The sequence below is a fragment of the Eurosta solidaginis genome, chromosome 2 (genome assembly GCF_040869045.1).
Source record: "Eurosta solidaginis isolate ZX-2024a chromosome 2, ASM4086904v1, whole genome shotgun sequence".
Taxonomy (NCBI): Eukaryota; Metazoa; Arthropoda; class Insecta; order Diptera; family Tephritidae; genus Eurosta; species Eurosta solidaginis.
This window is the reverse complement of record NC_090320.1, coordinates 107599777-107671865: the sequence shown is the minus strand read 5'-3', so window position 1 is coordinate 107671865 and position 72089 is coordinate 107599777. Positions and strand designations below refer to the sequence as shown.

At 43.8% G+C, this 72089-nt stretch overlaps 1 long non-coding RNA gene and 1 pseudogene across 1 annotated transcript; both read left to right on the top strand.

Moving 5' to 3' along the window:
* The first annotated feature begins 1665 nt into the window (after nt 1–1665).
* LOC137241594 (serine/threonine-protein kinase S6KL-like) lies at nt 1666–3152 on the top strand (annotated as a pseudogene).
* A 35749-nt stretch (nt 3153–38901) lies between these two features.
* LOC137242305 (uncharacterized) lies at nt 38902–49214 on the top strand. Its single transcript, XR_010950180.1, has 3 exons — nt 38902–39038; nt 39247–39641; nt 48358–49214. It is a non-coding gene; the product is annotated as an uncharacterized lncRNA (long non-coding RNA).
* The last annotated feature ends 22875 nt before the right edge of the window (nt 49215–72089 follow it).

Here is a 72089-nt window from a genome sequence, read left to right as displayed (position 1 = left end):
GTCCGACGCATATAAAGAGATCGAGTCGTCTATCCGCTCTCGGGGTGAATCTAGCTCCTCTTCCACTTGGACGCTCCATGGCTTGGAGCGGGCTTCTCGGAGTAGCTGCTCCTCCTCGTCGATCGAGGCGATGTGTAGCATCGTGTGGTGCTTCTCGCCGCACCGTTTGCATCGCCCTTGGCTTGGGCACGCGTTAGAGCGGTGATCAGGGGCCAGACAATTTCCGCAGTAGCTTCCGCGTATCGCCACATAGAGGCGCTCTTCTGGCTTTTTTGCCCGAAAACTGGGGCATAAGCGGATAGGGTGTCGCCCAAGACACACTCGGCATTCAGATGAATAACGCACTGCGTGCGCGGCGGCATTCCGTTTCAAGGCGGCAAAACGACCCATTTTCTGAAAGGAATGCAATGGGTTTGAGTAGGTCGGGTCCTTGTCGGAGTGCAGGGGCGAGTGGTCCCTAATTGTATTGTTGAGATTTGGGAAATTTTAGTAGCGCGCGCATAAGGGGAAACATCTGTCGCTGCATAAAAAAAAATATTCATATGTGGCGCGCATTATGTGCATGACCTCCTTCCCCGCACGTTATGTGCCTGGGTCTTTAGTGCCTTACTTTGTTTATTTTGTGTCACCCGGTAGCGTTTTAGTTAGCCACGGGCACACTAATGCTGCAGAAAAATTAGCATTTACGATTTTCGGTTCGCACATTCTGGTACCGAACCGGGTAGAAAGTGTAGAGCGTGGGTTCTTTTGATTCGCTGTTATTTGTGTTGTTGGTGCTAAAACTCAACAACTTCCCTGCCCGCCCCACAAAAAAATGTTTGGACAGCAAATTGTATGCGATGTAAAGAAAAAAATAAAAAATCTTCGTTTTGGACGAAGAGAAAAATTTGTAGAATGAATTATTTTTTTTTTTTTTTGTATTGCCCTTCACTTATTTCTTCAACTTTTCCCCAAGTACGCTGGTAGTCATGTTTTATTGATGGCCTTTATCAAAAGGCGCGGTTCCCGAAGGGTATTTGGCTCCGTTACCGGTTTCTCAGACTCGGGTTTGTGGGTACCCGTTTGCATCTTTTTATGCATCCCTAATATAATGCACATATAAACTAGGCATATATATGTACATACGTTGGTATAAGTATATGGACAGTCAGTGCACGGACTTTACCGCATTCGTAGTTTGACCAACCTTTTTGGCCCATTTTTCATTTTCTACTACTACTGCTACCAAAGCCTAGATTCTACCAATATTTCAGTATTTTCGCATTGAAAACGTATACTGCGATAATTTTAAAGTAGTGAATTGCAGAGCCCACCCAACTACCATTAGGGGGCGATACTGACCAAATCAATAAATTTTGAAAAAATTTGTGAAGAACTTAAACAGGAAATAAATTTTTGAGTGGAGAAATATACTGACTGAGTACGCGAATATTTTCTTCTCGGTGGCCTCTAAGTGTGCGCGCATAAAAGCGCATCATAAAAATTATTTTTCTTCAGTAGCAAATGTGTTTTTTCACAACAAATTTTTTATTTTTTTTTTTTTCTTATCTCAAAGTGAAAATAAACGACGAAACAGTTACAGCGAGTATTCATGAGCGAGTAATTTATAGAAAGTTCCAAAAAAGAATGCAAAGTTCATAGACGGTAGAAAACAAAATACGGTGAAAGCAAAACAAATCGAAATTAAATGAATTTTAGACGAAAATTTTAATGGGAAATAGTGTTAGTGCATCCAGGAATGAGCTGGCCACAACAACCTCCAAGCAACGGCTGCAGAAGGGCAGTATCGCAAAACGGTCATTGATTGAGCGGGCACAAAAAGCAGTGGAAAAACAACAGCATCAATTAAATGGTGGAAGCCCTCATTCCAAAATAACCAGCTTACATCAGACGCAAAGTAAGAGTGCAAATATAAATAGGAAATTTGAAGCTATACAAAACAAAAGTGAGGGGCGATCAGCTGCTAACGCTAATAGAACACAACGGATAAGACAGGCATCCGCTTGGAGTTTTGGTAGTTTGAGTGGTCGTTTGAATTGAAGCTTTTCTGGCGGTGCTAATAGAAATTCATTTCACAATCGCAATAAGGCATCACGAAGAAGTTTAACGTCAGCACAGCAGCGTCGCTCCAAAACACAATGGCATAAGCCACTTACCAATGCCATATTCAGCTCACATTTTAAGGAGACCAGTCGCAACGAACAAATCCGCATTGTACGTTTGGTGGCTAAGGGCGCGTCCGGCGTTGTCTTCAAAGTAATTAATAAGCATTACACACAAGAACTACAACAGCAACAACAACAATCATTGATAAATGTAGCACAAAAACAAAACACCGGCCAAGCAATACAACAACCACCACCACATTCTGCACCCGTTTATGCGCTCAAAGTGTTACAGAAGTCAAGAATAATTGAGGAGAATAGCATACAACAAATAAAAGACGACTCGGATATTCAAAAGTTGTGCGGACATCATCCGTTCATTGTACAACAAGTGGACTCGTGGCAAAATCGTCGTAATTTGCATATACTTTCAGAATATGTGCCGAACGGTGAACTCTTCTCTAAAATAACACATTTATCTGTGGATCTTGAAATCCCACTGGCTATTGATTTTCTACACAATGTTGGTGTAATTTATCGTGATGTTAAGCCGGAAAACATATTGGTGACCGCTGAAAATTAACCGATTTTGGATTAAGCAAGTGGCTGCGTTTAGGGGCTACTACCAGAACTATATGCGGCACTTTTCAATATATGGCACCCGGACATGCAGCTGATTGGTGGTCACTGGGCATTCTTGTCTGCCATATGCTCATTCAAACGAGTCCCCACATTCGGATATTCCTGGATATCACTTTGCCTTCAACGTACCTGAAAATGGATAGTGTAGACCATATCACAACTCTTCCAACAACAATTTCTAAAGAGGACGAAACAAGCAACTTTTTGATTCAAGAGCGAAAACAACAAATACTCGCTTCACAAAATTGTTTACCTCCCGAAGTTGAAGAACTCCCACACGAGGCTAAAGATGTGCTAAAACGTCTATTGGAGGTGGACCCAAAGCAATGTGTGCGCTCGGTTTTATCGCTACAAAAAATTGCATTGTTCAAAAGCTTTAAAATTGATTCTAAGCATTTTACATAGATACTCCATACTTGTGATTGTATATTGTCTACGCTTAAGGCCTTTGTATACAAATAGAATTCCGTAGATATACTTTAGACAATATTGGATTTGTAATTACCTTTCAATATACTTACATATGTGGGTAGAAACATTTGTATAAAAAGGGAAGTTTTGCTGCAAAGCCTGTATCATAAACACCACACCGTGGGTCGATGGTGGATGCATAAATAAATCGGGACATATTTGTGACAGACCGACGCAATGACAATGTGCAGGCCTTTGCTGCTGATGGACGTGTCTTACACAGATTTGGAGGGAAGGGAACTGCTGATGGTGAACTATGTCCCCTTCCCGATTTGGTGGCGCTGTGTGCTAAGTATAGAGTACGTTGGTTTTTGGGGTGGAAGCATATCCTTTGGCACACATGGCAAAACGGGCTACGGTTGATCTCATTATGGTGAGCATGGAAAATTCTTTAGCTAGTATTGCTTATCCCTTATAAACCCTTTGATTTTAGTGTTGTTCCTAACTGCTAGACTATCATGCACCCTATGCTTTCGTTGTCCTATGTGGCGCTGCTGTGATTGTAGGGCATTAACTCCATGGAGCAAGTCGCACTCCGGTGGATTTGGCGGTTGCATTGGATTTGGGATACGTATTTGGTAAGTGGTTTTACATTTCATATTCAGCCCAATTCTGAACAAAAATTCCTTGTGAGTTTTTTCCTTTCTCCCATTCCTCGTATTCTGAACAATGTTCGAAAAGGCGGAGACCGGTTATGGGAGAAAAGAAGTATTATGAATGTGAGGGAGAGGGAAATTTCTTTGCCATTTCATAGTTTTTTTCCACTTGTTAATTTAAAGGGAATGCATCAAAATACTTAAAGGAAATTGGTTCTTTTAAGAAAGAACACTTATTTGTACAAATTTGTGCTAAAGTATGTATGTACATTCTACCACAATATTCTCTATTTTAAGTAGAAAAGTATATCATAAGCAACGTAAGAGCTCTTGGTGTATTTGATGCAGCCATCCAGAAATTCCGCAGGGATTTTTAAGAAGGCTTGAATAGATTTCGGCATATGGCGAAAGGCGAACTCAACTCGACTTGGCCCCCGAAAATAGCTTTGCTGAACGAAAGCATGCAACCCCAGCGGATTTGTGTTATCCCGCTGCCTTCTTCTTATGCTCCTCTGTTGATGTTCCTGTGGCACAAATTCATTACTCATTTCAGCGAATAACACATGAAATGCAATACTGTGCATTGTTTGTATTTTATTTCTTAGTTTCAAACAAATTTGCAAAAATAACTAAACTTTTAAATTTTTTAAACGAAATAAGAAATGCGCAACGAAATTTCAATTCACAAAACAGCTGACGTCGAAAATTCGAAATTCCTATTCCCCAGTTATGCTTCTCCCTAGCAGAAAAGAATTGGAGGAATTTTTCCGCGGGAATAAAAATTCCGCGAGAACAATATTCCGCGAGAATATTTAGAATTTGTCTGATCGTATCTCTTCTTTCGCATATTTAACAGCATAAACATGCTCGGCTGTTTTTTTTTTTTTTTAACACCTACTTTTATGGATTTATGGGTTTTACTACTTTTCTGTGCGTTTTTACTGTCCAAGGCGGTTGCGCAATTTACACCATTTTGACGTTGCTCAATTATGTTGTGTGGCGATGACATGTAAAGATTATCTTTATGTTCACGACGCATTTTAAGCGTGACCAGGCGGCGTAAGCCAACAGATTTAAGTGGGCAGCGTACATATGCATGTATGGATGGACTTAATTAGAATTTCTAACCCTATAAGGAATTTAACTCTGCTAATATCGGGGGCAGATGAGTTTTCTCATCAGCGGTAGGCTTGCGATGTGCCTCGTTGCGCGGCAACTAGTGCAGCTGTGTTCTGTGGCAGATTGGTTCGCCCTTCTGCGGTAGGCTTTTCTGTTGTCCTCGCTCAGGGTGAGCGAGTGAATTGGGGTTTGATTTTGGGTCTCGATAGGAAGGTGGAATTCGGAAGGGAGTGAGGGAGAGGAACGGAGGGATGGTTAAGAGGAGTTATTGGCCCTCTCGCAATCCATCTCCTCCGTTGGAAGAAGGATCATTTTGACCAAAGGTCGTCTGACTTGACCCTTCTCTGTTATGAGGTCGACTACGCGAACTCGGTTATCTTCGCCGGGGTGTACGTTGACGACTCTACCTAGCCTCCACTCGTTGGGAGATAAGTTGTCCTCTTTGAGGACAGCGAGATCTCCCACTTTTATATTTTCTTTGGGATGCTTCCACTTCACTCGTTTTTGAAGTTCGGATAGATATTCCACCTTCCATCGTTTGCAGAAAGTGTGATGGAGGGCTTTGAGCTTCTGCCATCTGTTTATTATGGAGGCCGGGCTTTCGGTCACATCCGGTTCTGGCGGCGCCAGAAGATGGCTGCCTGTTAGGAAATGTCCTGGAGTTAGGGGTTCCAGGTCCGTTGGGTCATTCGACCCCGGACTGAGAGGGCGCGAGTTGAGGCACGCCTCAATCCGGCACAAAAGTGTTTGGAACTCCTCCATAGTATATTTGTGGGGAGAAGCGATCTTTTTGAAGTGGCTTTTGAAGCTCTTCACTCCCGCTTCCCACAAGCCGCCCATATGTGGAGCGCCAGCGGGAATAAAATGCCAAGTTAATGCTTGATGGCTATACTTGGAGACTGTTTTGTCTCGGCTTTCTGCCAGGAAGGCTTTGAATTCCGATCGTAGAGATCTGGAAGCTCCGACAAAGTTCGTACCATTGTCGGAGTAGATGTTCTTCGGACATCCTCTTCTCGCGATAAAACGCGAAAAGGCCGCGAGGAAGCCTGGGGTACTAAGGTCACTAGTGGCTTCTAAGTGGATGGCCTTAGTGGAAAAACAGACGAAAAGGCATACGTAGCCTTTTGACAGTCGACATCCCCTACCGCGGTAGCTTTTGATGTCGAAAGGCCCTGCAAAGTCTACCCCGGTATTGGTGAACGCGCGGGTAAAAGTAGTCCGCTCGCAGGGAAGGGTCCCCATAAGTTGGGACTGTGTCTGCTTTCGGTGAATAATGCAGGTTTTGCAATTGTGGCTGATGGCTCTGATCATGGTCTTGACATTCGGTATCCAGTATTGGGTTCGGATGAGACGGAGCATGAGCTGGTTCTCGCCATGAAGGGAGTCATGATGAGCCATCATAACGGTAAGGCGAGACAGCCTACAATTGTAAGGCAAGATGATCGGATGACGCTCATTGTATGACATGTCCTTTGAAGCCCCTAGACGCCCCCCTGTTCTAATAATATCATCTTTGTCGATATATGGGTTGAGTGACAGTATTTCACTCTTTCGATCGATAGGTTCCCTATTTTTCAATTTTAAATATTCTGTCCCGTAAAATTGTTTCTGGCAGATTCGTATTAATGCTTGAGTCGTTGCCTTAATCTCATCGGCTGAGATTATACACGACCTTTCGTGGAACATTGCTTTAGTTTTTGGGTGAGTTCGTTTATAAAATCTCCTAACATAGGATAGAACCTTCAAAGCCCTGGGTAAATTTGAAAAACGGTCGAGAATATCTACATGATCTACCCTTGTCGTGGCATATGTTTGTGCCCTCTTCTCCTCAACGGACGTTTTGTATTCGGTCTCTTGTGCTGGCCAGTGGGAATGGTCTTCTTGCAGCCAAGAAGGTCCCTGCCACCACAACGAATTGTTGGTCAACTCTGATGCAAGTAGTCCTCTGCTTCCTAGATCCGCTGGATTAGATTCCGGGTCCACGTGAAGCCAGTCCTTGCTACCGACCATATCGATGATCTTAGTGATTCGGTGTGCGACGAAGGTTGACCAGGAACAGGGCGGCTTTCTTATCCATGCGAGTACGATGGTTGAATCTGTCCAGAGGTGAACTTTTGCTGGCCCCAAATGAATGTTTCGGAATATTGATTCCATGATTTCTGCGAGCAGCACGGCGCCGCATAGTTCTAAACGTGGCAGCGAGATGGTTTTCACTGGGGCTACTCGGGTTTTGGCTAGCAACAGATTTGTGAAAATTGTATCGTCCCCTTTTACGCGCATGTATATAGCTGCTGCATATGCCTTTTCCGATGCATCGCAAAAACCATGTATTTCGATGTCGTCCTCGGGCGTAAAATTTACCCATCGCGGTATCCTAATGTTATCTATTTCGTTATAGTGTTGGGTGAAATTTTCCCACCGTTCTAAGGTAGTTTGGGAGACAGGTTCGTCCCATCCGGTGCCTTCTAACCAAATATTCTGCATTAATATTTTTGCTACTATGACCATTGGTGCAAGCCAGCCTAAAGGGTCGAAAAGTTTGGCTATCGCGGATAGGATTGCGCGTTTGGTGATGTTCTCGCCCTTCTCTAAAACTCCTGCGGTGAAGTAAAACATGTCTGAATGCGCGTTCCATCGTATTCCGAGTGCCTTCACCGAGCTAGCCTCTTCAAACGCTAGGAAGTCCTCGCTGAGCAAATCCGTTTTGGGGATGTCCTGAAGGACTTCCTCACAATTGGATGTCCACTTGCGCAATGGAAAGCCAGCTGAGTGTAATGCTTCGCGAATCTCGTTCCTTGCTTTGATAGTTGACGCTATTGTATGCCCTCCAGATAAAACGTCGTCGACATACATACTTTCGCGTAATATACCCGATGCTATTGGGTGGGTATTTTCTACATCATTAGCCAATTGTAGAAGTGACCGTATCGCGAGGTAGGGGGCGCAGTTTACACCAAATGTGACAGTCTTTAGTTCGTAAAGACTGATGGGTTCGTTGGGGGATGTTCGATGGACAATTCTTTGAAATTTGGCGTGATTATCGGTCACCCAAATTTGCCTATACATCTTTTCTATGTCACTATTAAAGACAAAGCGATACAGTCGCCAACGTAAAATTAAAATAGGCATGTCTGCTTGGAGTACTGGACCTGGGTGGAGTATGTCGTTTAGACTAATGCCATTTGCTGTCGGACTTGACGCGTTGAAGACGACGCGCACCTTGGTAGTGGTACTTTCCGCCTTTACAACGGCGTGGTGGGGCAGGAAATAATTATCCGAATCGTCGGATGGTACATTATTTTTAATTTTTCTCATATGTCCAAGCGTTTCGTATTCGGATAACACCCGAACATATTCTTTCCCTAACTCTTGGTTTTTTAGTAATCGCCCCTCATTTCTGAAGAATTGTGAACATGCGCGCTTTAGGGACGGTCCTAATTTAATATTCTCAGGGTAATCCTGCCTGAATGGTAGCGAAACTATATACTTCCCATTTTCATCACGTTTTGTCGTTTCCTTAAATAGTTGTTCACAATACCTTTCTTCTTCATTAAGCATTTTGTTTTTGGGAACATTTTCTATCTCCCAGAAAGCTTTTAATTGGTTGTCCAATGCAACCTCGTTATAAAATGACATGATGCTCATCGTTGGACTCGGTGCTTCGATGCGACCGGTTAGTATCCAACCGAACACTGTCTCTTGGGCCAAAAGTGTATTTAGTACATTCTTTTTCAGACCACTCAGTATAATTTGGGGATATATGTCTCCTCCAAGTATGAGGTCTACATCTTCGTTGATGTAGAACCTCTTGTCTGCCAAAACCAAGTCTGGGAATGCCTGCATAGTCATGACGTTGATATGGCAGGATGGAAGATTCCCAGTGAGTTTGGCTAGGACTAGAACGGGTGTAGTCAGGCTGAAGCAGGCATCCACTGGTGAACGTAATTCAATTTTGGATGCTTCTTTCACCTGGGCTGACACCGAATTTGTGATGCCTGAAACTTGGGCATGCATTTTTCTCGCTGGCAAATTGATTCTGCGTTTCAGTCTTTCAGTTATAAAGGAACATTCAGACCCTGAATCAATTAATGCCCGTGCGGAGAAGTCGGTACCATTATGGCGAATGTGTACGCGAGCAGTTCCTAATAGCACGCCTGTGCTGGAATTGGCATGACAGGATTTTACATTCTGGTTCGCAGATTGTCGCGCCTGTGCCGAAGTTGTTGGGCTATTATCCGCATCTTTGAAAGGATTGCGTACAGCCGTGTGTTGAGATGTATCCGCATGCAGGAGCGTGTGGTGACGAGAGTGGCATTTGGAACAGTTGTAGGAACTGGTGCACTTCGTCACGGTGTGTCCTGGGGATAAGCAATTCAGGCAGCCACTTGTGGATTTTATAAATTTAATCCTTTCTACTGGGGTTAAGTCGCAGAAGCGTGAACAGTTGCGTAATCTGTGTTCAGGGGATTTACACATTTTACAAATTGATTTTATTGTTTGCTTGGATACTTTCGTTTGAAAAGCACCAAGTCTTTTCGTAGGGGTTTCCGTTGATTGTCGCGACGCGTTTGGTTTTTGCACTTTCGAAGTGGCATGCCCTGTAAAACCAGACACTGTTTCAAGTGTCTGAAACCGATTAGACAGGAATTTATCCATATCCTCCCACTTGGATATGTCCATTTTATGGTCTATACTTTGCTCCCAAAGAGCCAGCGTGCTCTCTGGTAACTTGGTTGAGCATAGATAGGTCAGGATTGCATCCCAATTGGAAGTGTCAATTTTGTGGCATTTGAGGGACGAAATACAATTATTTATATCATTTTGCAGCTTTTTTATTGAACTGCCACACTCACTTTCTACCTTTTTTAAGTTAAATAAAATTTGTAGTTGTGTGTTAACTAAGATACGTTTGTTTTCGTATCTTTCACACAAGTTTTTCCAGGCCATCTCGAAACCTTCATTTGTGAGGGGGCATTTTTTAACGATATCTTTTGCTTCGCCCTGCGTTTTGTTGTTGAGATGGAATAACTTTTCCACCCCTTTCAAGCTGGAATTGTTTATATAAATTGCCGTGAAAAGGTCGCGAAAAGTTGGCCAAGACAGATAATCCCCTTTAAAAACTTCCGTGTCGCAAGCAGGGAGGCGAATTTTATGCGCATGAGGTTCTTGCTCAGGGTTGACGTTCTTTTCATCCTTCTTGTATTTTTCTGCCTCAGCAGATATAGACGCTGAACATCGCACGTAGATTGCGTATGCTGCCTTTTGCTTCTTTCTGATCGCCATAACGTCATCCGCTGACACCTCATCAGATCCCAATAGCGAATCAAACGCAGACTTTACCTTCTTCCACAAGAGCCGCAACTCTTCCTGCTGTATTGCAAGGGTGTGTTTGCTATGGTCGCTCTCCGGAATAAGGCTGTAATCTTTATCAAACTCTGCGATTGATTCTGCTAAACGGATGTAGGTTTCCATTGTTTTATTTACGTTTATTAACGAGAAAATTGCCGAATAGAGAAATAGAACGCTTTAGAGTAAAAAATACCTGCCCAGTAAACAAACACTATTGAGACTCAACGCTTTATTATTTATTTTTATATTGCAGACTTTTTGTCTTGGTAGCGACAACGAAAAGGGTTTATTTTGTGGACTTTTTGTCACAGCAGCGACAACCAAAAGGGTTTATTTTTGAACTTTTCTGTCTCAGTAGCAACAACAAAAGGGGGGACCACTCGCCACGTCCACAGATAAATGAGTGTATTGTGAACAAATGACAAAGTGCGTGCGATATTGCTAATGAAAATCGAAAAATAACCAGAAAAAAGTGAAGAAAGAAATAAATTTTTACAAGAAGTGAGCGCCTGAATTAATTTAATTGGAATTAATGTGTTTGTGATGTGCCAAAAAAACAACAACAAACTTATTCGGTATTGTGCGGAAAGTGAGGTTAGGTTAACCTCTTCCTTGTGTTGTGTCTGGAAAACCTTACCACTGGTGGGGGGATAGACCAGATAATCACAAGGATCGAAATAAACTTAATAAACCAAGTGAGTTAATTTTTGAAATTGGAAAGAAAAAATTGGTGCTCACTAAACAACTTCACTTTTTCACTTCTTTTTTGATTTTAATTTTTTCGCGCACTACACGGGTCTTTTTTTTTTTTTTTTTATTTATTTTGCAAAAAAAATAACACTCAAAAAAAAGTGGCAAGAAATATAACACTTACTTCTTATTGGTTTTTGTGCCAGAAAATTTGATTGTGCTGTGCTGTGGTTGGCGAATATGCTGTGGCTCTGGTCACCTATGTACAATAAACTCCAACTTTTTCCTTGTCAATTTTCGGCTGCTAATATCGTGTTGTATAATATGTAACTTCCAAACTTCTTTGTTATGTTCTGCTGGGATATGCTTCGGCCAATAAATTTTTTGTAGGCAAAATTGGCAAATTTTATAGTACGCAAATGTGCTGTGTTGTGGACTGTATAACAAAAGGCGCTTTTAGTTCCTGGTGAGGAGGACCAATGTTCGGCCTGAGTGCGTCGTAAACCGGCAGTGGGTAGGCGCACAAGGGTCGATCTTGGAGTGGATGGTGCGCTCCAAAGAAATAAATAAGAACACAAAGAGGAATTTCCTCGTTATAATATAATATTTAATTTAGAGTGAAGGAAAATATACACTGTGGTTACAATATTACCTTGGTGTTTTAAGTGACGATGGTGATCCTTGCGATGTGTGCTGGTTGGCGGTCAATCGAGAAAGAGACCGGTTGTGCCGTTGAGGACAACCGCTAAGCCGCGAAAAGGTCCTCTGGTATTAAGGAGGGGAAAAAAGCCACACACACAACAGCCCCCACATATACGTGCATGGGTGCTGACAACCTGCACACACACATGCATGCGTATGAAACGCCTGAGTGCGTCGTAAACCGGCAGTGGGTAGGCGCACAAGGGTCGATCTTGGAGTGGATGGTGCGCTCCAAAGAAATAAATAAGAACACAAAGAGGAATTTCCTCGTTATAATATAATATTTAATTTAGAGTGAAGGAAAATATACACTGTGGTTACAATATTACCTTGGTGTTTTAAGTGACGATGGTGATCCTTGCGATGTGTGCTGGTTGGCGGTCAATCGAGAAAGAGTTAGGCCTTGGGCCTAAACAACATTAGTCAAGCCGATATTAGAATATGGTGCAATAATTTGGAACCCGAGCTTCCAGGTTCATATTGATCGGCTAGAATCAGTCCTAAAACAATTCTTACCTTTCTCCTTAGGGAATTTCCTTGCTAGTCGTAGGGAAATGCTTGGAATTGTATTTATGATTAAATTACTAAATGGTTCGGTCTCTAACTCATTCCTGTTGAGCGAAGTGATCAACTTTAATGTCCCTTGCCGGCCTTCAAAACATCTTAAACCTCTCTACCTAAAATATTGTAGATCAAATTTTGAACTAAATGAGCCCTTCCGCTGTTTGTGTCAGCATTACATATCCCACTCTAGCACATTTCATGTTTCAGACTCGCTTTTTTGTATTAAAAAATCTGTTCCTTCCTCTCTTAATAGTAACTAACTGTATTCATTACTATATTGAATTCATTTTCTACTAATTCTATCCATTATATGTCTGTATATTTATTACTAATACGGCATTTATTTTACTTAACTGATGAGGGTTCCTCTGTAGCTGAGCAGTTTTAGATTTCGACGGTTAACAATCCATTGCCTTACAACGAACGCATGAACAGGATTAGCCTGGTTTCATTTGACGACTTGAGGGTAGTGCGGTGTCACAACGTCTATAAAAAAAAATATATAAAAAAAAAATCTTTCCGCTCTGAACACTTTTTTTCTCAAAAGAAAATTTTTCTAAATGCGCCATTTACTTAATGGGATCATTTAAAAAGAAGTAATAAAAAACTTGAATTCTTTAAGTCCTTTAATTGGTTGTGCTAAAACGTACAATAAGAATCATAATTTTCTACTTTGGTTTATATTATGAAAACAACTTCTTAGTACTGCGAATAAGTACGTATATTTTGCTGAAAAAAATGTTGGGGAAACGGTTAAGCAGAATTAACGTGTACGGTGGGGGCCGTCAGTATGCAAAAAAAAATTGTAAAAGTAGTACTGCGGAAGTGCTTAGACTTTAACTGTTCAATTTAAGAGTGAAGTTTATGAAACAAACTTATAAAACCCTACCCCACTCTTGGCAGTGGACATGTTTATGTTCTTTTCTGGAATAAATATTGCATGATTTTTGCAGCTCCCCGAAAGTTTGCGTCCTCATTTAATAAAATATTGTCCGAAAAAGCATTATTTTGTACAAATTTAGTGATCGTTACATTATTAAATAGTAACAATAAGAAAGAAAGGATATCCCCATTAGATAGGATTGCAGAAACTTTGCCATACATGCGCTAATTTCCTACTGGTGCGCTTGGTGTGTAAAATTATTTGAATAAGTTTTTTATTTTTATTTGACAATTGCCCAAACATGAATGCTAACGATGTAAATTCAGAGACTTCACCTTTAATAGAAACTCTAGCATTTTCGGGACTCCAAATTTCTTAAGAAACATGAAGTGCCGTCAGAAAACCGCTTTTTAAAGCTTACCTAATTCAATATTAATTTAGCATGCGCGCATACATATACATACGAATACATACAAACCTATAGTAGTAGTACTTATTTGAATGTAGGAATACTTTTTGAAGTTTTTGAATGTTGCTTAGTATTGAAAGCAGAACATACACATACATAAGTAGAATGTTATGAAATTTCTTTGACTTATCAGATCACAATAGATTAAAGGTTCTCAAGAAATTATGGTCTTATTATACAATTTATATTATTTTTTTCAAAATATGTGATTGTTAGTTTGAATTGAAAATGTTATGCAACGAAGTTTGAAACCTTTTTATTTCTGAATTAATTTTAACCCTTATGATTTGATGCATAAAAGGTTATCCTAATTAATATTGTGCACTTTCGTAGGTTAGGTTTTTGAAATCTAAAGAATATCCAATCCCAGCATTCCAGTTGTTTACTGTTGCGGTCTTCTCAAATTGTAGCTTAAAGACCTGGAAAGGAACAGAACCGTCAACGGATGGTGTTTTTACCTTTGGATTACTCGCTGAAACTGCTGGACGATTTAGTTGTAACTGCTCGATACGTCCTCTCAAAGCATCCACCTCGGCCCCGATTTTATCCTGTCGACCACTGAAGCCTTCATTAAACTGGGTTAGTTTTTCTTCCATTTGCGCTTCCAGTTTAGATGATATACGGACTTCCTGCTCTTCTAGTTGTGTGGAGATCTGAGATGATATCTGTGCTGAAATTTGTGCCGACATTTCTGAAATACGCGTTTCTTGTGCTTCAATCTTTGATGTTATACGTGTCTCTTGGGATTCCATCTGCGATGTAATCTGTGTCGACATTTCTGACATACGCGTTTCTTGTGCTTCAATCTTCGATGTTATGCGTGTCTCCTGCGATTCCAGTTGTGATGCCATATATGTCTTCTGCTCTTCCAGTTGAGATGACACTGTCGATGATTGAGCAGATATTGCAGCTAAAATCATGTTCAAGTCTGTGCTGGTAACCGTCTGCGATGTTTCGATTTTCTCTTCAATTTTTGTTGTCTCCTCGCCATCAAGATGAAAGACATACATACACATCAATTCCTTCTGCTTCCATTGCATCTCGTAGCCGTGCGTGAATTTCAAGTTTAACGCCGCTTGTATTCAATCCACGGCTCTCCAACTCCTTCTTTAGTTGCTGGATCTTCAATTCACTGAACTTTGCCATGTCCTTGTTGTCCTCTGGAATTTATTCAACAATTCCTCTTCTGACACCAATTGTAACGAATTTACTTGCAAATCCCCTTATTTGCCCTTCTGCTAAGTTCGAATCACTAAACTGTTGAATAAATAACTCCAATATGCAATAATGCAAAATGGCCTTTATTAAAGTACTTCACAATAACACTCAAACTGTGCAACGAATAGCTTGCTTAATAGCCACACTGATTGATAGCTCAATGAAACTCTACTATTCAAAATAATATTGCTCTTGCTTGCTAGATAGCGTCTTAATCGAAATCTCAAATAAAACTGAATTCCAGCGCCTCTACAATTGCCGTCTTTTATACTCTTTGATTTCAACCTTCGCATCTTCTAGGGGCTTCCAGAATCTACTAGTCCAGCAGCTCTCAAACTTCTCAGCTGTAACTACAATTGCACAATTTTATAGTTTTTCTCATTGAATACTTCTAGGAGTATCTCAGATATATGCATGTGTTTGTGCATTAACTCTCCGCTGCTCGTATACGTACATGGTACATATGTGTAGACGCAATTATTGTTTCGTTTATGAAGATACATAATGATTGATCTATGGGTGTGAATTCACGTCACTGCTTAGCATCGGCTTAGAGACGATAGCATCGCTCAGTGCTGCTAACATTCGTTACAATATGAATGCAACGAAATCTAAGGCGTTAGCAATATCAAGCGCAACATGTGATTTGAACAGCCTTCATCAAGTTATACTTAATGAAGACAAAATATTATTCCAAGACGTGGTCACCAATTTAGGCTTCAGAATTGACTCTAAATTAACTTGTGTGGACCATGTTAACCTTATGGTCGGTAAAATATATAATACCCTTCGAAACTTGTACAGAACTGCCTATTTAATACCACGTGAAACAAAAATGAAGCTGGTCAAATCTCTTATAATTCCCCAAATTTCTTATGGAGAACTTATATACGGTAATCATGATTCGTCTTCACATAATAAATTGCAGCTTGGCTCAAACAATGCTGCCCGTTTCGTTTTTTCTAAAAAGAAATTTGATCATATCTCTTCATATGCCGTACAAATTCTCGGAAGTAATGTTAATAACTTCTTAAAACTTAGAAATCTATGCTTCTTGCATAAGCTACTTCATTCCAAAAATCCACCTTACTTATTTGAAAAACTAAATTTGTGTCAGTCCACTCGGACCCTAAATCTATCGGTCCCTAAGTTTAAATACACAACATCCTCAAGACTGTTCTTTGTCAGTACAATCTGTCTATGGAACTCACTTCCCTCCAAAACAAAAACTATTAAAAATGCAGGATGTTTCAAACTAGCAGCATTTTCTTTTCTTAACTCTTAAGTTACTCTAAATCTTTAAAGTTTTAAGTGAATTTTTGATAATATATACTATTGAAAATTTGTATGTATTTAACTTTTCTGTTTTTATATATGCTTTGTTATATCTTTAGATGAATAAGTAAATTTCCTTTTGTAACATTTAGGTATAATTACTTAATCGGATTAATGTACTGCCTAAAAGACTAAGTCTTCTTTGTACAAACACTAAATAAATAAATAAATAAATATACACGCGCTTGGGCTATGCGAGAAACTATAATAATCGTGCACTTGTAGTTATGCTGAGAAATTTATAGCTGGTAAACGAGTAGTGAATTCTAGAAATAGAAACGTCTAGAAGTATGCGAACGAGACATTACAGAGTATAAAAGGGGTTAAAGCTGAGTGAGCAGTAATCAGTTTGATTTAAGCACCCTATGTGTTGAGAAGTAGAAGTGTTATTGTGAAGTACTTTAATAAAGGCTATTTTGCATTATTGAATAGTGGAGTTATTTATTCAACAGTTTAGCGATTCGAACAATTCGTTACAATTGGTGTGAGAAGAGGAATTGTTTAATAAATTCCCAAGATTTTGAATACAACAAAGACATGGCAAAGTGGAGTGAATTGAAAATCCAGCAACTGAAGAAGGAGTTGGAGAGCCGTGGATTGAATACAACTGGCAATAAACTCGAACTTCATGCACGACTACGAGAAGCTATAGAATTGGAAGGAATTAATGTGGACGAGTATTCCATTTATCCTGATGTGGAAGAATCAACAACAAAAATTGAAGAGAAAAACGAAACATCACAGACAGTTACCAGCACAGACTTGAACATTGGCTGCAATAACTGCTCAAACATGGAAAGCGGAATCTCAGCTGGAATCGCAGGAGACACGTTTAACATCCAAGATGGAAGCACAGGAGGGACGCATTTCAGAAATGTCGTCATCTCAACTGGAAGAACAAAAGACAAGTATAGCATCCCAACTGGATTCGCAGGAGACACGTATAACATCCAAGATGGAAGCACAGGAGACACGCATAATATCCAAGATGGAAGAAAAAGAGGAGCGCTTATCATTGCAGGTGTCACAAATGTCTTTAGAAGTACAGGAAGCAAGGGTAACATCAAAGCAGGAAGCGCAGGATGCAAAAATCGCTCAATTTCATGCAGAAGTCGATGATTTAAAAGGGCGTATGGAGCAGTTGCAACTAAATCAGCCAGCAGTTTCAGCGAGTAAGGACTGCCATTCCAGTGTAATCCCATTTAATTTGTTGCGTCCTCCCTCAAATTTTCATCCTCCCAGCAGCTCCTTGCAGCGGGACTGCTCCATATTCTCTTGCTCCGGGAAGGTATCGAGCCCAATCCTGGCCGGTCTCCTGACCCCGGTCCTGAGAAATGGTTTTCCTGCATCTTCCGGAAAAGAATCTTTTTAGGACGGTCATACTCTTGTCAGTGTGTCTCGTTTAAGGAATGGCTGCATCGGACAGGATGTTCTGGGCTAGATCCCAAAACCAGACATCCACGTAACTTCTATAAATCTTTTGTGGCTCGTTGCTGTTCACGCCCTACGACGTCCCGTAGTCTGCGCCTTAGCGCCCCACTACCTTCCAGCAGCCCCGCTGCTCAACAAGCCACAACAAGTACGCGCTGCTGCTCGCGCTCCACGGCGCCACCAACTCATACGGCTGCTCCCACTCATACTTACAATCTCCGTAGTAGAGTCGGGAACAATGCCAAGCATCAGCCCCTGCCCCGTCTTCTCCCCCCACCTCTTTTCCGGCAGCAATTGTGTAGGTCAGGGAAACAGACTCTTAGCCCCTACCTCCCTTTTAACCGTTTGCCAGCACAGAATATAGTTTGCGACATCCGCCCAATGCAGCTCCTGCCATGGACGGTGCCACTTTCCTTGATGTTCTGGTCTCCGCGACAGCAATCCCTCGGCGGGTTTCATTGCGCCATGTTGCCAGGCGGCATACCCAAATACACCGGGTACCCTAATGCTTACCCAACGACGTCCAGTCCCAGGGCCATAACAGCAGTTGCATCTTAGCCTTCCACAACCCAGGCGTAGTCACCCGTCACTTACTCCGAGAGTGGCGACGTCTCCCCCTATGCACTTCAGAATTCTGCACTTAAACTGTAATGGATTAACTGGGAAGATCGCGGCGATAGTCGATTTCATGAAGCGGCAGAACATTCGCATTGCTGCGATTCAAGAGACTAAACTCACAGCAAGATCTGCACTGCAGACCTCTTCTGGGTATAATGTCCACAGAAAATATCGCGAGAGCGGAAATGGAGGCCGCCTTGCGTTTATCATACACCACTCTGGCAATATCATATATTTGATCCCGGCATCGACTGCAGGGACAGTGTCTTAGAACGTCAAGGCTTATCTGTCCGGTCAGGCGATGCAAACCTAGAAATCATCAGCATCTACATCCCTCCTGCCACCTGTTGCCCCAGGGGATACCGCCCTAATATCAACGCCTTACTCACTGGCAACAATCGCATTATCTTAGGGGATTTCAATCCCCATCACGATCTATGGCATTCAGACTTGCGGGCGGACAGTAGGGGTGAGATGTTGGCGGATCAAATAGAAGAAACGACGTTCTGCACAATAGACGGAGACGTCCCCACACGTATGGTAGGAAGCTGTCACAGTTCGCCGGATATTTCAATCGTGAGCGCAGAACTCGTAAACTGCGTCAACTGGCAGCCGATGGTAACATTGGCATCCGACCACCTGCCTATACTTATTTCGCTCGAGCGCACCGCCGACTTCAACGTCACAGAAAAACGCACTTTCATAAATTTAAATAAAATAATTTAAAAAAAATTTAAGTTAAACGGTTTTATTGAAAACAATACTTACATGAAATAATAATAATACGAAAAGCTAGAAAATAATTAGGTAGGTTCTAGGTACTAGTCATCACACTCCTTGTCAATCTAGGGCGTTGATTAGACAATTAAATAAAAGCGTTGGGCGCGTGAAATTTCTAAAAATGTGAGGCGTAGCATACCCTGATTAAGGTTCAGTTGGTTTTACTTATGACTATCAATAGAAATATGACGCGTCCAACGCTTTTATTTAATTGTCTGATCAACGCCCTATATTGATAAGGAGTGTGATGACTAGTACCTAGGACCTACCTAATTATTTTCTAGCTTTTCGTATTATTATTATTTCATGTAAGTATTGTTTTCAATAAAACCGTTTAACTTAAAAATTTTTTTTTAATTATTTTATTTTCAAGTGTTTAGTCTTTATTTAATTGCCTATTATTTCTCATTCTATTTAGTTCATTTAGTGACTCATTATTACAAGGACTCTTTCCTGACAATTTGTTACAACCTAAGTCCTCAATACATAATCCTTCCAAAGATTTACTCGACTCTGCGCCACGTATGCTTGTTCCTCCTCCAACTCCAAAATATTTTGATGTCACTTCTACTGGACTGTATGCAATATTTGTTCCAAATATGAGCCAAATCGGGCATCATAGGTCGCTTTCTATTCATGTATGTATTATGTGTTCCAAATATGGACCAAATCAAATCGGACAACAAATACGATTTTTGTGAATACCTCGATCCTTGCGCCACCTAGCGGCGATTGTTTTTGATAGGTCGCTTTCTATTCTTGTATGTATTATGTGTTCCAAGCATGAGCCAAGTCGGACCACAAATACGATTTTTGTGAATATCACGATCCTTGCGCCACCTAGCGGCGATTTTTTTTCATAAGTCGCTTTTTATTCTTGCATGTATTATGTGTTCCAAATGTGAGCCAAATCGGACCACAAATAAGATTTTTGTGAATATCTCGATCCATGCGCCACCTAGCGGCGATTTTTTTCACAAGTCGATTTCTATTCTTGCATGTACTATGTGTTCCAAATATGAGCCAAATCGGACCACAAATGCGAATTTTGCGAATATCTCGATCCTTGCGCCACCTAGCGGCGATTTTTTTTCTTATTATTGCATTGTCATCGGGTTCTGAACTATATTCCAAGTTTCAAGCTTGTAGCTTATCGGGAAGTCACTTAAATTTCAATTACAAGATTCGTTCACAACGGCCGTGCGGCCTGCCTGTCAATTCAAGCTAAATAAAACCGTTTAAAAAAAGAAAGTGGGACGAATACAAATCCTTTACAGGCAACCGCTTCGCTGCCCTCCCTAAGCCAAAGGAAGCGTGCTTTCCGCAAGGTGATTGAATCCGCCTCGGCTCGTTTCATTCCCGCCGGTAGAATTCCCGAAATTCGGCCCCACTTCCCGGTTGTGACCGTAAATTAAGGGAGAGAACGTGACCTTAAAAGGCAGCTCGATCCCGCTTACCCCCAAATAAGGGATATAAACCAACGCATCAGATTGCTTGTGGATGAACACAAGCGGGCGAAATGGGAGGAGAACCTAAGCGGTTGTAACCTCTAGGTAAACCCGTAGGTAAACTCTGGTCCACCGTAAAGTCCCTATGGAATCTATGACAAAGTTTCCATCGCCTTTGGCGATAAAGTGCTGTCGGATGCGAAAAAATGCGCGAGCGCTTTCTGCCGACAATATATAATGCATTCCACGGTCAACAAAGATAGACGGAGGGCCAATATACACGCACATAAACATAAATTCAGCTCTTCACCAATTACCATCACCGCCAAAGAGGTTGAGGATGCCATTGGTCATGCTAAACCATCCAAAGAAGTGGGCCCAGACGGCATAGGCATGCCGGTGCTTAAAAGCCTAGGGGAAGAGGGTTTCAAATATTTAGCACATATTTTCAACCTGTCTCTTTCCACCTTTGTCATTCCCGAAAAATGGAAAATGGCCAAGGTGGTCCCGCTACTAAATCCTGCGAACCCAGCTAACATAGGAGAGTCATATCGCCCGATATCTCTCCTATCGCCAGTAGCCAAGACTCTTGAAGCCAAGTTGCTCCCCTACTTCAAAGCAAATTTGCAGCTAACCTGTCATCAGCATGGCTTCAGAAAACTCCATAGCACCACCACCGCGCTAAATGCCAACAGCACCCATATAAATTGTGGTTTAAATCAAAACCCCACCATAGAACAGTACTCGTTGCGCTAGATCTATCAAAAGCGGTCAACCATGACACGTTGCTGCAAGACCTGGAAGGGTCTACCCTTCCCACATGTCTTAAAAGGTGGACCGCAAATTATCTGGGTGGTCGCCAGGCACCGGTGCAATTTAGAAAGGAAACATCAAAACCAAGAAGAATTAAACAAGGGGCGCCACAGGGTGGTGTCCTATCCCCACTTTTGTTTAACTTCTACATATTAAAGCTACCTTCGCCACCAGAAGGAGTTACTATCGTTTCCTACGCCGATGACTGCACAATAATGGTCACAGGCCCAGGCCCACAGATCGATGAGCTTTGCAACAGAATAAACGGCTACCTCCCTGATCTCTCCAGTTTTTTCGCCTCGCGAAACCTGGCATTATCACCGACTAAATCCTCCGCGACCTTATTACAACATGGACGTCCCAAATGTCGACCATTTTGAACATCGACGTCGATGGCACTAGGCTACCGACTGTCCTACACCCCAAAATCTTGGGTGTGACGTTTTATCAGGATCTACATTTTGGTGAGCACGCAGCCGCAATTGTTCCGAAAATACAGAGCCGTAATAAAATCCTCAAATTCCTTGCTGGCAGTACTTGGGGAAAAGACAAAGAAACGCTCATTACCACATACAAATCAAGTGGCCAGCCGATTGCGTGCTACGCGTCCCCTATATGGTCGCCAATCCCAAAAATTACCCACTGCAAGAAGCTACAGGCCTTTCAAAATACTGCTCTCAGAATCGCCACGGGCTGTCTTCTTATGTCCTCAGAACACCATCTATATTATGAGGCGAGAATACTCCCCATCAGGGAGAGAAATGTAATGCTAACCAAACAATTCCTGTTCAATACCCAGAAACCTGAGCATCCCAACAGACATCTGATTGATGAGCCAAACCGGCTAGGGGCTTAAGGAGTCACCTCCGTAAGAATTTTGAGGAAATACGGCACCTGAGAACTCAGCCGTATGAAGCAAAAAAAACAAGCAGGTCCTTGGTGAACTCCACAAACAGGCGTCGGACCTTTATGCAAGGAATTGCTCGGTGAATCCAGTACTCAAAGAACAGTACCCAAAACTTGCGGAAGAGGAACGCATACTCCACAGGGAAACGCGAGTCACTCTAGCTCAACTTCGTTCTGGATACTGTAACAGGTTAAACTCTTACCAATAATCAACCCCGACATACAAAATGTATGCCCCGCTTGCAATGTGTCCCCACATGACACCAACCATCTCTTTAATTGTAATGTGGAACCAACGGCTCTAACACCCCTTTCATTATGGTCCACCACTGTTGAAACAGCAAGTTTCCTTGGATTCCCGTTAGAGGATATTGATGACAAAATTGTGATCGGTCGCAGCTGTTAGGTGGGGCGAAGCACTGCTACAACAACAACAACAGTAATCCAAAGGTAAAAACACCATCCTTTGACGGTTCTGTTCCTTTCCAGGTCTTTAAGCTACAGTTTGAGAAGACCGCAGCAGTGAACAACTTGAATGCTAAGGGTAAAGTTGCAGCTCTATTCGTAGCATTGAAGGGGCCAGAAGCCAAAATCCTCCAGACGATTTCCGAAAGAGAGCGGAACAACTATGAAGCATTGATGGCCGCTGTCGAGAGACGTTATGAAAGCGAGCATAGAAAACAGATATACCAAATTGAGTTGCAAAGCCGTTACCAAAAAGCAAATGAGACATTGCAGGAGTTTGGTTCCGATGTTGAAAGGTTGGCTCATTTGGGAAATGCGGACGCACCCGTGGAATACACTGAAAGGGTAAAGATTCAGAGCTTTATAAATGGCATACGGGATGTCGAAACAAAGCGAGCTAAATACGGAAACCCAAAGCCAACATTTGCAGAAACGGTATCACATGCATTGACTCAGGAAACTGCTCCACTCTTGAGTAAACCAGCATACAAAGCTCTTCGTGTGGAAGTAGAAAGACCAGAGAGGTAGACGCAATTTTGGAAGCTTTAAAGGGAACGCAACAGAAGAATAATGATGCAGTCAAATGCTTTAAGTGTGGTAAGCCAGGGCACATTGCACGTTCTTGCAGTACCAACCCTAATAGTTCCAACAATGTGGGTGGCCGTAAACGCAGAGCTGAAGGAGTTGAGCAAATCTCAAAGTCCACCCAAACGTTACACTAAAGCGAGTCAGCCGCAAGGGGCGACAGCTGGCTCCCGCAATCGAATGCCCCATAATCTCTATCTCGCAAATTGGAAGAAGGTCAAGCAATCTTACTGACGGAGGACATGTGAATGGAAACGCTTCCCAAGGCAGTCGGTTCTATGTACCGGAGCGACTCGGGATTTTTCCCGACCAAGGACTGTCATTTCAGTGTGACCCCATTTAATTTGTTTCGTCCCTCCCACAAATTGTCATCCTCCCAGCAGCTCCTTGCAGCAGGACTGCTCCATACTATCTTACTCCGGGAAGGCATCGAATCCAATCCGGGTCCGTCTCCTGACCCCGGTCCTAAGAAATGGTTTTGCTGCATCTGCCGCAAAAGAATCTTTTTAGGACGGTCATACTCGGTCCCGTAGTCTACGCCTAAGCGCCCCCCCCCCCCCCCCCCCACTACCTTCCAGCAGCCCCGCTGCTCAGCAAGCCACAACAAGTACCCGCTGCTGCTCGCGCCCCACGGCGCCAACAAGCTGATACCACTCATAACTACTACCTTCGTAGTAGAGATGGTAGCAATGCTGAGCATCAGCCCCTGCCCCCGTCTTCTCCTCCCTCTTTTCCGGCAGCAATCGTGCAGGTCAGGGAAACAGACTCTTAGTCCCTACCTCCGTTTGCACCGTCTGCCAGCACAGAATATATAGGTTTGCGACATCAGCCCAATGCAGCTCCTGCCTTGGGTGGTGCCACTTTCCTAGATGTTCTGGTCTGCGCGACGGCAACCCCCCGACGGGTTTCATCGCGCCATGTTGCCAGGTCGCAAACCCAAATCATCCGGGTGCCCCAATGCTTGCCCAAGGACGCCCAGTCCCAGGGCCACAACAGCAATTGCATCCTGGCTTTCCACAACCCAGGCGTAGTCACCCGTCACTTACCCCCAGAGTGGCGGCGTCTCCCCTTATGCACTTCAGAATTCTGCAGTTAAACTGTAATGGCCTAACTGGGAAGATTACGGAGATAGTCGATTTCATGAAGCGGCACAACATCCGCATTGCTGCGATTCAAGAGACTAAACTCACAGCAAGATCTGCATTGCAGACCTGCTCTGGGTATAATGTCCACAGGAAAGACTGCGAGAGCGGAAATGGAGGCGGCCTTGCGTTTATCATACACCACTCTGTGCAATATTATATATTTGATCCTGGCATCGACCGCAGGGACAGTGTCTTAGAACGTCAAGGCCTATCTGTCCGGTCAGGCGATGCAAACCTAGAAATCATCAACATCTACATCCCTCCTGCCACCTGTTGCCCCAGTGGATACCGACCTAATATCAGGGCCTTACTCACCAGCAACAATCGCATTATCTTAGGCGATTTCAATGCCCATCATGATCTATGGCATTCAAACATGCGGGCGGACAGTAGGGGTGAGATGCTGGCGGATCAAATAGAAGAAACGACGTTCTGCACAATAAACGGAGACGCCACCACACGTATGGTAGGAAGCTGTCACAGCTCGCCAGATATCTCAACCGTGAGCGCAGAACTCGTAAACTGCGTCAACTGGCAGCCGATGGTAACATTGGCATCCGACCACCTGCCCATACTTATTTCGCTCGAGCGTACCGCCGACTTCATCGTCACTGAAAAACGCACTTTCATAAACTTCAAAAAAGGAAAGTGGGAAGAATATAAATCCTTTACAGACAACCGCTTTGCTGCCCTGCCTACCCCGACTGATGCCCGCCAAGGGGAGCGTGCCTTCCGTAAGGTCATTGAATCCGCCTCGGTACGTTTCATTCCCGCCGGGAGAATTCCCGAAATGCGGCCCCACTTCCCGGCGGAGCCCGCTAACTTAGCGAGAGAACGTGACCTTGTAAGACAGCTTGATCCAGGCGACCCCCAAATAAGGGATATAAACCAACGCATCAGAGTGCTTGTGAATGAACACAAGCGGGCGAAATGGGAGGAGCACCTAAGGGGTTGTAACCTCTCTACCGGTGTGGGTAAACTTTGGTCCACCGTAAAGTCCCTATCGAATCCGACTAAGCCCAAAGACAAAGTTTTCATCGCCTTTGGCGACAAAGTGCTGTCGGATGCGAAAAAATGCGCGAGCGCTTTCTGCCGGCAATATATAATGCATTCTACGGTCGACAAAGATAGACGGAGGGCCAATAGGCATGTACATAAACACAAATTCAGCGCGTCACCAATCACCATCACCGCTAAAGAGGTTGAGGACGCCATTGGTCGTGCTAAACCATCCAAAGCAGTGGGCCCATACGGCATAGCCATGCCGATGCTTAAAAGCCTAGGGAATGAGGGTTTCAAATATTTGGCGCATGTCTTCAACCTGTCTTTTTCCACCTTTGTCATACTCGAGAAATGGAAAATGGCCAAGGTGGTCCCGCTACTAAAGCCTGGGAAACCAGCTAAGATAGGTGAGTCGTATCGTCCGATATCTCTCCTATCGCCAGTGGAAAAGACGCTTGAAGCCATTTTGCTCCCTTATTTCCAAGCAAATTTGCATCTAGCTCCTCATCAGCATGGCTTCAGAAAATTCCATAGCACTACCACCGCGCTAAATGCCATTAGCACCCAGATAAATTGCGGTTTAAATCAATACCCCCACCACAGAACAGTACTCGTAGCGCTAGCCCTATCAAAAGCTTTTGATACGGTCAACCATGGCTCGTTACTGCAGGACCTAGAAGGGTCTACCCTTCCCCCATGTCTTAAAAGGTGGACCGCAAATTATCTGGGTGGTCGGCAGGCATCGGTGCAATTTAGAAACGAAACATCAAACCAAGGAGAATTAAACAAGGGGTGCCACAGGGTGGTATCCTGTCCCCACTTTTGTTTAATTTCTACATATCTAAGCTACCTTCACCACCGGAAGGAGTCACAATCGTTTCCTACGCCGATGACTGCACAATAATGGCCACAGGCCCAGGCCCAAAGATCGATGCGCTATGCAATAAAATAAACGGCTACCTCCCTGATCTCTCCAGTTTTTTGCCTCGCGAAACCTGGCATTATCACCGACTAAATCTTCCGCGACCTTATTTACAACATGGACGTCCCAAATGTCGACCATTTTAAACATCCACGTCGATGGCACTACGCTACCGACTGTCCTACGCCCCAAAATCTTGGGTGTGACGTTTGATCAGGATCTACATTTTGGTGAGCACGCAGCCGCAATTGTTTCGAGAATTCAGAGCCGTAACAAAATCCTCAAATCCCTCGCTGGCAGTACCTGGGGAAAAATAAAGAAACGATCATGACTACATACAAAGCAATTAGCCAGCCGATGACGTGCTACGCGTCACCCATATGGTCGCCAAGCCTAAAAATTACCCACTGGAAGAAACTACAGGCCGGCCAAAATATTGCTCTCAGAATCGCCACGGGCTGTCTTCTTATGTCCCCAGAACACCATCTGCATAATGAGGCGAGAATACTCCCCATCAGGGAGAGAAATGAGATGCTGACCAAACAGTTCCTGTTGAATACCCAGAAACCTGGGCATCCCAACAGACATTTGATTGATGAAGCAGAACTGCCTAGGGGCTTAAGGAGTCATCTCCGTAAGCATTTTGAGGAAATACGGCACCTGAGAACCCAGCCGTATGAAGTGAAAAAACACAAGCAGGTCCTTGGTGAACTCCATAAACAGGCGTCGGACCTTTATGCCGGGAATTGCCCGGTGAATCCAGTACTTAAAGAAAATTATCCAAAACTCGCGGAAGAGGAACGCATACTCCCCAGGGAAACGCGTGTCACTCTTGCTCAGCTTCGTTCTGGATACTGTAACAGGTTAAACTCTTACATATCCAGAATCAACCCCGACATACAAAATATATGCCCCGCTTGCAATGTGTCCCCACATGACACCACCCATCTCTTTAATTGTAATGTGGAACCAACGCCTCTAACACCCCTTTCCTTATGGTCCACACCTGTTGAAACGGTAAGTTTCCTTGGACTCCCGTTAGAGGATATTGATGACAATTTGTGATCGGTCGCGGCTATTAGGTGGGGCGAGCATTGCTACAACAACAACAACATGTGGATGGAAAGGAACGTTTACTGAATGTAGATACGAGTGCATCTCATTCCATTATTCGATCACATTTAGTCAGCAAGAAGATAAGACCATTGCTTGGAGCAAGGACGTATTCCGGTAAGAGTACTCAATGAGTTCAAGCCACCACTCAAACTGCCCAAAGGAGCTATTTTGGGAAGATGCCAAAAGGCTGAAGTAATTAACTGTGAACAGCTCCAGGAACATGTTTCATCTAGTAATACGGATCTTTCAAATGACATCACGGCATGGACGGAGGGACCAGAGGAAGCCTATCAGAGGAAGGCAAAACATCTGCTCCTAAAGTACGGCAACATATTTGACCAAGATGGCTCCAAACCAGGCCGCACCAACGTTGTGAATCATCAAATTGACACTGGAGATGCGAGGCGGATCCGTCAAGCACCTCGTAGTGTTCCGCTGGCGAAGCGGGAAGTTGTGAGTCAAATCGTACAAGAAATGAGCGACAGCGGTGTCATCGAACCATCAGCTAGTCCATGGAGCTCTCCTGTGGTACTTGTGAAGAAGAAGAATGGAAAAATGAGGTTTTGCGTGGACTATCGAAAGAACGATAGCTATCCATTGCCAAGAATTGACGACACACTGGACTCGCTATCTGGTACGAATTGTTTTCCACACTAGACTAAAAAAGCGGCTACTGGCAAGTGGAGGTGAAGGAGGAAGACAAAGAGAAAACAGCCTTCAGTGTCGGTGCTCGTATTTGGCAATTTACAATGATGCCTTTTGGACTTTGTAATACACCAGCTACTTTTGAGAGACTCATGGACCAGGTACTGAAAGGACTACATTGGACAACATGCTTGGTGTACCTAGACGACATCATCGTATTGGGCAAGAACTTTGATGAACATCTTAAAAACTTAGAGGAAGTTTTCCAGAGAATAGCTGGCGCTGGTCTGAAACTAAGTCCAAAAAAGTGTTCGCTGTTTAAAAAGGAAGTTAATTATTTGGGTCACAAGGTAACTACAGAATGCATTTGTATTGCGAATGAAAAGATAGAGGCAGTAAAGGATTGGCCAAGACCACTAAACCTGCATGAATTGAGAAGTTTCCTTGGGCTGTGCACATATTACCGCAGATTTGTACCAAACTTTTCCAGCGTAGCTCATAGCCTCCACGAGCTAACAAGAAATAATAAAACTTTTGAATGGAACAAGGATCAAGAAGTGGCTTTCCAAATATTGAAGGAGCGTTTGTGCACTGCCCTAATGTTGGCATATCCGATTCCGGGAGCAACATTTGTTCTAAATACAGATGCGAGTGGATATGCTATAGGCGGCGTTTTATCACAACTGGTCAATGGACAGGATAATGTATTTGCATATTACAGCCGTTCAACTGGAAAACCAGAGAGGACTATGTTCAAATGCGTTATACCAACTCGAACCGCACGAACACTGCACTTTAAAAATATATACTGATCACCACTTTATTCACTTGAAACTTCTTCAGAACTGATCTTCCCTACATTTTGGGATTGCAGTCGACCCAACTTCCAAGCGTCAGCCTGTCACCGATTTTTTCCGAGCTAATTGGTATAATACAGCTCGGCTCAAAATGTCGGTGAAACTTTATCCACACTTTCACTCACACTCCACCTATTCTTAGCTTCGCTGCAACACTGCATACTTCGCGAAACATACTGTTGCATTGGAAAACGCATTCTTGGCGAAAAACACACTCATGCACACTATGTAACACAAGAAAAAGGAGGCTGTGGTTACAGGCTCGCAACCGCCGCCGGTACCTGCATCATTGAGCGTGTGCGAAAGATGATTCTACTGCAGCCCACTAAATGTAAATTCCTTGCCCAACGTGTGGCTTCGTCCCACGACCCCAAGCCGGGCTCCAAATCATCTATCGAATTCGCCTACAGTCCTCTTCGTCTACCTTCTGATTCCTTTAAAAAAAAAAATAAATGTAAGGCGCGATAACCTCCGAAGAGATCTAAGGCCGAGCTTCTCTTCCAATTTGCGTCGTGCTCCTCTTGATTTTTCCCTACAAATTTGCCGGACGGGACCTACATGTTTTATGCCGACTCCGAACGGCATCTGCAAGGCAGATGAGTTTTCACTGAGAGCTTTTCATGGCAGAAATACAATCGGAGCGCTTGCCAGACACTGCCGAGGGGCGACCCCGCTTAGAAAAATTTTCTTCTAATTGAAAAATCTTATTTCTAAAATTTTGATGTTGCTTTGCCCGGGAGTTGAACCCAGGGCATACGGTGTGATAGGCGGAGCACGCTACCATCACACCACGGTGGCCGATTCCTGATTCCTTTGGTCTACATATATTGGCCTATCACTGGGTTGTTCCACTATACAGGACTAAACAAACACATACACAACAGTACGGCAGGTCGAGTACATCGATACACCAGTAAATAATCATTGCGTCAAAACTAAATACATAACGTAATACACAAATACATGAGGTATGGTTGGGGTCAAGTGTAATAGTATGTTTGTAACAGGGCGGATAATCCCTAAAAGTTCTAACAGAAACAAATCTACGAATATATCTTTAGCATTGTATACCCCCAACTTCTTTCCAGAGCTGTCTCCCAGTTCATATAACGAGTTACCTACTGTTAGCAAAACAACACACTGTACGTGCTTCGGCGCTAACTTAGCGTTATAATTATCTGCTTGACAGCTCTGTTTGAAGTTGCGGCGGTACACCACTTGTTCGATTTTGAACTTAACATCTTTCGCCCGGGTGTTGCAGACCTTTTCACTACGCTGGTTTGCCCGTCTAAGTTCATCAAACAGCTTATTTCTACTGAGTTGATTCCTATCTGGTCCTATTGCTACCTCACACTCTATATCTTTAATTGGCCCTATTCTACGCAGAATATCGTACGAAGCCCCATGCTGCACCATAGGCATCCCAAACACTGCATAATAAGGGGATTCGTCTATGGCTGCATGTTTCACGATCCTTAGTGCAAATGCCGCGTCACTTATAAGCTGATCCCAATTTTTCTGATTTTCCCCGATGTACGCCCTAATCATTTGTAGTACAAACCGGTTTACGCGTTCTGCTAAATTCGCTTTTGGGGCGTAGATCGCTGTTCTTATGTGCTTCGTGCCATATTTATCTAAGAAAAAGGTGAAGAGCTCCGACACAAATTGTTTCCCATTGTCGGAGTTTACAAATTCCGGTACCCAGAATATGTGAAACACCTCCCTTTCAAGGTACTGTACTACCTTAGCAGCTGTAGCTCGCTGCATGGGTTTCAAATTTACTAAAATGGTCTAAACATACGAACGCAAACACATTTTCATCCTTGTTACGAGGATATGGTCAGATAAAATCGATATATAGACGTTTGAAAGGTCGCTCAGTTACCTGTTGCCTGTCCACTGGTGGCTTTCTAAAATTGTTTTGTACCCAGTGGCGGCGCTAGGCGTCACACAGTGGCGCCTCTGCCGTTAAACATGGCAAAAATCAAAAAAATCATGAAAGCGTTCGCTAAATCTAATACATGTTTCTAATAGAGAATTTTCCAGGGATCAAGAATATACAACTGTTTTCTCACAGAAAATTATAGAGCCGCTCAAAATTGACCAATTTTCAACATTGGGAAAAATTTGACATTTTTCTTCTTTTTCGTTGTATTTAAAATGGTTTTGTGAGTAAATAAGGCGGCCGGTTGTCGTTTTCTTGTATAGAAATTAAAGATAATTTAATTTTGGAATGAAACAAAAAAAATGTTTTTTTTTTGTTAAAAGTTGGCGGATATACCTGTTTTTCCTATGCCTATTTTTAGGCCCTTTTTAAAACTTTGATGGAAAAAAAAATGTTAAAATATGTGGTCCGTCAAATTAACAGTAGTTAATTGTGAAATATTCAGTTACCTAAATCCATAAAGTCTACCTGCGTCCAGCTGCAACTTCACTTTTTACATCAAATAAAGTTAAACAACCTTGGGCATAAATACGCGCCTGAGCAGGTATATATAATTCAGTACGGCCGTAAGGTCGTTTTTGTTATTGGTACTTGTTAACAACATACATTTTTTTAGTTACGAATTGTATACCTGAAATTCGTTTTAATAAATTGAGTAGGTATATAAAGCTATCCATCATACAATGCACAGTATCATTCGTCTTTTGAAGATTATTATTAATAATAATAATAATAATAATAATAATAAAGTAAATAGTATTTTTAAATATAGTTCACAAATTAATATTTAGTCAGATACACTCGAAGCCATTTTTAATATGTAACTAGAAAACTCGGAAACTATTTGTGGTGTTTAAATCCACAAAGTCAAGACAGGACTTCGGTGAGGCTATTATGAGAGAATTAGCGAGTGAAACAAGCATTAAAGAAAAGGAAGGCCTGGAAGAAAAAAATGGTTTACAATACATTATGATAGAAAGAAAATGGAAGGACGTCTATCGTAACAATTCAAAATTTCTAAGTAAGCATGAAAAGTGGCTAGCTGACAAAACTTTTTTGGACGAAGAAACGCCTAGCACGTCAACCAATCCAACTAGAGGGAGACCAACAAAACCCATAGAAGAGTGTTCTACCTACACAAGGAAAAGGAAGCTGTCTGATACCACAAAAGCTATGGCCACGACTCATCTTTCAGAAGCACTGGCTATTAAATATAAAAAAGACGAAGAAAACGTGAAGTCTCATATAACAGAAGCAGTTGCGGTAGCAAGTCCAGTGCGACTGACAAGGATCAAAAACAGCTTTCCCACACCACCAAATGCGCTACCTAGGAAATACACTCCCGAACAAGCTTTGGCACTGTTTATAGATATCGGGTTTGTAACGTAGCGTTACACTAGTATGACCCCGCCGCCTTAGGGCTACCCCGTCCTTCCTCTCAGCTAAGGCTCCAGCCGACCCAGTTATGCAGCTGCGTAGCGTGGTGCCTTCGGGCCAGTTTCTCCTCGCAGCCTACGAACCGGCAAGGACAGAGCTGGTGCACCGCCCCCCGGCACCTTACCTTAGTGTGCGACCACGGGGTGAGCGATGTCCAGCGAACGAGCCAATCCCACCTTCAGAGGGAAAGGGGGTGCCGCCACGACACTGGTCACCCCTTGCTTGCGGGGACAACGGGTTGTCGCCTTTATGGTTTTCTCGCCCGTGTCCAACTAAGTAAGGGGCGGGGGCTCGCCGCCGTTCGGCCAACAGATCCCTTCCCCTCAGTCCTGGCTCAGGCAGTAGAGCGACCCGTCGGCTAAAGGGGCTACCGCTGTGACGTCAAGGCGCACTTCCCCTCAGCCCATGGATGGTCTTACAAAGTTCCGGCTGGTACAACTCCGCGTCCAGCCCTGCCATCGTGCAAGCATGGAGGCGGTGGTGTCCATCTAGCGGGCCAGCACTAAAAGCCAGTGAGCCAACCACACCACGGAGTGGAAAGAGGCGCTGTCAGGGAACGGGTCACCCCTGCTTGCGGGGACAACGGGTTGTCGCGTTTATGGTTTTATCGCCCGTGTCCCAGCTAAGTGGGGGGTCTCGCCGCCTTATGACCATCCAGCCCTTTTCCACTCCGCCCCGGCTCCGGCCGTAGACTGGTGCAGCAGCTAACGGGGCTACCGCTGTGCCGTAAGGTTCACTTCCCCTCAGCCCGCGTATCGGGCTACGGAGTTCCGGCTGGTACAACTCCGCGTCCAGCCCTGCCATCGTGCGGGCATGAAGGTGGTGGTGTCCAGCTGGCGGAGCGGCACTAACCACAATTCTTTTGATTCCTCGCAGGTTCCCCCGCTGCCGCCAACGGGACAGCGTTATCACGGGAAGCCGTGACCCGCAACCAAGTAGAACGTTTGCACCGCCACCTCGCCTTGGCCACGTCACTGATACGCGCTCCGTCGCCCTGTTGTTGCCGTCGCTATCCTACCGCCGTTGCGCCGCTGCGCCGACGACCGTTGGCCGCCCGCTATCCTACCGCCGTTGCGCCGCTGCTCCGACGACCGTTGGCCGCCTGCTATCCTACCGCCGTTGCGCCGCTGCTACGACGACCGTTAGCCGCTGCTACCTCACCACCGTCCAACCAGCTTGCTGGTACCGTCACTGCGTCCATACTACTACATCCATCCGTCCGCTAATACTGTCCGCCGTCCAGCCGCCGTGCTAATCCCGCCACTGCATACCGCTGTACCAATCTGTCCGCTAATACTGTCCGCCGTCCGGCCACCGTGCTGATGCCGCTGTTCAACCGCCGTACCGACCCCTCTGCTATTACAACGACCGTTAGCCGCCGCTCGCCTCCCTCCCCCGCCATCTTTGCACGGAAAGCTGCTGCCCTTACTACCCGTCAAGCCGTGTGTGTGTGTGTGTGTATTCGTCATTAACACATAACAACTGTGTTTTTATTAAGTGGGGGTTTGTGGGACCTCTACTTGACCCTGGATTGACTGAGTGCTACCTCAGCCTCCGACAAAACCCACCTCATAAATAGCACCCGAGCAGGGACCCTCCTCCGCAGACGTACGTGGAAAACCAAATACAACAACCACCAACACTGCCGGGGCGGGTTCGACGAACACACCATCAGAAACAACAAACACACCGGTCCCAAGGTACAACGTTGACCACCGACTCGCTCAATTGGATCTACTTGCTGAAAAGGGAGAGGCTGATAGAGGAGTGTAAGGAACACCGAATCCCCGTGGAAGGCCAAACCGTAGCCGAGCTGCGCCGCGCACTGAGCATTTGCGTACGAGTGAAACGCGCGAGAAAATCAAGTGAAGACCTGCTAAATGAGCTGGAGAGGGAAGTGAATGAAGAAGAGGAGAAACCCGTTATTCTACCCCAGCCAACAACAGAGCCGAGCCCTTCGATCCAGATTCATAGTCTCCAACCGTATGGCCATGACAGAGAACGCGCACCACCGAAGCGAGACGAAATGAGCGACGGTGAGCTAATGAATACCGTTCGCTGCTGGGATTTGCATTTTTCGGGTGAAGAGTCGCTGCATAGAGGAGCTTGCCGAATGTTACCACATCCCCGTCGACCGGCTCCTCCCAACGCTGCCGGAACTTCTACGTGGCAAAGCACTCCAATGGTACCGCATCCGTAAACAAAAAATCAACCAATGGAGCGATTTTCGAAAGGAGGTGCAAAATTTTTTCCTGCCCAAGCGTCATCTTCGACATTTGGAAGAGGCCATCCGGCAACGCAAGCAACACGGCCGTGAAAAAGCCAAAGACTACATCCTCGCATTAGAAACGCTGATCCGCCAGCATCCGACAATGTGTAAGGAAAACCACATCGAACGAATATACGATGGCATACGCGTTGAATACCGCCTCTTCGTCAAGCGCAGCGAGTTTAAGACGATCGATGAGCTCCTGTAAATAACGGAAGAATATGAGCTGCTAAAAATCGAGGAAGCGAAACAGGGCAAAGTGGCGATCCACAGCCTGTATCATCTTCAAACGGAGTACGATAGCAAGGAGTGCTGCTTGCGCTGCAAGGAACGCGGACACCGCCGCTTCCAATGCAGGGGCCGCTGGAGAATGTTCTGATCCAGGTGTGGACAAGACAACATCCTCTCCAGGGACTGCCTATACCCTTCGATCAATCAATCCACCGACAACAATACATACAGGATGCCGTCAAGTTATGTGAGAGGAAGCCGCCAAGCATTATTTGTGCGGCCACAGAAGTATATGGAACCACCAGCCTGCAATCCCGCTGCCGAAATGCAAGTAGATGACCGTCTCTACATACCGATAACCATCGAGGGCATGAGCGTGTGCACGCTAGTAGACACCGGCGCCACCCTCTCATACGTCGACGAGTCAATAAGAAACCACCTGGAGAGGAACAAAATCAAACCACATCTTCACAGGCGGAGCGTCCAATTGGCAGACCAGACGTGTGTCTATAGCTCGAATTCGTACCCAGCAAGGATTACGTACCAAGGACGAACAACTAAAACAATGATGTCCGTCATCCCGAACCTGGCAGAACGGATGATCTTCGGAATGGACTTTCTACGGGAAAGGGGAATCACCCTCACGCTAGATGGTCAGCCGTTAAAAGTCACCTTGACCAGGAGATCAGCCGAGCTAGACACACTATGTGCAATGACCAGCAGGGATCACGTGAACAATGGTCAAAAACCGGAGCACCACCAGAAGCGATTGAGTAAAACCGTTAGCCCAATTACCGTAGCCTAACATTCGACCATCCGTAAACATAACCGACCGCCGAAGCAACGCTTCTACCCCCGTTGTCCGGCTATACAAACATACAACGGCAATGAAGATTACCGAAAAAGAGCGCCGAACGCGATATGCAATGCGCTCTCCCGCTGCCCATTATAAAACACCGAACCAGACATACTTTACACATTAAAAGGCGACAGAGAAGAGCCCGGTGAGATTATTGGCAACCATACAATATTCGCAGCCATGGGAAATAGTAACCGCCGACTTCGTGCCACCACTACCACGTTCCAAACAAAGAAGCACTTACCTTCCCGCCACGATCTACAAATTCTACAAATGGGTCGAGTTAATACCGGCGGGCCAAGCAAAAATGGCAAGCGTGCTCAAAGCGCTACAAGAAAAGGTCTTATACCGACTTGGTTGTCCGAAAACCTTCCCCACCGACAATGGGAAGTAGTTCGGCGGAAAAGCGTTATCACCGTTCCTGAGCAACCATCGCACATGGGAGTAGGAGACTCCACAAATGGCCTTACTCACTGGCAACAATCGCATTATCTTAGGCGATTTCAATGCCCATCATGATCTATGGCATTCAAACTTGCGGGCGGACAGTAGGGGTGAGATGTTGGCGGATCAAATAGAAGAAACGACGTTCTGCACAATAAACGGAGACGACCCCACACGTATGGTAGGAAGCTGTCACAGCTCGCCAGATATCTAAATCGTGAGCGCAGAACTCATAAACTGCGTCAACTGGCAGCAGATGGTAACATTGGCATCCGACCACCTACCCATACTTATTTCGCTCGAGCGTACCGCCGACTTCATCGTCACTCAAAAACGCACTTTCATAAACTTCAAAAAAGGAAAGTGGGAAGAATATAAATCCTTTACAGACAACCGCTTTGCTGCCCTCCCTATCCCGACTGATGCCCGCCAAAGGGAGCGTGCCTTCCGTAAGGTCATTGAATCCGCCTCGGCACGTTTCATTCCCGCCGGGAGAATTCCCGAAATCCGGCCCACTTCCCCGCGGAGGCCGCAAACTTAACGAGAGAACGTGACCTTATAAGACAGCTTGATCCAGGCGACCCCCAAATAAGGGATATAAACCAACGCATCAGATTGCTTGTGAATGAACACAAACGGGCGAAATGGGAGGAAGACCTAAGAGGTTGTAACCTCTCTACCGGTGTGGGTAAACTTTGGTCCACCGTAAAGTCCCTATCGAATCCGACTAAGCACAAAGACAAAGTTTCCATCGCCTTTGGCGACAAAGTGCTGTCGGATGCGAAAAAATGCGCGAGCGCTTTCTGCCGACAATATGTAATGCATCCTACGGTCGACAAAGATAGACGGAGAGCCAATAGACACGCACATAAACACAAATTCAGCGCGTCACCAATCACCATCACCACTAAAGAGGTTGAGGATGCCATTGGTCGTGCTAAACCATCCAAAGCAGTGGGCCCAGACTGCATAGCCATGCCGATGCTTAAAAGCCTAGGGGAAGAGGGTTTCAAATATTTAGCACATATCTTCAACCTGTCTCTTTCCACCTTTGTCATACCCGAGAAATAGAAAATGGCCAGGGTGGTCCCGCTACTAAAGCCTGGGAAACCAGCTAACATAGGTGAGTCATATCGTCCGATATCTCTCCTACCGCCAGTGGCACAGACGCTTGAAGCCATTTTGCTCCCTTATTTCCAAGCAAATTTGCAGCTAGCCCCTCATCAGCATGGCTTCAGAAAACTCCATAGCACTACCACCGTGCTAAATGCCATTAGCACCCAGATAAATTGCGGTTTAAATCAATACCCCCACCATAGAACAGTACTCGTAGCGCTAGACCTATCAAACGCTTTTGATACGGTCAACCATGGCTCGTTACTGCAAGACCTGGAAGGGTATACCCTTCCCCCATGTCTTAAAAGGTGGACCGCAAATTATCTGGGTGGTCAGCAGGCATCGGTGCAATTTAGAAACGAAACATCAAAACCAAGGAGAATTAAACAAGGGATGTCACAGGGTGGTGTCCTATCCCCACTTTTGTTTAATTTCTACATATCTAAGCTACCTTCACCACAGGAAGGAGTCACAATCGTTTCCTACGCCGATGACTGCACAATAATGGCCACAGGCCCAGGCCCAAAGATCGATGCGCTATGCAATAAAACAAACGGCTACCTCCCCGATCTCTCCAGTTTTTTCCCCTCGCGAAACCTGGTATTATCACCGACTAAATCTTCCGCGACCTTATTTACAACATGGACGTCCCAAATGTCGACCATTTTAAACATCCACGTCGATGGCACTACGCTACCGACTGTCCTACACCCCAAAATCTTGGGTGTGACGTTTGATCAGGATCTACATTTTGGTGAGCACGCAGCCGCAATTGTTCCGAGAATTCAGAGCCGTAACAAAATCTTCAAATCCCTCGCTGGCAGTACCTGGGGAAAAGATAAAGAAACGCTCATGACTACATACAAAGCAATTATCCAGCCGATTACATGCTACGCGTCACCCATATGGTCGCCAAGCCTAAAAATTACCCACTGGAAGAAACTACAGGCCTGCCAAAATACTGCTCTCAGAATCGCCACGGGCTGTCTTCTTATGTCCCCAGAACACCATCTGCATAATGAGGCGAGAATACTCCCCATCAGGGAGAGAAATGAGATGCTGACCAAACAGTTCCTGTTGAATACCCAGAAACCTGGGCATCCCAACAGACATCTAATTGATGAACCAGCACCGCCTAGGGACTTAAGGAGTCATCTCCGTAAGCATTTTGAGGAAATACGGCACCTGAGAACCCAGCCGTATGAAGTGAAAAAACACAAGCAGGTCCTTGGTGAACTCCATAAACAGGCGTCGGACCTTTATGCCGGGAATTGCCCGGTGAATCCAGCACTTAAAGAAAATTATCCAAAACTCGCGGAAGAGGAACGCATACTCCCAAGGGAAACGCGTGTCACTCTTGCTCAACTTCGTTCGTTTGCAATGGGTCCCCACATGACACCAACCATCTCTTTAATTGTAATGTGGAACCAACGCCTCTAACACCCCGTTCCTTATGGTCCACCCCTGTTGAAACGGCAAGTTTCCTTGGACTCCCGTTAGAGGATATTGATGACAATTTGTGATCGGTCGCGGCTATTAGGTGGGGCGAGCATTGCTAAAACAACAACAACAACAACAACTCCACAAATGGCATTTTCAGTAAATGTAGTCAGCAAAGAGGGTACAAAAGCATCTTCAGCAGACATAAACTTCGGCGAAATAAAGCGACGTTAGAGCGGGTGCACACGCAGGGAGCAGTATCAGTGGCCAGTCAACCGAGTCAAAAATTTATATTCGGTGCTGCGAGAATAATATCAAGGGAAGGATCAACAGGTGCCCGAGGTCGCGACTGAGCCAAGTACACCCATTGAAGAAAGAGAGCCAAGCAGTAAAAAGCAGAAACTAAGCGAAGATGATGCGGGTAAGTAACATTGAATAATCGATTAGACAGGCTTGATCTGTATAAAAATATTGCCAAAAACTCACTTGGAGAATTCTCCAAAGCCCTTCTGGTCTTGTTTACAGAAGACCTAAATTTGTATGCTCAAAAACCTCGGACAGGTTTTCGCCATTGCAGCACAATAAAACCTTGCTAGCTGTAATAACGTAACTCTTTTTTTTTTCTGCAGCAACTTCGGGCGCAACATCAAGCACTGTTACAAAAACAGCAGCGTCCCCTAATAGCGACAGCACCGGCGATTATAGCGAAACAAATAACCCATCTGCAACAGTTGCAGTAGCGCCGGCGTAGAAATGACAGATAGAAAACCGGCGTGCATGTGAGTTAATGCGCGTCAAGTTCGATGCACTTGTCATAGCAGGAAAGGAACACCCAAGTAACATCGTGCAAGCTTTATTACGCTTTGTAAAACATTCACGCCCAATAGTGTTGTACAGTCTTAGCAAGGAATTGTTAATGGACTTGTATGTAGAGCTGAAAACCAACTCTAATGTCACAAATTTGCATTTGACTTGAAATTGGCTACGTTACTATCAAATATTGCCCAATCGCACACATCCTGAAGTAAATATTGTAACGAATTTACTTGCAAATCCTCTTATTTGCAATCCTCTGCTAAGTTCGAATCACTAAACTGTTGAATAAATAACTCCAATTTGTAATAATGCAAAATGGCCTTTATTAAAGTACTTCACAATACAATCAACTGTGCAACGAATAGCTTGCTTAATAACCACACTGATTGATAGCTCAATGAAACTCTACTATTCAAAATAATACTGCTATTGCTCGCTAGATATCGTCTTAATCGCAACTGCTTGACAACTCAAATCAAACTGAATTGCTTCTTACTCGCTGGCGCCGCTTTTATAGTTTACGCTGCATACTTCTAGGCTCTTCGATTTCCAGAACTTACTAGTTGTTTCGGCTACAAAATCGCCAGCCACAACTACGTGCACAAATTATTGCTCACTCTTGTGACAACTCAGATAAGATATATGCATGTGTTTGTGCCTTGCCGCTCCGCTGCTCGTATACGTACATATGTGTAGACGCCATTATTTATTCGTTTATGTAGATACATAAAGATTGAATTATTGATGTGAATGTTTGTAGTTTACAGTCTCTCGCGCGCACATAGGCATATAAGTAAATGCATCTGTGTGTGACATCTCTCTGGGCTGCCTTATATATGTGTATACTTGATTTGATTATTAACGTAAATACTGCTTGGCATGGCCTTAGCATCGCATTAGTGATGGGATAATTTAGTGATGCTAATATCCGTGACACTGCCCCCCACCTAAGTCTGATCGTCCCGATCAGACAAATCTCTCGATCTAAACGTTGCTAGCCTTTCCAAATGGACCACCTTCATTTTGGTTCGTGGTTTACCGATGGTTTGTATGCGGTACACTACATCGTTGATCCGTTTTACAACTTTGTATGGACCTTCCCAGTTACACTGCAATTTTGGGGACAAACCTTTTTTACGTTGTGGGTTGTATAACAGCACCAAATCTCCTTCCTGAAAACCTTCTGAATTAATTGCTTTATCATATCTGGCTTTCATCTTGTCACTCATAATCTTTGCTCGTTGCCTTACCAGATCGTGTATCTCTCTCAGCTCTTCTTCTAAGACATCAGTGGATTTCTTGACATCCCTCTCCGCATCGGCATCTATCCCATTATGGTACTTGTCGACTACTTTCCTTAAATGCTCCTCCAATGTTCTATTGAAACGTTCCACCATACCATCGGACTGAGGATGCAATGCAGTTGTCCGTGTTTTTCGAATGCCCAACTTCTTGCACAGTTCTTGGAACACAGCTGATTCAAAATTCCTGCCTTGGTCAGAATGTAACTCCATTGGTACACCATACCTTGCAACCCATTCGTTTTTAACCACTTCTGCTACTGTTTCTGCTTCTTGGTTTGGGATTGGGTATACCTCTGGCCATTTACTGAAATAATCCATAACCACCAGTACGTATTTGTTTCCGCGGTTGCTAGTAGGAAATGGACCTGCGACATCCATGGCGATCCTTTCAAATGGTGCACCTGAAATATACTGCTTCATCTGGCCACGACTTCGGGTTTTGGGCCCTTTCGCTCTGTTGCATACCTCGCAATTGGCAATCCACTCGGTGACCGACTGACGGCAACCAACCCAATAGAATCTCTGCTTAATTTTCTCGAGTGTCTTCGTGATTCCAAGATGGCCTCCACTTGGACCATTGTGCAACTCGCTGAGCACGTCAGGAATCCTCTTTCTGGGAACAACTATAAGTTTCTTCTTGCATTGACCATCCTCACTCTCCCATACTCGATGCAAGCAACCGGATATCAATTCCAAACTGTTCCACTGTGCCCAATATGACTTCGCAATGGGACTCTCTGCTGACATATCCTCTCTGCTTGGTCTTTCGTTTCGTTCGAGCCCTTGCATAACATGTGACAGATCTGTATCTTCTAGCTGACACTTTCTTAGTTGTTCCTTGTCCCATTCATCCGTACACGTTATAGTCATTAGCCGGACATCTATAATGTCTTCTTTAGCCTCGGCCTTTGAACAGTGCTTGCATTCCAAACTACATGGCCTTCGTGACATTGCATCGGCATTTCCATGGGTACTACCTTTTCGATGCTCAATGGAAAAGTCATAGCTTTGAAGTCGCTCGATCCACCGTGCCAATTGTCCTTCCGGATTACGGAACTGCAGAAGCCATTTCAATGCTGCGTGATCTGTCCTGACATGGAATCGCTGGCCGTAGAGGTATTTGTGAAAATGTTTAATGCACTCTACCAATGCCAACAGCTCTATCCGCGTAACACAGTAGTTCCTCTCTGGTTTTCCAATCGAACGGCTGTAATATGCAACTACCTTCTCCTGTCCATTGACCAGTTGTGATAAAACGCCTCCTATAGCATATCCACTTGCATCTGTATCTAGAATAAATGTTGCTCATGGAATCGGATATGCTAACATTGGGGCAGTGCACAAACGCTCCTTCAATGTTTGGAAAGCCACTTCTTGCTCCTTCTTCCATTCAAAAGCTTTGTTTTTTCTTGTAAGCTCATGGAGGCTATGGGCTACGCTGGAAAAATTTGGTACAAATCGGCGGTAATATGTGCACAGCCCAAGAAAACTTCTCAATTCATGTAGGTTCTGTGGTCTTGGCCAATCCTGTACAGCCTCTATTTTTTCGTTCGCAGTGCAGATGCCCTCTGTCGTTACCTTGTGACCCAAATAATTGACTTCCTTTTTAAACAGCGCACACTTTTTGGGACTTAACTTCAGACCAGCGCCAGCTATTCTCTGGAAAACTTCCTCCAAGTTCTTAAGATGTTCATCAAAGTTCTTGCCCAATACGATGATGTCGTCCAGGTACACCAAGCATGTTTTCCAATGTAGTCCTTTCAGTACCTGGTCCATGAGTCTCTCAAAAGTAGCTGGTGCATTACAAAGTCCAAAAGGCATCACTGTAAATTGCCAAAGACCATCACCGACACTGAAGGCTGTTTTCTCTTTATCTTCCTCCTTCACCTCCACTTGCCAGTAGCCGCTTTTCAAGTCCAGCGTGGAAAACCATTTCGTACCAGATAGCGAGTCCAGAGTGTCGTCAATTCTTGGCAATGGGTAGCTATCCTTTTTCGTTACGTCATTCAACTTCCGGTAGTCCACGCAAAACCTCATTTTTCCATCCTTCTTTTTTACAAGTACTACCGGTGAGCTCCATGGACTAGCTGATGGTTCGATGACGCCGCTGTCGTTCATTTCTTGAATGATTTGACTCACAACTTCCCGCTTCGCCAGTGGAACACTACGTGGAGCTTGACGGATCGGTCTCGCATCTCCAGTGTCAATTTGATGTTTCACAACGTTGGTGCGGCCTGGTTTAGAATCATCCTGGTCAAATATGTTCGCGTACTTTAGGAGCAGTTGTTTTGCCTTACTCTGATATGCTTCCTCTAGCCCCTGCATCCATGCCGTGATGTCATTTGAAAGATCAGTATTACTAGCTGAAACGTGTTCCTGGAGCTGTTCACAGTTAATAACAACTTCAGCCTCTTGGCATCTTCCCAAAACAGCTCCTTTAGTCAGTTTGAGTGGTGACTTGAACTCATTGAGTACTCTTACCGGAATACGTCCATCTTGTTTTGTCATAGCCAGGGTTTTTCCTACAAGTATGTTTAGTGCTGATTTGTTTGCTGCTTCGACAACCCACAATTTGTTTGTCCCACAATCTCCATCAACCTTTGCCCAGATGACTGCTTCGGATTTTGGTGGTATTTGCTGACTCTCTTCCACCAGCACTCGTTTACTCCTGTAGCCTCTCTCGTAGCCGAAATTAAGTGGTACATCCATGTTTTTATATCGCATCGTCTTGCTTTGCATGTCGATCTTGATGCCCTGGTCGATTAAGAAGTCCACTCCAATTATGATTTCATCAACAATTTCTGCCACTATAAAATTGTGTACTACCATGACGTTCCCAATTGCGACTTCACATTCTACTTCTCCAATTACCTGGGTGTCCTCTCCCGTGGCTGTACGTAATCTTGCTCCAAGCAATGGTCTTATCTTTTTGTTGACTAAATCCGCTCGAATGATGGAATGAGATGCACCCGTATCTACAGTCAATAACCGTTCCTTTCCGTCCACATGTCCTTCAACAGTAAGGTTGCTCGATCTTCTTCCAATCTGCGAGATAGAGATTATGGGGCATTCAATTGCGGGAGCCAGCTGTCGCCCCTTGCGGTTGACTCGATTTAGTTTAACGATTGAGTGGTCTTGGATATTTGCTCATCACCTTCTGCTCTGCGTTTACGACCACCCACATTGTTGGAGCTATTGGGACCGCTGCTGCAGTGTCGTGCAATATGACCTGGGTTGCCGCACTTGAAACATTTAATAACTGCGGCATTTTTCTGTTGTGATCCCTTCAGTGCTTCCAAAATAGTGTCTACCCAATCTGGTCTTTCCACTTCTACACGATGAGCTTTGTATGCTGGTTTACTCAATAGTGAGGCCGTTTCCTGAGTCAATGCATGTGATACCGTTTCAGAAAATGTCAGCTTTGTGTTTGCGTATGTAGCTCGCTTCGTTTCCACGTCCCGTATGCCATTTATGAAACTCTGGATTTTTACCCTTTCAGTGTATTCCACGGGTGCGTCCGCATTTGCAAGATGAGCCAATCTTTCAATATCTGAAGCAAACTCCTGCAATGTCTCATTTGCTTTTTGGTAGCGGTTTTGCAACTCAATTTGGAATATCTGTTTCCTATGCTCGCTTCCATAACGTCGTTCTACAGCAGCCATCAATGCTTCATAATTGTTCCGCTCTCCTTCGGGAATCGTCTGTAGAATTTCCGCTGCTGGCCCCTTCAATGCCACGAATAGTGCAGCAACTTTATCTTCCGCATTCCAGTTGTTCACTGCTGCGGTCTTCTCAAACTGTAGCTTGAAGACCTGGAAAGGAACAGAACCATCAAAGGATGGTGTTTTTACCTTTGGATTACTCGCTGAAACTGCTGGGCGATTCATTTGCAACTCCTGTATACGACCTCTCAAAGCTTCTATCTCGGCATCAATTTTGTCCTCGAGCTGCACAATTTTTGTATCCTGTGCTTCCAGCTTTGATGTTACCCTTATCTCCTGTGCCTCCAGCTGCGAGGATATGCGGGCCTTCTGTGCTTTCAACTGCTCAGCGAACTGAGATGTCATATATGTCTTTTGCTCTTCCAGTTGAGTTTCCATCTTGGATGTAATCTGTGTCGACATTTCTGACATACGCGTTTCTTGTGCTTCAATCTTCGATGTTACTGTCGATGTTTGAGCAGTTATTGCAGCCAATATCATGTTCAAGTCTGTGCTCGTAACTGTCTGGGATGTTTTGTTTTTCTCTTCAATTTTTATTGTTGTCTCGTCCCCATCAGGATAAAAGACAAACTCGTCCACATCAATTCCTTGCGATTCCATTACCTCTCGTAGCCGTGCTTGAAGTTCGATCTTATTGCCAGTTGTATTTAATCCACGGTTCTCCAACTCCTTTTTCAGTTGCTGGATCTTCAATTCACTGAACTTTGCCATGTCCTTGTTGTCTGCTGGAATTTATTCAACAATTCCTCTTCTGACACCAATTGTAACGAATTTACTTGCAAATCCTCTTATTTGCAATCCTCTGCTAAGTTCGAATCACTAAACTGTTGAATAAATAACTCCAATTTGTAATAATGCAAAATGGCCTTTATTAAAGTACTTCACAATACAATCAACTGTGCAACGAATAGCTTGCTTAATAACCACACTGATTGATAGCTCAATGAAACTCTACTATTCAAAATAATACTGCTATTGCTCGCTAGATATCGTCTTAATCGCAACTGCTTGACAACTCAAATCAAACTGAATTGCTTCTTACTCGCTGGCGCCGCTTTTATAGTTTACGCTGCATACTTCTAGGCTCTTCGATTTCCAGAACTTACTAGTTGTTTCGGCTACAAAATCGCCAGCCACAACTACGTGCACAAATTATTGCTCACTCTTGTGACAACTCAGATAAGATATATGCATGTGTTTGTGCCTTGCCGCTCCGCTGCTCGTATACGTACATATGTGTAGACGCAATTATTTATTCGTTTATGTAGATACATAAAGATTGAATTATTGATGTGAATGTTTGTAGTTTACAGTCTCTCGCGCGCACATAGGCATATAAGTAAATGCATCTGTGTGTGACATCTCTCTGGGCTGCCTTATATATGTGTATACTTGATTTGATTATTAACGTAAATACTGCTTGGCATGGCCTTAGCATCGCATTAGTGATGGGAGAATTTAGTGATGCTAATATCCGTGACAATATGAATGGTAATAGTGGTTACCTCTTGACTGGTTATACCATAGGCTAATATTCTTAGTTTATTTAGAGTGTGCAAACAATTATATTCAAATTAATAATATATCGGACGAATATATACCACGGTTTTAAGTCTACTTTTGCTGTAATTCTTTTTAAATTGGTTTTACTTCCTTTAATTGGAAATCAAATCTACAACCTCAACCTCTTAGGTGCTCCTCCCATTTCGCCCGCTTGTGTTCATCCACAAGCAATCTGATGCGTTGGTTTATATCCCTTATTTGGGGGTCGCCTGGGTCGAGCTGTCTTATAAGGTCACGTTCTCTCGCTAAATTTGCGGCCTCCGCCGGGAAGTGGGGCCGAATTTCGGGAATTCTCCCGGCGGGAATGAAACGTGCCGAGGCGGATTCAATGACCTTGCGGAAAGCACGCTCCCCTTGGCGGGCATCAGTCGGGATAGGGAGGGCAGCAAAGAGGTTGCCTGTAAAAGAATTGTATTCTTCCCACTTTCCTTTTTTAAATTTTTTGAAAGTGCGTTTATCTGTAACGATGAACTCGGCGGTACGCTCGGACGAAATAAGTATAGGCGGGTGGTCGGATGCCAATGTTACCATCGGCTACCAGTTTACGAGTTCTGCGCTCACGATTGAAATATTCGGCGAACTGTGACAGCTTCCTAACATACGTGTGGGGGCGTCTCCGTTTATTGTGCTGAACGTCGTTTCTTCTATTTGATCCGCCAACATCTCACCCCTACTGTCCGCCCGCCATAGATCGTGATGGGCATTGAAATCACCTAAGATAATGCGATTGTTGCCAGTGAGTAAGGCGCTAATATTAGGGCGGTAGATGTAGATGGTGATGATTTCTAGGTTTGCATCGCCTGACCGGACAGATAGGCCTTGACGTTCTAAGACATTGTCCCTGCGGTCGATGCCAGGATCAAATATATATATATATATAATATAATATAATATATATAGATATTGCACAGAGTGGTGTATGATAAACGCGAGGCCGCCTCCATTTCCGCTCATGCGATCTTTTCTGTGGACATTATACCCAGAACAGGTTTGCAGTGCAGATCTTGCTGTGAGTTTAGTCTCTTGAATCGCAGCAATGCGAATATTGTGCCGCTTCATGAAATCGACTATCTCTGTGATCTTCCCAGTTAGTTTATTACAGTTTAACTGCAGAATACTGAAGTGCATAGCGGGAGACGTCGCCACTCTGGGAGTAAGTGACGGGTGACTACCGCTGGGTTGAGGAAGGCCAGGACGCAACTGCTGTTGTGGCCCTGGGACTGGGGGTCCTTGGGCAAGCATTGGGGTACTCGGTAGATTGGGGTTTGCGACCTGGCAACATGACGCAATGAAACCCGTCGGGGGGTTGCCGTCGCGGAGAGCAGAACATCTAGGAAAGTGGCACCGCCCAAGGCAGGAGCTTCTTTGGGCGGATGTCGCAAACATATACATTCTGTGCTGGCAAATGGTGCAAACGGTGAGTTGTTGGCGCCGCTGGGCGCGAGCAGGGGGTAGTGGGGGGGGGGGGGGGGGGGGGGGGCGCTAAGGCGTAGACTACGGGACGCCCTTGGACGTGAACAGCAAGGAGCCACAAAATATTTATAAAAGTTAAGTGGACGTCGGGTTTTGGGATCAAGCCCAAACAACCTGTCCGATGCAACCATCCCTTACACGAGACACACTGAACAGAGTATGACCGTCCTAAAAATATTCTTTTCCGTCAGATGCAGCAAAACCATTTCTCAGGACCGGGGTCAGGAGACGGACCCAGATTGGAATGGATACCTTCCCGGAGCAAGAGAATATGGAGCAGTCCCGCTGCAAGGAGCTGCTGGGAGGATGACAATTTGTGGGAGGGACGCAACAACTTAAATGGGGTTACACTGAAATTAAAGTCCTTGGTCGGGAAAAATCCCGAGTCGCTCCGGTACATAGAACCGACTGCCTTGGAAAGCAGTCACTAAATATAATCAACATAAATGAATTACATTGCTTATAAAGTATTAAATTATTATTATTTATATTAATAATATTATGCCAGTAGTTGTTTGTTGGCTAAACTGAAAGCAGCTCTCGTCAAATGTACGTTTTCTATTCCATTTGTTGTTTACTTGTAAGCAATTATATTCGTTTTAAATTTAAATTTTATGAATTTATTTGGTTACTTTTTTCTTAATAAAAATATATTTGTATTTATTTAAAAGTAATAAGTTTAGACAGGAGCTCAACCAATTTTAACCAATGACCGCACTAGCAGCGTTTTAATGTACCATTTTGTAGCCACATCCATTGCACATAAGTTTGATCTTCTTCGCCTGGAAATAATATAAAATAAATGTTTAGTATGTTAAAAAATAGTTTTTGTTCTCTTGTGCTATTTATTCTTCACTCACAGATGCAACCAACAATACGTGCATCAAATGCGGATGGTATCAGTTTGGGGTTTCCGCGCAAAACACTTATGTTCACAATTTTTTTTGTGGGTACGCAATATTACAACAACCACATGGAAATCGCCCACTTCCACTGCAAATATCTGAGAACTGAGATACAATTTTTATTTTCCGCCTTCGGATTATTATTTTCGAGATTATTCGCGTCTTTTGATACCTCTCTCGATATGTTTGGTAGCGTATTAGCAGTCGACCCCTCAACTTAACTTTTACCCCGCTGCAAGGATCTGCTGGGAGAATGACAATTTGTGAGACGGACTCAACATGAAATGAAGCCGGACAGAACCGGCTGCCTTGGGAAGCGTTTATAAATTAATATAGATATTGTTTACCAATTACTATTCACGCATATTCACCTGGGGAACTGATTTTAATATGGCTGAAGTCCATTGCCCCAATTACACGCGGAAAATTTGCCTTTTCTTTAAAAGCAGCCTGTGTTTCCAAGCGCTCCTGTTCCGTTTGAGGAAATAACACAAAATCTGGTCGCAAGGATGCTAGATGGTAGGAAACTAGCGTAATTGCACGTGAGGCACTTGCTTTTAAAACTCCGGAAAGGTCTGCCACAATTTGCTGAAAAGATCCTGAAGCATAGAACCGGAGTGCGATGAAAAACATTTGATGTGGCTGCATTGCGTTGTTGCTGTAAACGAAGAAGTAATTTAGGGCAACATTTATAAAATATGATGTAAACTTACCGTGCTCCAAGATAAATTTTGTCTTTTATTAAAGAAAAAACAAACCAAGCAGCATCTTTGCACATACGAAATCGTTCGCGAAAGTCAACATCGTCATAATAAAGAAAAAAGTCAGGACGCTCTTTAATTTTTCTTTTTCGTCGAAGCACGATTACCTGCAGAGTTTCAAAGTCGCAATCACTTTCACCAGAGTCTCGAAGATCCATTAAATTTTTTACAATTTTTCCACCGAGAATACAAATAAAATAAAATAATTCAGAGAAATTGCAGATGTCAACAATAGCGTGGTTGCTATATTTGCATAACGAAATAAGTATCAAAACTGCCATTTAATTCGACTCAAAATTTTTACTACAGCAACACTGTTGAAAGTCGAGAATAAGCCAGCTGGCAGGTAGGCTTATCTGTGACTTAGCTAAGCATTGGTGGTGAAACAGAAAAATTAAAAAATATGACTTAACTAAGTTAAGTCGAGTTGGTGAAACCGGGCCATAGTGTTTATGGATTTTAGTAGAGATGTCAGGCTTAAATTATGAGAAATTAGCCTAAAATGAGCTCTTAACTACTATATTATCATTTTTAACAAATTTCTTATGGACATTTTTTTTTCTTTACAGCTAAAATAAGTTCAGAACATCTCCAACAACTTTCATTCAGACAGTTTTTCTTTTTTCGTATTCGTTTTAGTAGAAAAAAACTTTCAAAAAAAACCTATATTTTCAAGTAATAAGCAAAAAAACACAATTTTAAAAGCAAACAACACTTCATTAGTCAGAAAATAAGGAAAGAAACTGAAGAAACACACGCATCGAAAATACATACCTTAAAAGAACAACAACTACGCAAGCTAGGAATTCGGACAAACAAAGATTTGTTCGTGAACAAGACAAAAATAAGTTTTCCCGAAGAAGTAAAATGGGTACTCCCTCTAGGGAAGAAATTCACATTACCTACCATTACCATTACCCACATAATAGCTGAAATGGAGCAAGCTATCCAAGCACTGAACGACGAGAAGGCTAAAGAAATGGCAAGATATAAACTGAGCAACCGAATTCTCCAATTCAAAAGGAATATAAAAAACAATGCGATGGAAAAATTTATTACAACAGCATACAAAAAAAGCAAGTCCATCCTGAACTTACACAAAAACAAAATCATCATTATGGAGGCAGACAAGGGAAACAAAACAGTGGTAATGTACAAAAGAGAATACATGGAGAAAATGGACACGCTATTAGACGATAAAAAGACATACAAAAAAGTCAGAGCTGACCCAACAGCATCCCTACAAAAGAAAAATAATAAGATAGTGGATGATCTCTATAAACAAAAATACATCAACGCAAACGAGCTTTATGGACTGCCAAGAATCCATAAACCCGATATGCCCCTACGTCCTATATCGTCGTCCGTAAATGTACCCTACTACCAATTATCTAAATATATAGGAGACAAAATTCAAAATGTAACGTCAGAAGAATACAGATTAAAAGAAAGATTCCAAGATATACATGTAGATGAAGATGAAGTGTTAGTGTCCTTTGATGTAGTGTCCCTGTTCACAAACATTCCCACCAGTCTAGCCATAAACAAATTAAGCCCACAACTAATATACCAAAGAACAAGTTCCATGACATACTGAAATTTTGTCTATTAAAAGTAACTATTTTATACACAATAATACAAACTACGCACAATGGACAACCCACTTTCCTCAACAATAGCTGACATAATTATGGATGATTTACTTGACAACACACTTAATGCACTTAAGCATAATCTTAACATCAGTATTAAATTTCTATTCAAATTTGTGGACGCTTTCTTCGCGATAATAAAACAAAATGATTTGGAACAAATTTTAAATGCCCTCAACAGCTACCATAAAAACATTCGAGTCACGCACTAAATGGAAAAAGATCGTAACATTCCCTTTCTGAACACAAGAATACATAACAACAAAGGAACCCTAATTTTTTATTGGTATATAAAACCCTTATCATCCGGCCGTCTCATCAATTTTCATTCTTAACAGCCCCTAAAATATAAAATTAATACGGCAAAAAATTTAATTAACAAGGTGCTAACAATAAGCGACAAACAATTTTGGAACAAAAATATTAGTAAAATGAACGAAATTTTAAGAAATAACAATTATTCGAGCACCCTAATAAAAAGTCTAACTGAACAAAAAGTAATTAAATAAGCAGCCAACAAAGTAAAACCACACGAGGAGAGACAGAAACAAAACAATATTTCAGTTAAACATACATATCGAAACTCACAGAAAACTTTAGCAAATCACTCACCAACAACAAACAGAAAATATCACTCAAACAAAAAGCTCTATTGAAAAACTACAGCAAAGCAATGTAGTCTATGAAATAACATGCAAAGGCAATGAAAACGAAGACTGTAACAAAATATATATCGGTCAAACGAAACGGACGTTACAAGTTCGGCTAACCGAACATACAGCTGATATTAAGAAAAAGAAGCAAAGCCCAACATTCTCACAGCACACAACAGAAAACGGCCATACAGGAATATATGAATAATGGATAAAAAGAAACAGGAAAACCCAGATTAACATTGGAAAGCTTAAGAATTTTACAAAATAGAGACAAAACAATAAATAAAAAGGAAGCCACCGATGACGTCGCCGCTGTCTATAATTTATGCCTATAGTCAAATTTATTAGTTTAGTATGACAATGATACCACAAAAGAATGGTACTAATAATATTTTTTAGAATAATTTAATATTTTAAAGCAATATAAATATGTAAGTGTGATAAATGTTTATTAAGGTTTTACGTGTTGATTTGTGATTTGTGTTATTTACCATGTATTTATGTGTATATAAAAATGTTATGTAACATTAGTTTTCATTTCTGTTTTTTACCACATGTTTTAATGTTTTTTGTTGTTTTTTCTTAAATAAACAGATGTCCCCTGAAGAAGCTAGAGAGAGTAGCGAAACGTCGGGTAGAAAGATGAAATAAAGTTTTTATTTTGCATCTAATATAATTAATTTATTTAATTATATTATATAACTTTTATAATTTTAATGTAATTTATTTAAAAATTTATTTTTTTACTTAGAGTTCACCATTTTAACGTATTTTTCAAAATAAAAGTAATGTTATGTTATTATTTTTTAAATCTTTTTTGTTCCCCATTTGTGGTTGTTTTTCACGACTTTCTGCTATAACAGTCATAGCACCTTCACATTTTTTTTCTATAGCACGTTTGGAAACAGATGTTAACAACTGTGCATATCTTTCTGTTCCTTGTATATGCATTGGAATATTGGGATCATCTAGTGTTGGCTCATCATAATCTAAGAGTTGTACCAAGTGATCGTATGGAATATTTCTTGTGAATGCCGGTTCAGATAGTAAATTATCGTCATTCAGATGAATCATATCAGTATAATCTGAAGTATTAAAATTGATATTATTTTTTTTGTAAACTCTGAGTTTAGTTGGATCAAGTATTTTTTCTCGATAATATAAAATTTTTTTGAAAGCTCTATCACGTATGACTTTTCTATCATCAAAAAACCTTGTTAATAAAATGTTTTCCTGATGAGCGTAATATGAATTATTTTGGATTACGCCACCTATAATATTAAGTAAAATACGTGGTAGGTATCGTGTCCAACGAATAAACCTTGATATAAGTTCACTGCCGTAAACAACAGAATTATAGTATTTTACATTGAAATACATTGGCACATAAATTCTAATAATATAAACTGCTAGAGTTTCCAAATTTTCCGATGGTGCATTAGTATTAGTAGTATTAGTATACAGACGTAACACCCTGCTTGCTTTGGTTAGCCAGCGAGAATGTACAACTGGTCCTGGTTTTATGTTAGCTAAATCAACTGACACAGCACCATTTGAAATTGCTTCGTCCATTTGATATATATATTTAAGATCTGTAGATAATTATCGTTCTTTTTCATCACTGATCATACAAGGCATATTTTTGCAATGCTATTGATTCAAAATCACTTACAACCTGAAAAATAAATTTTTTAGATCAATTAAAATTAGTATAATTTTCATATTTTAATTTTATTGAAAAAATATTATAAAATAATTTTAACAAATCCATACCTGAAAATTTTCACAGTCTTGAATGTCTTTGTATATTTTTCCACTTGCTGCTCTTGGGTCCACTCGTGTTTTATCTAATCCTCTGAATAAATGACCAAATGGTAATTCATTAAAAATGAAGCAAACATATAAACCAGTGCAGTGATCTATTTAAATGCTTTTCAAAAAGTCGTATAACACCATTTTCTATTCCAGTATTGGCTGGTTCTCCATCGCTGAATATGCCAATTAATTGATCTATTGACAGTTTTTTTTTGCTATTGAAGAATTCATTTAATTTTTTTAAATTTGTGTTTTGCATTTTCTTCTTCACCCAAATTAACATATCCAAGTAATTCAGCTTCAGGCTCTTTTAGAACAACTAAATGGGTTTCTTTTACCATATTTGTATGAAATTTCTCATTAATTTTCTTTCTAGTTAATGAAACATTATTACTGCCATCGAAAGAAAATGCAGTTATGTTGGAATCTATGTATCGTTTACGAAGCACTTCATCTCTAGCTTTACTTTTTTCTCTTGCAACGTTAGATTTATCCATTATGACAAGTTCACCACGAACATCTCGAAAATTTATATCTTCTATTGCAAAACATGAAGCAACTCTATCTGAAACACCGAATCTGTCACACATCATAGCAAAATTTAATTTATTCCAAATTTCAACCAATTTATCAATTACATGAGGAGTTAAATTTTTATACGAAAGCATTTTACTTTGAATTTTAGCATTATCACTTAAAAAAAAATCTTAAAATGTCACGAATAGACGGTAAATACAGATTATTTAATTCACTTGATAAACCAATTGCGATAATATCGTGTTCAAGTATATGAGATAAAGTGGATTCAGATGATGTAGAAGGATTTGGTTCATCCATTTTAAATTTAAATACAAAAAGCTGTAAAAAAAAATTTTCCATAAGAAATTTGTTAAAAATGATAATATAGTAGTTAAAAGTTCATTTTATGCTAATTTCTCACAATTTAAGCTTGATATCTCTACTAAAATTCAAAACACTATAGATATTAATACAGATTCTGAAATGTACGTAAAATACCCTTAAAGTAAGCCCAATATGATATTTTTCATATAATTCTATCACAAGCTATGAAAAGATTTTTTGGCCAAACCCTACATTCATATGGCAAAATATCTATTTTGCAAAAGTGGGGGACTCGAAATCGGACCTAGAGCTATGGTGTCTTCAGCAATTTTTCTTAGAATCATCTGTAGATTAAATACCCATATTTTTTGTTACGTTTTTCATAGTGTAACGTAGCAAATGCTACGCCACAATATCTATTTCCTATTTAGCGCCCACCCCTAACATCATATTTTCCATTTACTGCCCACCCCTAGTAGTGTATGTACCGAAATACATATATACATACATACCGGCCCAACAATCATCGCGCAAGCACAAAGCAATCCAGCGATGGTGAACGCACAATGCTTGGGAATTTTCATTCGTGGCGCGCTGTGCGCGACAATGCGAGCATAATTCCCAACGTGTTCATAGTTACCTATGAATAAAATGATTGGCCGGAATACACCAGGCACACTTCGCCGTAGGTAAGTGAAGTGCGTGTCGGCCGCCACTGGCGGTCGACAAGGGGTGCCCTTTGGGTTAGGAGGGTGCGTTACAAGGTCGGTTCCACCGATAGTACGCCCCCCTGCTTATCGGACACCCCGCAGGTTTACCCACATTTCCGGTGAGTAAGACGGGATTTACACCCCTTACTACTCATCGGAAAGGTAATGCACGAGCAGCCTTCTCGGGTAGGAAGGAAACCCGTCCCAACGCCAGTGGCGGGGCGGATTTCCCCACTACCCTGGCAGACTGCCCGAGCCAATATAAATACATTGTAGGGGCTCCCTTTGGGTCGACGAGGGGTAAAGTTACAAGGTCGGTTCTGCCGATGGTACTCCCCCTCAGGCCTATTGGGCAGCCTTACCCATATTCCAGGGACTCCCTTTGGTTCGAGGGGGGGGGGGTAAAGTTACAAGGTCGGTTCTGCCGATGCTACTTCCCCCAGCGGCCTATCGGGCAACCCTAATATTTTGTTATCATCTCCTCTGAGTAAGACGGGACTCACCCCCCCCCCTATTACTCAGAGGAAGGGTAATGCACGGATACACGGCTCAGGTAAGAGGGGAACACTTCCCAACGCCTACGGCGGGACAAACTCCCCTACTACTCTAGCCGAATACCCGAGCCAATATATTGTAGTTAGTTAGCCTCATACTAATAGAGACACTTCGCCGTAGGTACCATCATCATCACGATCCCGATCCACGGACATCCCATCCCGAAGCCTAGCCACCCGTTGTCATAGCTATTTGGTGAGAGCCACCGTCATCCAGTACTCTCTCTTCGGGCGTGATCCTAACTACCGCCGTCACTACTACCGCCGTTAGCACCCCTTAGCGAGAGCCACCGTCGTCTCCACCATCTCGGCCACCGCTAGCTAGCACTCTATCTCTCCCTGCGGAGAGCCGTCGTCCTTGGATTATAATATCAGCGATACTACGTAGTGAACATCTCTCTCCCTCTCTCTCTTCTGGATTCAAGGTTGTGGATATTTTAACCCGAGAGCCGCGTGTGTGTGTGTTCGAAATCAAAACACTAATTGACTGTGTATTTATTTAGGTGGGGGAAGTGGGACCTCCATCCGACTCTGGATTGACTTGAGCATACCTCAGCCTTTGACCAAACCCACCTCATAAATGGCGCCCGAGCAGGGACCCGTCTCCTCAGGCGACTGTGCCAAAACTAACGAGAGCACCAACACTGTAGGAACGGGTTCACCGAACACACAACCAACAATTGACACAAAAATAAGCGAAACCACCACCACCACACTCAACGTCGACTCTCTAGGCTGGATTTACCTGCTGAAGAAGGAGAGGCTAATCGAAGAATGCAAACGCTACCGAATCTACACCGAAGGACATACCGTCGCCGAATTACGCAGCACACTCAGCGCATACGTCCGAGACCAACGAAAGCGTAAGTCAACAGAAAATCTTTTGAGAGAGGTAGAGATGGAGATCGCCGCCGAAGAGGCCCGGCCAGTCACATCTACGCAAAACACCACGCCGGCCGTCAAAATTAAAGCAATATCCCCCAGCGTGAGCAGGGCGGCATAAGTAACACGGAGGTTATGAATACAGTCCGCCGCTGGGATGTACATTACGCTGGAGGCGACACATTATATGACTTCCTGGAAAGGATTGAGGAACTGGCAGAATGCTATCTGATTAAGCCAGATCAACTCCTCCCAACCCTTCCAGAGATACTGCGTGGCAAAGCCCTTCAATGGTTCCGCCTGCGAAAACAACAACTACACACATGAGCTGACTTCCGCTCCGAAGCCGGAAAATTCTTTTTGCCGAAGCGACACATTAGCCAGCTAGAGGACGCTATCCGCCAAAGAAAACAGACGAGCAGAGAAAAGGCCAAGGACTATATCCTCGCCCTCCAGACGATGATTCGGCGCCACCCGACTTTGTGCAAGGAAGATCATCTAGAACGCATATACGACGGACTACAGGTGGAATATCGACTTTTTGTGAAGCGGCGCGAGTTCCAAACGATAGAGCAGCTTATGGAGCTCACCGATGAGTACGAACTACTGCGAAGCGAAGAAGCCAAACAGAGCCGACTGTTAGCACATAGCTTGAGAACAGTAGTAATCGAGGAGCTGGAGGAGCAGAATGATCAAATAACGCACTCCCTGTCCACACTCACTAACCGTTACGATGCAAGAAACACCTGCTGGCGATGCAAGAAACGCGGCCACCGCCGCTTCCAATGCACCAACAAAAGACGACTTTTTTGTTCTAGATGCGGCCGAGACGGAACGCTCTCCAGGGATTGTGCATGCTACGGAATGAACCGAAATAATCCGATAACACCCGCACTATTATCATCCGTAGCCAAAGGGAAAGGGAACGACGGACGTTTTTACATGCAGGTGTCCATCGAAGGATTGATGTGCCGCGCCCTGATCGACACGGGGCCACCGTGACATACATCAATGAAGCCATAAGAAGGCATCTGGAACGACGAAAGATTCCACCGTTATCCAATCGTCGCAACGTGCAACTCGCCGACCAATCATGCATTGCGAGCACCCACTCCTACACGGTCAAGGTCAAATACAATGATCAAACAGCCAGTACGTTGGTCTCTGTTATCCCTAATTTGGCCGAGAGTGTTATCCTGGGTATGGACTTTTTGGCAAAGCGCAACGTTACCGTCTCACTGGATGGAAAGCCCCTTACCACAGCCGGTGCAACCAAAGCAAACGCACCCGTAACCCTGCATTACATAAGAGAAGCGGAACACCTCAACGAAGAGCGAAAGATAGAACACCTAGAGCTCATAGAAACACATCAAAAAGCACCCACACACCTAAAAGGGTCAAACACTGCCGCAGAACACAGACACAACACAACATTAAAACAAAGTTATTACCCGGCCATCCTCCTCAGCAACAATGGTGAGCAACTCGTCGATAGATAGATAGATAGATGTTGTGAGGTTAAGCACTGCGACCTATTGGTCTATTGTGCCCTCAATTCTCTTTACAACACTTCATCCAAGCCGAGTTCTCTGAGAAAATCCAGAATGGTTCCCGGCTTCAGAGAGTGTATGTGACTATTTCCTAGTTTGGATGATCCTAGGATTCTAAGTCTTCGTCTCGCGGCTGCCTCACATTCCTTCAGGATGTGTTCTGCAGACTCATCTTCGACATCACAGAAGCGACAGAGGCTACTAGCTGATATGCCCAATTTATGCATGTGGCTCTTTAGCCTACAGTGACCTGTGAGTATACCTGTTACAATCCTAAGGCTACTTTTTGGGAGGTTAATCATAGCCTTATATCGCTTCGAGTTGTACCCTCCTATTAGTGCCTTTGCCTGCCGATGTCCTGGACTCTCGCGCCAGTGTTGTTCTCTGAGGCACGCCTCCTTTTGTATAAAGTCCTCCCTTATTGTATGTGACCCTATTGGCACCATAGGCTCGGTTCCTATTGGCTTTCCGGCCGCTGCCAACTTGGCAAGCTCGTCGGCTCGCTCGTTACCATCCACTCCTCTGTGTCCAGGTACCCATGCCAGACGGATGGTGTTAATGACTCCTAGATTGTTTAACCTCTCCACGCACTCAAGGACTGTTGATGATTTGATCTCAACCGAAGCTAATGCCTTGAGTGCAGCCTGACTGTCGCTGAGTATAACGATTTTCTCGTTGGTATATCCCCGCTGTAAATTTATCTCTGCACACCGGCTTATGGCAACAACTTCGGCCTGGAAGATGCTCGGATATTTTCCGAGTGGTAGGGAGATTTTGGTTCGGGGCCCGAAGATCCCCGCTCCTATGCCCTCCGGTGTCTTCGAGCCATCGGTGTACCATATTATAGTGTTCCTGGTGAAGCGCTTCAATCCTGGAGGTGTCCCACGTACATTTGTTCCCCAGCTCTATTTTGAAGCGCTTCTCAAACTTAATTATCTTCCTCGTATCATCTCTGGGAAGTTGGATAAGTGGAATCTGCTCCTGCAGCTTCGCCATGCTCCGTGACTGTATCACTTTGCCTCTTCCACATCCCTCTTTAGCTATGTTTACTAAAGTACTCCTGTCTGCCTGCTCAATTATTATATGTAGAGGCGTTAACTCAAGCAGCACTTCTATTGCTGCCGTCGGGCATGTTCGCATGGCTCCCGTAATGCAGACACACGCTAAGCGTTGAAGCTTCGTGAGCGATTTTTGTACGGTCACCATGGTTGTTCTTGATGCCCACGCAACTGCTCCGTACACTATGATAGGTCTCACTATCATAGTGTACATCCATCTTAGGATCTTTGGGCTGCATCCCCAGGATCTTCCTGCAATACGTCTGCACACCATTATTGCTCTTGTAGCCTTTGATATGGTGTTGTCGACGTGTTTCTTCCATAAGAGCTTAGAGTCAAACGTGACTCCCAAGTATTTCACCTCAGACGTGTACTCCATCTGTACTCCATCCATTGTGATTTGCCTAATCCCTTCCAGTTTCCTTTTCCTGGTAAAGGGCACGATGGATGTCTTGTTAGGGTTGATGCTTAGCCCTACCTCAGTACACCATTCTTTCGTTAACCTCAATGCCCTTTGCATTATGTCGCAAAGGGTGCTCTCAAATTTGCCCCTTACAATGATAACAATATCATCCGCGTACCCCTGACATCGGATTCCGTTGTCTGAGAGCCTCTGTAGAAGTTCATCTACTACCAGGCTCCACAGCAGGGGTGACAGGACGCCCCCTTGTGGACATCCTTTCGTTGTTTTAATCTCTACTGTACCGTCCCCACTTGAGGTTTCGGCAATCCTCGTGCACAATAAGGCGTTTATCCACATACGGATTGGACGCTGTATCTCTCTTCTCTCGAGTACCCGATTCACACTTTCGTGTGTCGTGTTGTCGAAAGCCCCCTCTATGTCCAAAAATGCGCATAGAGTTATCTCCCCGCACTCGAGCGCACTTTGGATTTCTGTGGACAGCTGATACAGTGCAGTTTCTGTCGACCTGCCTGTTCTGTATGCATGCTGATCTTTATGTAGTGGCACTCTAACGAGAGCCTTTGATCTAATCTCATGGTCTACAACCTTCTCCATTGCTTTGAGAGCAAAGGATGTCAGGCTTATAGGCCTAAAGGACTTAGGACTGGAGTAGTCCTTTTTAGCCACCTTAGGTATAAAGACCACTTTTGCTCTTCTCCACACGTTCGGGATGTATGCCAGTGCGAGGCTATCCCTCATAATCCTGACCAGGTGTGGGATCAATTCCTCGCCCTGCTGCAGAAAGGCTGGATATATACCATCCACTCCCGGAGACTTGTAGCTCTGGAAAGACTTTACTGCCCACTTAACTGTGCCATCGTTGAAGAGTTCTTTAGGGAGGTTCCAATCTGTGGGTGTTGGTCTCCCTTCTCGAGCCTCCTTCGTTGAGGTATCCGAGGATGTGTCCGGGAAATGAGATGCAAGCAGGGCACGTGCTCTTTCTTCCTCAGTCCTTGAGTAGGTTCCATCAGGGAGCTTAATTGATAGTCGTGTCTCCCTTTGGTCCTTGGCTAGGGCTTTGTGGAGCCTTGCCGCCTCTGGAACCTCCGAAATACCCTCACAAAATTTCCTGAAGCTCTTTCTTTTAGCTTTTCTAATCTCTTTGTTATATGCTGTTAGATTCGCTGTGTATTGCTCCCAGTTTCCCGTGCGCCTCGCTTGGTTAAAGAGTTTGCGCACGGTTTTCCTCATTTCCGAGAGTTTCCTCGACCACCAGGGGGTTTTATTTCCTGGGCCTTTGGATTCTCGACAGCTAGAGTTAAACGCTTCAATAATGACACGGTTGAAGTTATTAACTCTTGTCTCCAATACCATATAACTTGTTCCTCTGTTCCTACTATCTATGATAGGAAGATTTCCCTGTATTATGTTCCTGAACATGTCCCAGTTTGTGTTCCTGGGGTTTCGCCTCGGTGGTCCTTCTATGGGCATAGCCCCGATGACGAACTGGATAATAAGATGGTCCGACATTGAGGCTTCAGAGGAAACCCCCCACCCAGAGACCAGCTCATCAGCCAGATCGTTACCCAGGGTTATGTCCAGGACTTCTTCTCTAGACCTAGTGATGAAGGTTGGTGAATTCCCAACGTTGTATATGCTAAGTCCATTACTAATAATAAATTCAAGAACGAACTCACCCCTCGAATTGGTTTCTGTACTGTTCCATACCTCGTGGTGCGCATTCGCGTCGCATCCCATGATCAACGGTATTTTTGCCCATCTGCAGTATTCCGTCAGTTTCTTCACACCCTCTGGAGGGACCTCGTAGTTGTCCCCGCAAAGTAGGCCGCTGCGAAGACGATGTCTGTTGACTCTCCTTGTATTACCATCGTCGCCTCTACTGCTACGAGGTCTTGACTCATAAACTCTGTAATGCAAAAATAGTTAATGGAGTTGTTAAGCACTACACACGCTCTTGGTCTTTCTTGAGAAAGATCCCAAATTACCTTATTATTTCTCTCTTTTAAGCCTCTCACCTGACCTTTGTACACCCAAGGTTCTTGGATGAGTGCTATGCCCAGATCTTCCGAGGCAAACCTGCGTGCTATTACTGCCGAAGCAGCTTTAGCATGGTGCAGGTTGATCTGGGCAACCTTTGTGTATGGGCCGGTCAGTGCTGAAGCCTTACGGGCTCGTCCTCATCGGACAGCCGCGGGTTTTCCTCTCTTCTGTCCTCCAAACCTAGGTCTTCTAAGTTTAGACCTTCCAGGAGCTCCTCTGTTGATGGAGCTTGCGTATGCTCTTTACCGGTGATTAACCCGGTTGTTGACCCTGTGGCTGACGAGACACTGGTTGGGCACTGGTTGGATGTTGCTGACCTGGATGTTGCTGCTACCTCTTCGCTTTGCTCCCCAGTGCTCTGGACTTGTCCTGGAACGTGGGGTTGTTCCACACTGGCTGGGGCTTTTTGCTTCCAAGGTCTGACCGGGACGAAGCTGAACCGGTAGTTCACCTTGAAGCTAGCTTCCTTTATTTTAATGAACGATGCCTCGTCAATTGCCATGTTTACCCGCAAGCCCCCCTCCTCAGCACTGCTGCTGATTATACGCCACATCCCAACATTTAAGAAGGTGTTCTGTGCCTTCAGCAGTTTAAGTGCGAATTCTTTGTCGCTACTTCTGGGGAGATACATAGTGACGGTGTGCGCCGGCGGTATATCATCCCCTTTCCTCGTAATAAGGGCAGGGCCCTCCCACCTATGCAGAGTTGGTGTGACTCTGGTCAGCCATTCGGCTGTTTCCTCATCCTTGCAGTCTACAAGGAGTAATCCTGGCCTAAAGTACACGCCGCAGAAAGCCAGAGATTGCTTTCCCCATCCCTTCGATACCTCGATCATTATCGTGTCTTGCAGCCGCGTCAGCTCTTCCTGGCTCAAGACCTCCGCCGGGTATTGCTTTGGAAGCACCGCCATCCGTATGCCCTTTAAGGCATCCGAGTAGCCCTGCATTTTTGGCCTCCCCTGCGCAGTTGATGTACCAGGTGCTGGCAGCGGCGCATTCGCTCTTCTTGAGGTAGACGGTGTGGGGTAAGCTCTCTGTCCCCTGGTCTGCGTTGCGTCCTCCCGTCGAGCCTGACCTCTTCTTCGGTTGTCAGCGCGAGCGCTTTGCTTCTCATTACGGCTTTTTTGTTGGTTCCCGCGGTTATGTGACCCGCGGTGATGCGATGCGTGCTCGCCTCTTGCCGTTTCCCTCTCACCCCGCCTTGATTTCCAGGCGGATGGGTTCTTCTTGCTCGGCCTCATGTGTTGCAGTGCCTTCTCGCGTGCACTGTCCGGGGTCCTTCCCTGCTTCAGGTATCGAAGGTACCACTTCTTTCCTGCGCCACTTAGCCCGATTCTTCTTGGGTCGTCGAAGCCACCTGGCTCCCCCAGTTCGGGCCAGCTCGCACCATGGCGATGCTCTGTGCCAGAGTCCTCGAACGACGATGACCTTGCTCTGGCATTCGCACTTTCCTTTGGCGATCGTCTTCCGCGATCTAAACTCGACCTCTTCCTTCCTCCGTCACGTTCGGCTTTGTCGTCCCTTGACTTGGACCGTCTTCCTTCCCCTGGGTACTGGCGATCATGCGCTTCACCCAGGTGTCTCTTAGCTGCTGACTCTCTGCTGCTATGGTAATGTCTCTCCCTTGAGGGTGAGCGTTTGCGGTTTCGACTTTCACGCTTCTCTTGCGTCTCCTCTCGGGGTCTCCTTTGCTGGGTTTCGCAAAGGCTGTTGCTGGCTGCAATTTTTACCTCTGCCCGGCTTGGCCCACTGGTGGTGATTAACCCACCATGCTGTGGTTTGACGCTGCTCTCCACTTTCGTCGTGCTCTGCCCACTGTGCTGCTGATTTCTGCTGGCTGTGTTAGTCTTCACGGTGGTGATTAACCCACTGTGATGTTTGCCTTCGCTACTCGTCTTGGTGGTGCTCTGCCCACTCTGGTGCTGGTTCTTGCCTGCCGTGTCTTTTTTGACCTTCTTGACCGTCTCGCTTCCGGACGTTTGGTCATCGTCGTCCCTGGCATGCTCCTCAAAAAGGGCAAGTCCTTCTGCAGTCAGGTTTAGGTGGCTTAGGGAGTAGGTTCTCTCGCCATGCTTTTCCCTTCGGCGTTTGTTGTTACCGCCACTCTTTGCTGTCAACTTGCTATCCCTCCCTTCAATTTGTTTTTGTTGATTTTTGTTGTTGTTGTTGGTTTTATTTGTGTTTGTATTCATCATCTTGTTCGTACGATCACATGCCTGCCGTGGCAAGCGTAGTGATCTATTCGGTATAAAAGGGGAACTCGGTTCGTACACCGCGACAGAGCCCCTTGACGCGGTAAGGCCGTAGTTACTCCCCAAGGTGGCCCGGTGTCAGGGAGGCGCCGTTATAATACAGCCGGTGTTGTAAACCTCCTGGCTGCAAACCAGTCCAATGGGCACGGTGTCGCATAACACCCTGGATTAGGAGGTGACAGTTCCTAGTTACCGCTCGCATGCGCGACGAATCAGTCGGATGTGAGTAGCGAGGCTGCTCCCATCCGGCCGACTCGCGACAACTTGTGATCGGCGTAAGCCCCTGCACCACTACAAGGTGCCTGTCCTCGCAGGGGGAGCAACTCGTCACTAACGCTCCGGCAACGATCCTGAAGGATCATAACATCATCCACCGATTTACCAAAAAGTGTGCCCCCCACAAAACTCCTACCGAACGCGTTAATCGCGTTATCAAAACAAGGGTGGCACAACGTACGAAACAAGACCATCGGAACTGGCAACGGGAATTACCAGAAAAAGCGTTCGCCATAAATACGACCCAACACAAATCAACCGCCGAAATAAATTTTAACCGCAACTTTGTTGGGCCGAGAGAAGCACGAACAAAATATGCCATGCCCGAAGAACCGCCTCCATTCGACGCAGTACCGTGCCCCCAAATAAGCCACGAATACTGAACGCTAAGATATTCTGGGACCCGCCATTAATAGCCGGCCATCTAAACGCCATCGTATGCGACAAACCAACCGCTGGTGACACTATACCGTATGCACCAAACCGAGAACCACACGATACTATTAATGGAAACCACGCCCAGACTTCTTTGCCCGGACTATGGCTAAATCGCAAAAGGGTGTAACACGGTGCGTAGGGTGGACGAAGATCACGCCATAATCAAGCTGAAAGAACACTCCAAGATGGTACGATTCGTAAAATGTAATATAAAAATGTACATATGTATATACCTTAATCTTGAAATGTAAATTTAAAATGAATTTCTACTTGCAATGTAAATTTAAACACAAATGAAATGTACACATTATTGTTGAAAAAAAGAGAAGAAAAAAAATCAATCAATCATAATAATAAAAACATCAACGAACACATATACACACATGTCGGCCGAGCCATCGGATTCAACCGATGATAAAACATACCTGGGCTCTGCCCATGGTAGTTCAGGCCTCCGCGCAAAAACCCTAGAATACCACAACCTTTTGTCCGCCGAAGTAGGAGGGCGACTGTAACGTAGCAAATGCTACGCCACAATATCTATTTCCTATTTAGCGCCCACCCCTAACATCATATTTTCCATTTACTGCCCACCCCTAGTAGTGTATGTACCGAAATACATATATATATACATACCGGCCCAACAACCATCGCGCAAGCACAAAGCAAGCCAGCGATGGTGAACGCACAATGCTTGGGAATTTTCATTCGTGGCGCGCTGTGCGCGACAATGCGAGCATAATTCCCAACGTGTTCATAGTTACCTATGAATAAAATGATTGGCCGGAATACACCAGGCACACTTCGCCGTAGGTAAGTGAAGTGCGTGTCGGCCGCCACTGGCGGTCGACAAGGGGTGCCCTTTGGGTTAGGAGGGTGCGTTACAAGGTCGGTTCCACCGATAGTACGCCCCCCCTGCTTATCGGACACCCCGCAGGTTTACCCACATTTCCGGTGAGTAAGACGGGATTTACACCCCTTACTACTCATCGGAAAGGTAATGCACGAGCAGCCTTCTCGGGTAGGAAGGAAAGGCCTATTGGGCAGCCTTACCCATATTTTAGGGACTCCCTTTGGTTCGAGGGGGGGGGGGGCGTAAAGTTACAAGGTCGGTTCTGCCGATGGTACTTCACCCCCCCCCCCCCCCCCCCCCCGCGGCCTATTGGGCAACCCTAATATTTTGTTATCATCTCCTCTGAGTAAGACGGGACTCACCCCCCCTATTACTCAGAGGAAGGGTAATGCACGGATACACGGCTCAGGTAAGAGGGGAACACTTCCCAACGCCTGCGGCGGGACAAACTCCCCTGCTACTCTAGCCGAATACCCGAGCCAATATATTGTAGTTAGTTAGCCTCATACTAATAGAGACACTTCGCCGTAGGTACCATCATCATCACGATCCCGATCCACGGACATCCCATCCCGAAGCCTAGCCACCCGTTGTCATAGCTATTTGGTGAGAGCCACCGTCATCCAGTACTCTCTCTTCGGGCGTGATCCTAACTACCGCCGTCACTACTACCGCCGTTAGCACCCCTTAGCGAGAGCCACCGTCGTCTCCACCATCTCGGCCACCGCTACCTAGCACTCTATCTCTCCCTGCGGAGAGCTGTCGTCCTTAGATTATAATATCAGCGATACTACGTAGTGAACATCTCTCTCCCTCTCTCTCTTCTGGATTCAAGGTTGTGGATATTTTAGCCCGAGAGCCGCGAGTGTGTGTGTTCGAAATCAAAACACTAATTCACTGTGTATTTATTTAGGTGGGGGAAGTGGGACCTCCATCCGACTCTGGATTGACTTGAGCATACCTCAGCCTTTGACCAAACCCACCTCATAATAGTTTCAACGCAAACATTTAACTTTTCATAAATGCACATATCATTTTATAGCGAAAACAAGGAGGTACTTAGTACTCATAGTATATTCATTGGTACAACTTTTACAACGTCTATCTCATTGTACTTGTCGATGAAACATGTGTATGTATGAATATCTTTGGTAATGATATGAATGCGCACATATACAACGCAGACAAAATGCGGGTACATACAATTTCTCTTTGCACACCATTCCTCATACAATACAAACTCATTGGCGTGTAGTACAATGGATACTGAGACAGTATCAGTATGTCTCATTGTACATTCATGTGTGAATGCATCGATGCAGAACTCTATTCAGAATCCGATGACAATGCAATAATAAGAAAAAAACTTCGATAGGTGGCTGGATCGGAATATTTCAAAAAATCGTATTTGTGGTCCGATTTGGCTTTAAATGCGATTAAAAAAGATAGAAAACTGCGGTTTGTTCCATTGGAAAGAGCGTTAAATTTCCTATAACAATCACTTGTAATAGCAGCATAATAAATATGCTAAATAAAAGTATCACCCTGTTTCCAATTTGCTGCAACACTGTTGTCTATTGAGAACAAAACAGTTCGGCTTGGCAAAAAAGGACCGGCCATTATAATTTGGCAGCGAGATATTTCGGACGTGTTCTTTAAGAAAACATTATTAAAGTGTATTTATAAATAAGATTAAATTAAAGTGGTTTTTTATTGAATTTAAAGTGCGGAATACGACCGCCACGATATTCACGTAGATACCAAAAAAGCGTTTACGCATATTACAACGACGGTGCGGAGGCGGCGCCCTTCCAGAATACAGCAACCTTTGGCACGTAACAAGGCGTCACGTGTTCCTGGATTTAACTATTTTGTGTGTGCGTGTGTGGAGCAAAAATTTCCACTTCTATATGGCGACCGTGAGGCAGCTTACCAAATCCAATATAGAATGGAGCACCAGGCCTCCTTCAAAAGGTCTAATAATTGGGCATGTCACCAATATGTGAGAAAAATTTGAATTTTTATCAAAACTAAAAACTGTTAAACGGGAATCAATGAAAAAATTATAAAATAAAATGCAAAAAACTACAAAAAAATATATATAATTCAACAAACTACAAAAATATATATAAAAAACAAAAACCTATAAAGCACGAAAATCAACAAAAAAAAAAATTTCAACAACAAAAATTTCAAGCTACACCAAAAGAAACTGTACAACGTCATAACGGGATAAGTCAAGTCACGCCACCCCGAAACACAAACGAAGCCACCATAATTAGCGGTACATCGAAAAATAGCAGAAGCGAATTGACGACGGCAGCAGCAGAACAGCAGCAGCGGCGACAGCGTATGGTGAGGCGTAGTTTGCAGTATGTATGTCTGTATGAAATATGATATGTAGTTGCTTTTGAAATGTGTACATATAATTTTTTCTTGTAAATACTTTCGCAAAAATACTTAAAATTCCTTTTAAATTTGATCAATCGCAAATCTAATTGCAATATTTCCTCTTTCCTTAATTTTGCAAATTTATATAATATTCCCATACACAATAGATTTAAATTTTCATACTTAAAAGCTTCTTATACGATATGTTTTGGCAAATGTATAAGTCAATTACTGACGACCGCCACGATATTAAGGCAGATACCAAAATAGCGTTTGCGCATATTACAACGACGGTGTGGAGGCGGCGCCCTCTAAGAATACAGCAACCTTCGGCACGTAACAAAGTCTCACGTTTTTCTGGATTTAACTATTTTGTGTGTGCGTGTGTGGAGCTAAAATATCCCCTTCTATACACTCAAAAAGTGAAGAACAGTATTTTCGCACAATAGGGTCGTTTCATGATTCCAGGTAACATATAGATAATCCACACAAACAAGATTTATTTATATTTCAATTCAAACTCGTAAGTGTGTACTAAAGGTTTACGCCTGTTACTTAATCAGCGCGTTGGCGTAGACTCTATTATATACCGGCGATGGCGGCGTGGCCGGCGCGCCGACAAAGTGATCGGCGTAAACCTCTGAGCGGAATGGCTGGATTTCAGAGTATCATATTGTTCACAACTAATGAATATGGAAACATACTTCTGACGTCAATGGTATTTTTGACGATCTGGAACAATATCATTAACTTGCGGATGAGTATCTGGGAGTCTTGTAAAGCGAAAATAAATAAAAATAATATTTATAAAGGTTTTGTTTATATGTATTATATATTTAAGGAAGTCGACGTTTCGGCCATTTCGGAAATATCCACGGTTTTTGCCTCAAAATCTCGTGGATCGTTCAAAAAATTTCGGGAGTAGCTCCTTGCGGAGAGAGGGAGAAATACTTAAAATGGTCACACTTTTGTAGCGTAGTTTCACCAAAGGAGATGTTCTGGGCTAACTCTAATACCCGACGTCGCCACGATTTCTTTAAATCATTTATGGCTACATGCTGGTCACGCACAAGGCGACTTACGGTTGCTAACAATTATCTACTAATAGTCATGACTCTCGTGGCACAGTTTTAAGGATTAGCATCAATGCTGGCTTATTGTTGATCGTGACATAGGGCGCCTTCAGTTTTTTCGGCTGTTTTTAAGAGCTACAACGTGCCGACGTGCGAACAGTAGCAATCCCGACCACCAGTCGCGACCACGCATCCTGGCCCCTATACCATATGCCAGCACAGAAGCCGTAGGACTGCGATTTCGAACTCATACCTTCGTCGACGTCACTTTCCTCGAAGCTCTAGGTGTAACTCCAAAGACATTCTGACAGATGTTTTTGTCGCGCCAGGTTTCCGAGTTACACAAAAAAAAACATCTTGCAACGTTAGGGAGTAACTATTCGGTCAAGGATGCCGCCCTCGAAATCATAAGCAGTCTAAGTGGATATCATTACGTAACTCATGGGTGAAAATCGTATAATCCTTGGCGCATCTATATAAAAAAAAATTTTTAAATTTAGACCAAAATTTGCAGACGTTTGTGTTCGATACATTGATCTCAATAGTCTTCTTTTCCAGCCTTATGATATAAGAGCTCATTATGGATGACCACCTTCAGCTTTCTGACAAGTTCGACTATCCCCTACATTAGGGTAGTAGAACACCCGGTAATTTGGTCGACTGTCTTGAGAAAGCTTTCGCTTAACCACTTTGAGTGTTATTGCGAAGGACAACGCCTAACCTGGTTAAAAAATGTGCCTACGTATTCACATTTGTAACTGGAGCCCTCACGTGTAGGTCGTATTTAAACATGTTTGATAGGCTATATCCAATGTGATTCACTACAAGGGACTAGTTGGGGATAGGGCCGCCAACTTTAGGAAATGTCAAACCGGGATACTTGGGTGTTGAATGATAATGTGTGAAAATCAAAATTAAGATTTCAGGCGCTATTTTATAGTTAGGCAAATAAAATGATTTTTCAAACCCTTCTCATACGTGTTGAAGATATATGCAACTTAAGTGTCAGCTGAGAATCATTTCAAAGGCGAATTTAAACCACTGGAGCCTACTAAAGGATTTTGCATCACTGATTTCGCTTATTCTTTAAGCCAATCGGGATATAAAATTCGGCACCTTTTTCGCGCAACTTGCTTTTTTAACAACTTGAGGACAATTTGAAAATATGTTCGACTTGGGACATTTTATTTAAATTCATTGTATTTTATTAATTTTTTGAAAAAATTATGCGAAGTGAGCATTTAAATTTATTATATAACTTTTCGCGGCGGCCACCGTGGTGTGATGGTAGCGTGCTCCGCCTACCACACTGTACGCCCAGGGTTCACACCCCGATCAAAGCAACATCAAAATTTTAGAAATAAGGTTTTTCAATTAGAAGAAAATTTTCTAAGCGGGGTCGCCCCTCGGCAGTGTTTGGCAAGCGCTCCGGGTGTATTTCTGCCATGAAAAGCTCTCAGTGAAAACCCATCTGCCTTGCAGATGCCGTTCGGAGTCGGCATAAAACATGTAGGTCCCGTCCGGCCAATTTGTAGGGAAAAGCAAGAGGAGGACGACGCAAATTGGAAGAGAAGCTCGGCCTTAGATCTCTTCGGAGGTTATCGCGCCTTACATTTATTTATTTTTTTTATATATAAGTTTTCTTTAAGTTGTTATGGTCTGCTGCTACGGTCTACGGCTACGATCCACTTGGGAGCGTGTTCACGCGAACACACCTAGCGATGTGGCGAAAGTTGCGATGAAAAGTATCAAAAAAGAAGGGAACAGACAGACCGGCCATCACTAGACTAGAAGAAAAAAAACCACCACGAGTTTCCGGAGAGAGAAAAGAAAATTCTTTTTTTGCTTGCGGTCTGAAGCTGTAGAGAAGATAACCCCCGTGACCTAAAAGTGGCCGAAGTGAAAATTGCAGCGATCACAATTGCAAAAGGTTACCGGTAAAAGTTTGCACGAACATTTTTTTCCATTCGGCAGACAATACACATAAGTGCATCCACATATAGTTGGTGGAACTGACGAGGGCCGCCCTCAAATACAGATAGTTCACCATCAAAAATCGGGCGGTTTATAGCAATCATACAACACTCCTCTACATATGTTCATCGTATTTTCTGAATTCCTCAAAGCCGTGCTTATATACATAGCCAAATTTTGAAAGGCTGAGGAGCTACATACGTGAAGTTTACATTTCAACCTTTTTAGCCCGAAAATTGTCTCCGAAATGAGTGAATTCAATTAAAAACGAATTAAGCTAACCGGTGGCCACGTTGAAAGTGTTTTAACTTACTCTCAGGACGTGCTAAATTTCCAAACATCGTGAATACTAATATTAAATAAATAAATAAATATAAGGCGCGATAACCTCCGAAGAGATCTAAGGCCGAGCTTCCCTTCCAATTTGCGTCGTGCTCCTCTTGATTTTCCCTACAAATTGGCCGGACGGGACCTACATGATTTTATGCCGACTCCGAACGGCATCTGCAAGGCAGATGAGTTTTCACTGAGAGCTTTTCATGGCAGAAATACACCCGGAGCGCTTGCCAAACACTGCCGAGGGGCGACCCCGCTTAGAAAAATTTTCTTCTAATTGAAAAACCTTATTTCTAAAATTTTTGATGTTGCTTTGCCCGGGGTTTGAACCCAGGGCATCCGGTGTGGTAGGCGGAGCACGCTACCATCACACCACGGTGGCCGCGAATACTAATATTAATAAATAGTAATTGAAAGGCATCGGCGTTGCCTCCTCCGCGTATGCGAGGAGCACGGGAATGTTGGAATATTCCCAACGATTGCCACGCAATACCCATGGTTCCTCAACTGTGAGTAGCGCTTCAGTAACACAACAGCAGCACCAATAACTACATCATAAGTATAATTATCAACAACATGTGTTCATCTAATGATCAGTAGCAATAGTGGTGTTGGCTTAGCGGTGTCATTTACAACCACACCAACTACAATATCACCACCCTTAACCATACCCAGTGACCCCGGCATCGTCATATGCCAAGACGCCAGACGTACCACTCCTGGAGTGACATATTAACAATAACAGCGTGTGCAATCTTTCGAACAGCAACATCAACAGTTGATAGCACCTCAATATCCACATTCCTCACATCTGGACGCTCGCGGAGCCAACAGCATCGTCAGGCCTAAGGGCTGCCACCATTATTGCGTGTAACCCCGCGCTACCAAATCGATGCGCCAACAACGAGCGCAACCACCACTGACAGTGCCAATCAGACGCGCAACAACTACCCGGATACAACAACAACCGCAGGGCCGGCTGACATAGGCATGCGGGAAAAACCTGACTTCCACAACTAAAACCCTTCCAGACTTACAACATCACCTACAATAATACCTAGGTTGAGCCAATGGGTGAGTTCGTTCCGGTTACGGAAAATATTTACAAAACAAGAGAACGAGAAATTCTGATGAATTTTTTTTGTTAAATCT